This window comes from Pararge aegeria, chromosome 2 (genome assembly GCF_905163445.1).
Source record: "Pararge aegeria chromosome 2, ilParAegt1.1, whole genome shotgun sequence".
NCBI classification, from domain to species: Eukaryota; Metazoa; Arthropoda; class Insecta; order Lepidoptera; family Nymphalidae; genus Pararge; species Pararge aegeria.
This window is the reverse complement of record NC_053181.1, coordinates 6,158,094-6,210,361: the sequence shown is the minus strand read 5'-3', so window position 1 is coordinate 6,210,361 and position 52,268 is coordinate 6,158,094. Positions and strand designations below refer to the sequence as shown.

Genomic DNA, 52,268 nt, shown 5'->3' with positions numbered 1-52,268 from the left:
TGGTAAAGGCCGTCCATAACATACTTATGCTTCATGAAAAGCCTATAACTGCCCAATGGTAGAGGTAGAGGTCTCTCCCAACGGGAGGGTTTGCCCATAATTACCGCGCTAGGAAGATCGCAGTAGTTCGACGCTGCTGTTCGTTTTCCTTTATACTCCCTTAGTCACCTCGTACGACACCCGCGGGAAAAGGAGGGTTGTAACAACTGTATTCTGATCTGACATCACCACACGGAACACTAATGCTTACGTCTATACAATATCATAAAATTTTAGAATGCACACAGCAGCTACTTTTTTCAATGTCGGATTTTGTTTTAGTTCGTTCGGTTTCTAATTATTTCAAACCTATTTTTGAACCATCCAATAAATGTTTTATATAGCATATATTGATATATATGCTGTGCAAAACAAAAATATATAATTAAAATTCAAAATGCAATAAGAATAGCACGATTTGTTGTTATGCTAATCGAAAATTAAAACTCCGTAAGCGGTTTAAATTTGCATATAAACAAAGTGGTTTTAAAAGCTCACATTACATCCGTTTAGCAACAATTTTGTTTAATGGTAGAGATCTGCATTCGTTAACAAAACCCTGCGTAAATTCACACGATAAAAATATTTTAAGCATAAATATAAATAGGCGAAAGTTACTATGTTATAATTTATATCTAATTTAGCTTTAGGTCTGTATTCTCGTGTCCATATTGCTCAATAAGTCCTAAGATGGACTCGATTTAGCTTAAGGTTAGAGGAGAGCAATAAAGGGCTTATGTATTATTTAAGCTAAGTGAATAGGTATATTTGAATATAAAATCGGGTAGGTATAGATACTTACGTTTTGCGAAAATCGTGTCTGATGATTTCCGATCATTGATGTTTCGAACTCATTCTGGACTGCACTAAAATTTTTAATATTTTCTGAAAGAAGGAATGAAAACCAGTGACACATTTAAAAACAAAAACTGATACTTCAGTTATTAATTAGACACCTACTGGTTGGCTATAAGACATTTCTATGGACCAGGTACTGTGTACTGTACCTACGCGATCTGAATAAAAGCATTGAGTATAATTTTCCGAGCATCCAAATTGTTGCAAATTATCTTAAAATTGGGGTCATCATCACCATCCTTTGGTGTCCCCAGTGCTAATCTTGCAGGGGCAATTAATAAAACATCGCATTGAAAATCTCCAGATCGATGGTCGAAATTGTAATAATCCAGACACGTTAGTTAAGCAAAGCAGTTTCCAAAATCAATCCGAGATAATGATCAACCTGAGTTTGATTTTAATTTGGGATTGTGGAAATGTTATATATTACGGGCGTATAAGCCGCTAGCTTAGCTATATCGTCGAGCTAACCCACGGCTAATATAGATAAATATAGCCGTTTTTATATTTAATTATACATACATCAATCCAATCACAGATATCCTAAGTTTAAATTTAATTAAAACATATTAATGTAAAACACACATAATACTTATAAATATTATAATATACGCCCTCGTAAAATTACTTTGTTCTCCAAAGCGGTATAGGGTACTTAATATTACTAGGTAGAATAAAAGAATTACTAGTCCATGTAATGTTAATGTATATTGACTTCCGCTGGCCGTCCTAACACTATTATTTTCTAAAAAAAAACAGAAATAGTCATATTCGATCTTTATATTCTAACTTGGATGTTAGTTTTACTTTAGTATACTGCTAATTATAGTTGTTCCATCGAATAACTGATAAATTACAGTAACGAGAAGAGTACGGTTTATTCTCAAAAGTCTATGGGTAATATGAACTACTAACGGAAATACTATGCTAACATTGATATATGAGGATAAACATTAACGCTTGTCAGTTATAATGGTAACCAATTTATAAACAGTTTAACTAACGATGCAAATTTAGAAGTTACTTTTGGTGAAAAAACTTGAGCCAATGTAATACAGAGATGTTACTTAGACTGTTAAGGCTATCTTTTGTCTACTTAAAGAAACATATCTTATATAGAAATACCGTTTCGGCCGGCGTCGTAGTACAAGCTAAGGGCAGTAGATATAGTATAAGGAACATAGCGTATAAGTTTAATTTTAATTATTATAATATACTGTTATTCGTAATTTATTTTGTTGATATTTGTAAATCTACATGTTGATAACTATTTATTATGTGGAAGAGTAATAAAAATTGTTGAATATTTATCGAGCGGATCGAATCTCTTATCAAGGTAGTGTCTCAGCAAAAACCACGGTTCGGTCCAATATATTGAAATATACACACCGTAATTATAAGTAGAATATTATATATGTACCAAAAAAAACATGAACCATGTAAGCCATATACTTGGCCATCTTGCCTTAACATAGACACACTATTGTTTAAATAATATACCTATGTATACATAATATATTTAAAAGAGTAGTATGATGAATAAATAAACATGACCATCACGGTCAGGTTTATATTTTGAAAAAAAAAAGTAAAGCTATTTTATCATTAGTAGTTTCTACTACCTATAACAATTTTTACATATTGAGCCCCTTAAATATACATACATTTACGTTCATATATGGAACACCTCAAATGAGATAGTAAAGGGTTCGAGTATTTTACAGGCATCGTTTAGGAACACGAACGAATTCGCGTGTAAATTATGCTAGTACTAAAAATTAATATATATTTTAATATATTGTGACACATATCATAACATCAGTTGTATGGAAATTAAGATATCATTATACAGTCCATGATAGTGCATTTCATTCACAGTAATATATAAGCACAATTTATTTATGTATTACTTATATAAAAATGTGAATTCATAATAAATACCTAATAATTGTTATGGATAATTTAAAATTATACTATACTGTACTTAAATTTAGGGTTAACTAAAATGGAAAATAATTTTATAAGGTATAAATTGCTGTGTTTCATTTATTTTACCCTTCCTTATATTTTTTTCAGTAAAAGCTTGCGCTTGACCACAATTTTTTGAGATGGAAAGTGATGCTGTCGCCAAAGAGAGTACCTATTTGACCAGGAGATCTCAAATAAATGGTTTTTTTAGAAGGAAATATAAAAGGTTCGATGGAATGGGGCAAATAGAAAACCACGCACAAAAAGTCTCTCTTATCCTCTTATTTCAGTTTTGTTTAAAAGTTACCTAAATCAATTTACAACCATGCAAGGACTTGAAATTTTATTTACACGGGTATGTGAGTGCGTATGAACGTGTTTGTAAAATATAAATATGGACTAACGAAAAAAAATAAAGAAGAGTAAATAGTACATTATTATTCTGTCTTTGCCCGAGTATTTGTAATATAAGATTAGTTTTAATTTCATTTTAATTACTTATGGTTTACTTGCCATCCTTTTGACAACTGCTTCATTTTTAAGGATTTAATCCAACCATATCTGTGCACCATTGTTTATTCTTCAAATTTATTTTATTTTATTATATAAATAATTTATTATTATATAAACACCAAAGAGGATATAAACACTACGAATAATTATATTTATAAATCTAAAACTCGTACACACTCCTAACAAAGTACCGGCTTTTCCACTATTTCGATTTTATTCAACAAAATCTAATATCAGGCTCTATTAAAAAAAGGGACTAACCCCTTTCGTTAATTGACTTGATTTTTTGGGGACTTTGCCAAGTGATGTTTGAGTCATTAGAAATATTACTTTGCAAGAAGTGTTTTAGGGCTCGTCAGACTTCAGGAAATGGGATCATAAATTTATGGTCGCGGGAAACTGGGAAAAGTATCATCTACATTTACACAGTTCTTTCGGGTTGTTAAGTCGTGAGGACAAAGATGTATGCATTTATATACCCCAGTGAGTATAGAGACCACAAAGTATTAAAGACAAACATATAGCTTAGGAATGCTGTACATCTATTATAATAGTCTCCTGCTCTATTTAAAATACGTGTTAGTAAAGAAACAAGTAGGTCGGAACGGAAGAATTTTCGTCGTCAACTTGGCTTGTTTCCAGATTAAAATGACTACGTAAAATTGTCTTCCGAAATCAATGAGCTCATCGGAATTTTAATAGAAACTTATTAACTTCAGCGGCTCGTTATCGAGCGGTTATATGCGTAGAAAAATTTCTTGCGGGTCAATTTATGAAGGCAGGTTTAAAAATAACATCTCAATTAGACGTTAATGCTCCTCTGTTAGAAGCACATTTAAGTTTTAATAGGGTAATCCCAATCTTCCAATGTGTTTAACGCGTGTTGAATTCTACTTGTTTTATAAAATTTGTGCAAATATAAAATAAAGAAAGGTCATCAAAAGGACTGCTGATGATCCAGATCTGAACCAGACAAATTATTTAATATTTTTGGGAGGACTCAATTCATAGCATTAATAGATCCATTTATATCTAAATGCAGTGTCGCTGCATATACATATAAATAGATCTTCTAAATGAACACACTACATCAAGCGCGTTTCAGGAAAAAGAAGGAATTAGGAACTATACAAAAGACACCTTCAAACAATAGATTTCCATCGGTTAATATGAAGGATAAAATATATAACTAGTTATATGGTACTAATACCTATTTTAAAGAAGTAGGATTTGATTTTTTGTAGGGATGGACCGAGTAGGTACTGGTTTTTCTCGGTACTTAGAATACTCGGTAGTTTTTGAATTACTAGTACTCGGCCAAAAAATCGATCTGATATAATATCTAACTTGCGCTCGTACTTAGCTTGCATATGAGACACTTGTGACCTGTATGCGAGACGTAGGTACTAAATTTGCATAAGGACACTCGTTAACTACTAACGTTACCAAGACGTACTAAACTTGCATAACCGACACTTGTTTCCTGTACACGAGACGTACTAAACTTGTATAAATTACACTTCCGACCTGTATACCAGACCTAATAATCTGGTACCTACCTATATAAGGCACTTGTGACCTGTATACGAAACGTACCAGACTTGAATAAAAAAAACTTGTTACCTTTATACGACGTACTTCTCTTGCAAATAAGACACTTGCGACCTGTATAGGTGTCTTACTAAACTTGAATAAATGACACTTACGACCTGTATATGAGACGTACTAAACATGTACGAAAGACACTGGTGACCTGTAAACTAGATGTACTAAACTTGCACAAAATAGACCTGCGACCTGTATGGAATGATATACTTCTCTTGAATAAAATACACTTGCGACCTGCATAAGAGAAATGCTTAAATAACATTAAAGACAATTTGAGACATGTATATGAGACCACAACCAAACTTGCAAAAAGACACTAGCGACCCGTATATTAAAAGTACTAAACATGCATAAAAGACAATTCAACCTGCATAAAAGCCCTACTAAACTTGCATATGAGGCACTGGTAACCTGTATCCTAGATGTAGGTACTAAACTTGCATAAACGACACTTACGTCCTATATACGAGACGTACTATACGTGCATAAACGACACATGCGACCTATATACGAGGCGTAATAAACGTGCATAAAAGACACTTCCGACCTGTACGTAACGATGTACATCTCTTGCATAAAATAATTGTGACCTGTATATGAGACGCACTAAACATGCATAAAAGATACTTGCGACTTGTGTAGGAGACGTACTAAACTTGCATATAGGACACTTGCGACTTGTATACGAGACCTACTGAACTGGCTTATAAAGCACTTGTAACCTGTATATGCAACGTGCTTGCATAAAATACACTTGTGAGCTGTATACGACGATTGGCGACATTGAAACCAGTACATCTACTGACTTCTATTATACTATAGTTAGAATAGAGGTCAATGAGTAGGTACATCTGTTTTTTTTATGCTTGTAATGGATGAACATAAAACGACACCGTGCGTTAATAATATTATGTATTATGTACTACAATAACAGTTGTAAAATATTAACACGTTGGCTGCTGAAAACACAACGTAGTAGAAAGAATCCAATAATATCCAGTGGATCTTAAGTAAGTCTACGAAGTTTATATAAATGGGACAATAAGTCAGAAAAAAAAGCTGCTTTTAAATTGTTATTATTAGGCAATTTATAATTATGTGTTCAAATAAAATAAACATTATATCATGAAGACTATCTTTTGTTAAGTAGCCTTGCCATTTGTACCATCTATTACAGAGCATGACAATTCACATCGAATCCACAGCTAGTAAAATAGGAACCCTCTACGACTGTTTTGGCATCTATCAAAAATTCATCTGACATTGGCTAATCTGTGTAAAGCAAAGATAGTTGATAGTGTAGTTTAATTTTGACAAGTGTCAAAACACTGAAATCGGAATGGATGTTTTAAATTTTAATTTGGAATTTTAGCTTGTTTGCATTGCATATGATCTCTGATAATCTGTTTTTTTTTTTGGTATTGAATCCGTCAAATATATGTAAAAGAACTACGACGACGTTTTACGTTAAAAATTATTTAAAATACTATAAATAAAACAAAATTTAGGTTATTTTAGGTTTCAGTGTAAATTGAGCGTTGGTAAACAACCGGCACGCCATTTTACTTTAAAAGCTTTTAAAACTGTGATGTGTTAATACACCAAGTTATAAATAATCAAAATGGCTGGCCAAGGACACCAGTTCCCTGGAAACTTCCAGGGAAATGCAGGCCCCATGAGAACAGGATTTGGCGGTGGCCCCATGGGTGGCCAAATGCAGTCCATGCCTAACCAATTAGCTGGTAAGTGCCATATGTCATAATTTTTCATCATTACCATCACATTACTGGCCCACTACAAGGTATGGGTCTTCCTCTCAGAATAGGGAGGGTCTAGACCATAGCCATACTGATTAAGTGTGGATTGGTAGACTTTGCATCCTTAGAGAATGTTTTGGAGAATGCTCAAGCTTGGTTTCGAAACAATGTTTTCCTTCGCCGTCAAAGCAAATTCCTTGAATTTCAAGCACACCGAAAAGTTGCATGCTTTGGATTCACATTAGTCATCCTGGGAATCCCACAGCCTTTGACTCAGAAAGCAGGGTTGCTGCCAACTGGCCATCCTTTGCTGCTCAAGTGTTAGCAAGGTGACATAAGAAACTCTGTATGTATGGGGATGGGGATTTATGTAACCTTGTTTTTAAGCATTAATGTAATTCTACTAATATGGTTCAATTCTAACTTTTTTATTACATTGAATGAAAGGTATGTATATACCTCAAAAAGCCACAATAATAAATATGACTGTATAATGACTAGTAATAAAAGTTTAACAGATTTTTTTTTCTTTGAGCATTTTCTTAATTAAGTGACTCCTTAAAGTTTAGGATTATACAATACAAGACAGTTTTGAATAAAAATTACTTTATATCATTCCAGGAGTCATGGGTGGGCCCATGGGGAACCCAAGTATGGTGGGGATGGGCAATCAAATGGTGCCACCGTATGGAGCAGCTATGCAAGGACAGATGGGAAATATGGGAATGGGTGGGCAGGTATGACCAATCAAAACTGTTTATGCCAATTTCATATTTTTGTAGAACCAAGTTGTTAAACATGTTTAGCGGATCCTCATTAGGAGTATTTATACATTTGATATTGCCTATGACATATCTTTTTTCATTATTATAATGCAAGGGCTGCATCTAGTTAACAGAATAATACTTGTAACTTAAAGGTAACTTCCTGCATTTTCATTGGTGATAAAACCATTTCTGTAAGTTTTGTGGCTTGCTGCAATCTACAATAAACTTTGTTTTATCATTATAATCTCCACCACAGGATGTCCACTGAGGTCTATTCAGTGAGTTCCTGCGCCTGGTGGGTGGTCCACCCAAAACCGCACTTCCAACACCATGAGACCTCAACATCTATTGGTTCTCTTGGCTGCCTGCCCTGCTTATTGCCACTTTATATTTGCTTTATGTCTGGTTGGGCTGTTTGGTATAAATAACGCATATTTTTTGAATGTTTTGTTATTGACACATTAGTGACTGGTGTACATACTAACATACACACAAAGTGATCTTATTGTTATCCAGGGCATGGGAGTGGGTGTCGGCACAGGTCCAGGAGGTCTTGGTCCACAAGCAGTGCAGCAGCCAGGTGTGGTATTGCTTATTTTTACCAAACTTCAGAGCTTATCTTAACCTGTTTGCTTATACTTTCAAAGTACTTGATAGATTTAAATGCATATTATATACTAACTTACAAATAAATAATGCACTTAGAAATGTATATGGAAGTCTACCAATAATTTCAAAAACATGTACATTCAGTTCACTCTTATAAAAGAGAGTTTATTACTAACAGCTAGGGCTTTATCTATTATTATTGAAGGTTAATGGTACTAGACAGAATATTAAATTTTTACAGTGTTAAATTGTCAGTGATATTTCAAATCACAATGCATTGCTGGTGTATCTCATGAATAAATAAATTATCACATGTTAATTATCATCAACTTGGGATCGCTTAACATGCTGAGAGAAAAACACCATTTTCCGAACTCATAATTCACAGACAATTTCTTGGCATAATAACGCAATACTGCACAATTTTCAATAATAGACGACAGGAATGCATTTTCAGCAGCCAGATTATATAAACTATCAATAAAAAAATATACTATGACAATACACACATCGCCATCTAAACCCAAAGTAAGCGTAGCTTGTGGTATGTGTACTAAGATGACTAATTAATATTTTTATGAATAGTATAAATAAATACTTATAATATACCTACAAATAAAAACCCCGATACTGAAAAATATTTATGGTCATCACACAAAGATTTTCCAGTCATGGGAATCGAACACACGGCCTTGGATTCAGAATGCAGGGTTGCTGCCCATTGCGTCAATCGGCCGTCAAAATTTTTAGTAAAATAAGGGTGCAAAGACAAAGTCAAAATCAAAGTCAAATATTTCTTTATTCTAATTTCTTTAAATAGGCATAGGCAATAATGGCACTTTTGATGCGTACATCACATGTAAAATATGACATAAGTGAGTTTATGGTGATAACTAATTCTTCAACTTAAAACTAAAGCTACGAGGGTTCCAAACGCGCCTTGGTCTAAGAAGAAGCCCAAAAATGCCCGAAAATTATTGCTCTAACCAAATGACAAACTTAGACGGTTTTTTTTTGTTATCACCATCTCACATTCTCATTTGGTTAGAGCAATAGTTTACACCCAAGCATTTTTATCGTTGACGTAGTCCTTTATACTATAATAGAACTTTTCTATATGCTTACGTTTAATACAAATTTTGAATTTTTGCAGAGACATCAACTTACAACTGGTAGTTTATTGTAAAATTGAATACAATTTCCTTTAAATGAATTATTTATTTTATGTAGTCTTGTATATTGCACTGCAAGTTTGTTTTTGTTTGTAATGTTCAAATTATTGTAGTCACATACACTGAAACTTGGTATGTTATGGTTTCAGGTGTAATGCAAGCTGCGGGTGCAGTGCAAACCCCAACAGCAGCTCCCCCCTCCGCCCCGGTGTCCCATCCGCCACAGAACAAGGAGTTCAACACCGCCTCACTGTGCAAGTGTGTATCATATGACCTGTTTTTTTTATACATGTTAGCCATAGCAACAAAAAATTTATAGTTCTTAAATCAACATTAATGAGGCTTTTCTTTGAATCAGTTATTTTTCCGTATGCGTTTGTGTGTGAAAAACACTACAGTAGCAGGGCTGTAATTTATTTCTGGCGTATGTACAGACGGCGTATCTAGCGTTACCATGGACACTGCCCGACTTTGTGGTAAGCTTCTTGGTTTAGCTCTGTAAATTTTATATTCCGTACCGTGTTTTATTTTTAATTTTATTTTTATTATGTATAGACTGAAGGTTTTGGTATGGATGAAGCAGTCGCAAACACGTCTGTGAGCACACAGGGTCCCCCTGAAAACCAGCGCTGCAGCTCGCTGCAGCTTCGTGCTGAGGCGGAACCCTATTTGTCCACATGCTTTTTGTTAGATATATTTTTGTAGTACAATTGTAAGCGATTTTGTGGGCAAATGTAAATTTCATTTCCATTGATTGCAATCTCACACGCTGGTATAATTAATATACTACTACGACAATACACACGTCGCCATCTAAGCGTAAAGCGCCCCAAAGTAAGCGTAGCTTGTGCTATGGGTACTAAGATAGCTGATGAATATGTTTATGAAAATAATACACATAAATACTTATAATATACAGATAAACACCCACACTTAAAAACATCCATGTTCATCACACAAACATTTTCCATTTGTGGGAATCGAACCCCCACGGCCTCGAGCTCAGAAAGCAGGGTCGCTGCCCACTGCGCCAATCGACTCTCAACCGGTTGTCAACCGAAAATACAAATAGGCGTTAAAGTAGAAGGTACAATTTGGCGGCCTTATCGCTATATATATATATACTTGTTATGGATTCATAAACATTTTTTTTGGTTTTTCTCATATTAATATCTAATTAATTATCTTTTTTTTTGTACTTTTTGAATGAATTATGTGAAAGTAATAAATTTCATATTATGCATTTGATTAGCTGAATTAAAAGGGACACAAATAATTGTAATAGCAAAAAAAAAAAACTTTTTAGCAAATAATCATATTCCATCCTATTCTATTCTATTACAATCTCTTCCAGGCCGCTAAAGATTTAGAAGAAATATTTATATGGATAAGACAAATTAATGAAAGATGACGTAAAACATTATACAAGACATAATATATTATATATTTGCCACTTCCATTTACGCGGGCGAAGCCGCAGCGTACAAAGTTGTAGAACAAAAGTTATTTTAAATGTAAAGAAATAAGGCGGATAGCTTCCCGGTATATTTTATTTAACCCTGTATATCAAATTTTAATAATGACAATAAAAGACATCACAAAATATATTTATATAATTTTTATCAAATTAGTAATTATGATTAGTAAAAATATTATTAAAACAATTGGTGGTGAAATAAAGGCTTTTTTATTTCTATTTTATTTATCGAATGTTAATGCAAAAAAAAAAAATCTCATAAAAAAAAACATAATATTATGGTTCAGAGTTCATCGTGAAGTTTGATTTTATTGCATTTATTTCCAGATTCGGCCAAGAGACTGTTCAAGATATAGTGAGCAGAACGCAGGATGTGTTCCAAACGCTAAAAGCTATACAGCCGCCGAACGGCACCCAGCACGGTGAAAGTGCCAGCAATGACAAGAAAGCCAAAATGCAGGAACAGCTGCGGACAATACGGTTGCTGTTCAAACGGCTCAGACTTATCTACGAAAAGTGTAACGAGACTTGTCAAGTTAGTTTATCTCTACTTCTATCCTATATCATCATTCTCATCATCCCCATCATATCCACTGCCGGACATAGGTACTTTGTAGCCAATTCAAAATAAATAAATAAATAAATAAATATACTACGACAATACACACAACGCCATCTAGCCCCGAAGTAAGCGTAGCTTGTGTTATGGGTACTAAGATAGCTGATGAATATTTTTTTTTATGAATGAAATACACATAAATACTTATAATATACAGATAAAAACCCAGACACTGAAAAACATTCATGTTCATCACACGAACATTTTCCAGTTGTGGGAATCGAACCCACGACCTTGGACTCAGAAAGCAGGGTCGCTGCGCACTGCGCCACTAGGCCGTCAAAGCCACGGTATTGTGCCGCTTGGGTCAGCGGCTTCCTGCATCTCGTATAATTTTAGTATCCTATGCTATTAGCCTTAATAATATTACAAATACGAATGTGCGCTTATCTGTTTATCACGTCCTAACTAAGCATACAACTGTATTTGTTATATAGAGTTGGTTGATAGGTCGGACATAAGGTTCTTTTATCCCAGGAAATAAATGGGTTCCCACGGGATTTGTATAAAACGTAATGTTAAAAAAAGGAAATATTTGTTTGGTAGTGTGTTTGTAATCGATAAACTTTGAAACTACCTGATATTAATAGTTATTTCACTGTTAGAAAGCTATTTAATCGAGTAAGTAACATTGGCTATATTTAATTTCAATAATAATAAGATATCAGCCTGAAATATTAGTATTTGTAAAGCAAGCCAGAAGAAATCGCGCTAGCGTGCTGACTTATCCGCGTGCGCTGGATAGGTACTATATTGGCATATAAATATTCGTCTTCGGTTGACCTAAAAAACCGCGGATCCATATCTGTTGTGAACAATCCAAAATGAGGCACTTTATGACAGAATAATAAAAGGTAACTTTCAATTTCCATTAATAGAATATATGCCATTTTTAATTAAGGTATGTAGATAAGCCTTGGTAAGGTATCCGCGTGGCAAATACGTTTAACATTACGTTTTAAAAGGCAAATTTGAGCTTTAACTTCAGGCGAGTAAGATCCATTTTACTCCAATGTTCCAGTATTTTTATACTCGAAAATGACACTTCCACTGCGAACAGAAAATTTTGTACAAAGGCTACAGAAACGTTCCGTGGGTAACAGCTAGTACATTTTTAACCACTACTGGACAGAACCAACCAGTATTAGAGTAGCGTGGAGGGTTTATGCTTTAAAACCCTCTCTTCTAAGAGAGGATTCAACAAGGCCAGTTCCCAGTAGTTGGAACTTTAATAAATCTCCACCAAAAGCGCGTGTTCTTTACCAATTGTTTTACTGCTTCCAGGGGATGGAGTATACGCATATGGAGAGTCTAATCCCACTAAAGGATGAAGCGGATAACAAGGCATTGGACGAGCGTCGAAACACCGAGTCCTACAGACTGGCTCTCGAGGAGAACCGGGAGTTAACTGAACAGGTTACAATATCAATATCTATAATAAAGTCAAAAGTCAAAGTCAAATATTTCTTTATTCAAATAGGCACAAATATGACACTTTTGATGAGTTACTAAACAAAATTCAAATTGTGTACATAGTAATGAGTAGTAATGGCGATAACTACATTCGTAAAGCTACGACGGTTCCAAACACACCTCGGTCTAAGAAGAAGCCCACAACAAGCTTAGCTGGGTGTTCCTTTTGTTATCACCATCTCACATTGTCATTAAATAATAATCAATAATAATATGATTTAAACAGTCGACATTGACTTAGGTCCAAGAAGTAAATAAAACATAAATTAGTGTCATCAGCATATCGTCTGAAAGGTAAAGAAGTCATTTGTGGAATTGAGCTTTTATAATATGTTTCCTAAGGTAATTTTGGACTTACCAATGCATGAGTTTAAAGAATATGTTAAAACACATTTATTACAGCGAGGTTACTTACTATACAATTGATAAAGAAATTTCTTAATGACAAGGTTGCTTGGCCGGCTACGCTTTCATCTCTCACAAGATAGATAAATGAATTGTAAAATGTAAAATTAAATAGTTGATGTTAGAAAAGAGCAACTGCTGAGTTTCTTGCCGGGTTCTTCTCAATAAAATCTGCATTCCGAACCGGTGGTAGAGTGACTACAAAAAGACCGACTTGACTCTTCAAAGTGCTTACTTGAAATTATTTAACTAACCAACTGGCGCAGTGGGCAGCGACCCAGCGAGCTTTCTGAGTCCTAGGCCGTGGGTTCGATTCCCACAACTGGAAAATGTTTGTGTGATGAACATGAATGTTTTTCAGTGTCTGGGTGTTTGTATGTAAGTTTTATATAATTTATGTATAATATTCATAAAAATATACCTCAGTCCTCTTAGTACCCATAACACAAGCTACGCTTACTTTGGGGCTAGAAGGCGATGTGTGTGTATTGTCGTTAATTATTTTGTTTTTTTTTTTAATTTTATCTTATTTATTGGTTGGTGGTAGCCTAGTGGTAAAGGGTTCGGTTTCACTTTGGGGTGCTGAGTTCGAATCCCAGCAAGTACCTCTGTTCTCAGTTATGTGCGTTTGAAGCAATTCAAATATCACTTGCATCAACGGTGAAGGGAAACATCGTGAGTAAACCTGCATGCCTGAGAGTTCTACGTAATGTTCTCACAGGTGTGTGGAGTCCACCAATCCGCGCTGGGCCAGCGGCCTTAACCCCTATCCCATTGTTGGAGGAGACCAGTGTCCTGTATTGAGCCGGTAAAGGGTTGATATTCTGGCCACGGCCGAAGCCTCTTATCAAAATTTCTCATTAGATATCAGCTACTAATATTTTTATTTTCTATTCGCAGGTGGTATTGAAAAACAAACAGCTAAAAGAAGTGATTACGAATCTCAGGACTATTATATGGGAGATTAACGTGATGTTAACTATGAGAAGGTCGTAAAATATAATACGTGCCTATAGTGATCGCGTCAGTGTTCCAATTATAGAGACAATGTGTTGTAACTATTGTGATTAAAGCGGCTAGTAAAAGTTTAAGTGTTAGGAAAATTAACGCTGACGTTACGTTAAACTGTGTCAAACTGCGGGACCTAAAAGAGGCGAATATACTGCATGTCCTGCAAGAGGTGCAAGTCTTGCAAAAGGTGCAAGTCCTGCAAAAGGTGCAAGTCCTGCAACAGGTGCACATCCTGCAAGAGGTGCAAGTCCTGGAAGAGTTGCAAGTCCTGCAAGAGATATAAGACCTACAGGAGGCAAATTCACATACAAAACAGTTTTTCCCGACCAATTTCGGCCCGGTGACACCAGAGAGATTTTCCAACTATACGGGATATATTATAGTTCACAATTGTGTGCTTAGTCCGACGCCGAACAGAATGAGATACCGACAGCTTAACTTGCTTGACAAAGCAGGGGGGTGAATCACGCCAATTTATCAAACTTCCGGCTGATACTAAGAATTTCGTGTACAACTTGCAATAGGTGCAAACACTGCAAGAAGCCTTGGACTTGCAACAGGGCTTGAACTTGCAAGAGGTGCAGGCTCTGCAATTGGCGCTGGACCTGCTAGATGTACAAGCAAGAGAGCTGGGCCTAAGTGGCCCAGAAATTGCAAGAATCTGTGTTTAATGAAAATAGTTTGAAATTATAGAAGGCTACTTTTACTATATAGTATTTTTTTAACAGTAAATTCCAATACCTACCTAACATTTGTTGGTCCGATCCGGGAATCGAGCCCAGGACCTCGTGGTCCGTAGCTGAACATGCTAACCACTACACCAACAAGGTCAGTAACAAAGTACATTAATAATAAAATTAAAAATATACTACAAAAATACACGCATCGTGTACTAAGATGAATGATGAATATTTTTATGAATAATATACATAAATAGTTATAATACACCAATAAAACCCCAGACCCTGAAACACAATCATGTTCCTCACACAAATATTTTCCAGTTGTGGGAATCGAACCCACAGCATTGGTCAGAACGCAGGGTCACTGCCTACTGCGCCAATCGGGCGTCTAAACTAGTTGCAGAAGCCATTATCTTTCTTGTCTAAGCACATGGCCCAAATAAGCAACTTTTTTCCTTCAAAATGGTATGCCTATTCGACCTGTCCGAGTTACGAAAATAGCTTTGTCCATAAAGAGCATGTTAAACCATGTTATATTAATAACATGTGATAATAATAGTTTAAGCCCGTTGCACCAGAAATTGAGCAGTGCAGGTCTACATTCTAATAACGCTTTTTCCTATGATGGAGGAGTCTTGTTTTTTTTTTTATTTCACAACAAAGTGATGATGAACAGAACTTGCTTCGTTCCTGCACTGACGGCAAACGCCAGGTTCCATACAGTCGCACGAAATAGTAACTCTTTTACGGTACACTGTGTCAGACTCTGAAATTTCCTCGCGTTCCTTCTCAAGCGTTTGGAAAACATCATAATAATATATATATTGTATAATATGTGTGCAGTATTACAAATTATAGGTACGTAGTTCTATTTTTATTTAAAATTAAAATTACCTTTTCTTTGTTCTTCCCTTCACAAAAGGTTGTTGAAAGAGCCGCTTTAGCGATAAGACCGCCTTTGAAAGCCTCATTGTCTAGATTAAGTTTCTCTCATGTTTGTCTGACTGCAGGCTCTCCTGGCCGTAAGTGCAATCAAAGATGGTAGCGGGCTAACCTGGTAGTGATATGGCATTTATATTAAACCTATACCTTAATCACCTTATCGGATTGCTAAACCGCCACTACAACGTAAATAGCCACGGCCGACGCCACCAGACCATCCATCCATCCATCCACCATCCAATGAAATTAAAGAAAAAATTAATTCTCTAATTGCGCCCGCTTTGAATAAGACCACAGAGCTCAACAATACGCCAGGGAGGTCAAAGTTGTCCGCAATCGGAGGTTAATAGGTTAATGCTACCTATTAAAAGCTATTTGCAGGTTTATAGATCTCCATTATATACAACACGCGTATGTGAGCTCCCTATTAAATATTTAAATTTAAACCCACTACGATCAAAATAATAACGTTAGGTCGGCGTAACAAAAACATTTCTTACATTCATTAAGATTTTTACATTATCACTTGTTATTTTAAGCATTTGTTATCTTTCATACTACGCCGTATAAAGTTTTACCAGAGATAAAAAATAAAACGCAGACAAAATTATTTATATTATATTTAATCGCTAATAAGTTTACAGGTCATGTAATATAATGCGTAGCAAAATTAATATTATAAATACATTATTTAAAAATAAATAACAGTAAGTATATGCTAATTGGCAAGCTTAGAATGAGTTTGATGATCGTATATCAAACTCCTAAGTTATGTCCACACTGTGTTAATTTTTGTGCGTCTAAGTAAATAGAATAAGTGTATACATATTCGATTTCTTTCCTTATGTCAATAACATAATATATTGTTTTTCATACAGATTACGAAAATGGGATGCATTTTTTTTCGAATATTTTTTTTATTTTAAAAACTTATTCATATAAGATAAACTTAAAATTTGGAATAAAAAGTACAAAATCATAGGGCCGGAGCCCCGATTTTATAATATCATAGGTGTATGATTCCAAATTGAATTTGAATGAAAAGTAACATTGTAGAGTAATTTGAGTTCTTTTCCACTTAGCGATAATAAGTATTTCACGTAATATTCTAGAATAATTGTTACGGCAATTAATGCATGGAAGTGTCGAAATTCATTGTATATTAAAGATGTCTTTCAGCCTTACAAATGCATTATCATTAAAACAGGTTTCATGGCTTTAACGTCTTTAAAATTGCGACGGTAAGTGCAAGTTAAACCAGCCCAGTGTGGACATAGCAAAAATCATCTCCATTGTTAATTTAAAACTAAATTAAGTACATAGAGACTTATCTACGTTCCACCGGCTTCACTATGTCGAAGGAGGCTTTCTTCTTCTTTTCTAGAAGTTTCTTTCCGTAAGGGCGTTTTTCATTGGATTCCGATGGTTCGGGGATTACGTCGAACTGCGGTTGGTCCGCTAGCTCTGGGGTGTCAGGTACGGCGTCAACCTGTTTTCCCACACTGCGTCCAGCTGGGAAACCGTGGAATGCCTCAGCAAGTTCAGGGTTGATTTCTTCGAGGGGTGTATCTCCGTTGCGAATGTATACTGGCACGTAACCAGGCACTGCTGGTAGGTATTGCCATTTCGGACGTGCCTCTGAAAAGGTAATTTAAGGTTACTTTTTTATTTCAAGAAATTTGATACTGATTTATACACTCGTATTCACAAATAAAGCTTAAAAATACGTTGTTTTAATTGCACTAGACCGCACAGGGTGGGTTCCAAATATCAGATCGCAGAATATTCAACGATGATAAGACGTAAGGTTTTATCTACTCTACAGTTTTGCCATCTTTGAATTATGTATTTGTAATTGTTTAACAGTAATTTTACAATATATGTAACATTTTTTTTGGGAAGAATAGATAAAAAATTATCGTTACTGGCAACACCGAAAGCAAAAGATCTAGAGGCTGGTCATTAACGAGATGTGCTGACACAGAGTTCTTACTCGTGCTGATTCCCTACCAACGACAAAATGGCTTCCTACATAAGCCTATAAAAACAATTGAACTGTTCTTAGCTGAGATCTAACAAAGACCACGATCTTCAGTAATGAAGAAGCGACCATACAGAATGTGAGATAGAGAGTGATAGAGATATAAACAAAAATCCTACCATGATGAGAAGAGAGGAGGGGAGATTTTTTCGTAAATAAGTAATCGGATGTATATCTTCTTTTTCTATAAGTACTCAGCTGATGACCAAATACGATAAACTTTTCTCTTAACTCAACTCGGAGGCATCGTTGCCTCGCTCTAGTCGGTTAATATCTTCGCATTGGAAATACGCCCGCTACAACGCTCAACGCCGCCAACTTCTTCTTTACGCGTTGGTGGAAACACACTTACTGGCATTGTTAGGGAAGGCTGTCTGTCGACATTTACCTACCACGAGATCAAAGGTGCTAACTATTTTATCTCTTCTTTATAACTTTTCCGTACAATAAATAAACAAGTGACGTTTGACAGCAGTGATTGCAAGATTTACGCCTGTCGCATTGCTGTCACGAGATACGTAATCATCCTGCTGGTGATCCAGTGTTTTGAGGGTAGATTTAATTATGAGTACAGGGTAGATAAAATAAGTGATAGCTAGGTGACCGAGTTTAGCAGGCGGCCGGTATAAATTATGTGCGTTTTTGATTAAAGCAATTTAAAATATCACTTGATTTAACAGTGGAAGAAAACAACGTGAGGAAACCTTCATGCCTGAGAGTTCCCTATAATGTTCTCAACGGTGTGTGAAGTCTTACAATCTGCACGGGGCCATCGTGATCAGTGGCGTGCACAGGGTTTTCGCCAGTGTATGCATAAAGCAGGTACATAGCATAAAATGAAAAAAAATCCCCTCCAATACGAGTGATATAAAATAATTTTGGTATGCATTGCTTTTGTGTATGTATGAAGTGCACGCCACTGAACGTGGTGGACTACGGCCTTAATCCTCCACAATTAGAGGAGAGACCCTGTATGTGGACAATGATGATGATAGAAATAATTAAGAGTGTAAATGATAACACGAAATAAAATCGTCATGTACAATGTGTCAGGGTCGCTACAGGGACGTTAGACGAGATTTCTCAAAGCGCTTAGGTACAATGTGTTATCGCATGACCTATATAATGATGTTTTAATAACTATTACGTCTCAATGTAATCAATCGCATTAAAGTTTGTAAACATTATCTCAACAGTTTCGGTGTGCTCCAATCGAATTTGCATTAAAACGTACCTAACTTACGTAGGCAAGCTTGGGCAAGTTATATGTACAGCGTGAGTAGGACATTTCATTTGCAAATAAATAGTTTAGCTCCTACTGTTAAGTACTATTAATGTAAGTATGCAATTGTTTTCAAAATTGTGTCCAAAAATATGCCATAAATGGCATCAAAAAACACCAACCTAGCAATCTTGTTCTTTTTTTGATTATGTATTATTACCTATTTAGGACGAAAATAAGAACCTAAGTCGTTTGACTAATAAGTACCTACGATCGGTACCTACCTAGCGTAACGCCATGACAAATGACAGTCATGGCTGCCCTAAAGTCCCAGCCCTCAGTGCCTTCAGAATGCTTAGCTACTGTGAGCTATTTGTTGTTATCGTCAGTGCATTTTTTGTCACTATTGGCCGCCCTTGATATCAGGCCGACTTACGTTTGGATTTACTGACCTTTGGGCAAATCCGCCCCAGCAGTCATGTCTTTAGCATGGCAGCTGGGTATGCAAACTGGATTCAATAGTCACTTATTACCTTATGTAGGTAATTCTTTCTAGTTTTAGTTAAACACTTCAAAAGATCCTATTTAAATGTGGTCGTATAATTTGACGAGATAGGTAGATACTTAATAGATTTATCTAAAATAAAGACAATCTTTTCTCCCAATTCCTTCTAAAGTTACGCTAGCACATTCTCTCCTTCTCTCTATTCGCGATTATGCGGATGCAAGCTATCTTAATCTGACCGAAGACCAACTTAACAAAATCTTTTTATTCGGTTCATATTTGGCCTACACAAATGTGATCACGTTTCCGAATTTCGACAAAAACTCAAGTGGCTTCCTATACGTCGTCGCCGGGATCCGCATTTATTTTCGCTTGTGTTATTTCATTTAAAAACTCCTTCATACTTACTTAAAAGCAGTGGCGTGCACAGGGTTTCTGACCAGGGTATGCATAAAGCGGGCACATGGCATAAAATGGCAAAATTTCCCTCCAATATGGGTTATATAAAATAATTTGGGTATGCAGTGCTTCTGTGCATGTATGAAGTGCACGCTACTGCTTAAAAGAGGAGTTTACTTTTGTTGAAGCCCTTCAATGAATCCGGTCTCAGATCGTGTCGAGCTCTGACACTGAGTATGCCTTTTCACAAAACAAAATTTCATGAACATTCCTTTACCGCACAACAAGCCATCGAATTGTGGAATGCTCTTCCTAAGAAAATACGGCAGTCAAAGTCACTGGCAATATTTCAAACAGCCGTTAAGTGTTATTATATGTCCAACTGAAGGCGATGTTTAATAGTATTTCTTAACTCTTATCTAAGTACCTATTCATTATATGGTAAATAATATATTATAAGGTTATTTTAAAATATTTATTATATATGTAAGATGCATCTGTGTATATTAGTTTATGTATTAGTATTTAGTTATTCGTATGTATGTATTTTATAATTTGTCCCTCCTGCGGTTTGTTCGCCTTTTTTTCCTAATTCTAAGGTTGCCTGGCAGAGATCGCTACTAGGCGATAAGGCCGCCTTTTGTATTCTGCTTCTATTATTGTGTTTCTTTTTTCTTGTATAGTTCTTTTATTTCGTGTGGTGAACAAATAAAGTGTAATAATAATAATAATAACCTTCGGGTGCAAAACTAGCTCACACTTTGCTGGTTAAAAATTTATGCGTATGTATATACCATTTAACTAGTATTAATTTTACTTAACTATATAATTAGCATATAAATCGTCACATGTAAGTCACTGCGAAGACAGCCGATAGATATTCATTGGGAGGTCAAACAGCCACGCAGAAACATCGTGGATCGTATATTCGCTGATATAATCAGATATGCCAGAACGGTGTTTGCTTGAACCGCCTTTGATATTACACAGGGTCATTCAACTAGACTACAGCGTTTTAAGAACTAAAGTCATTTGAACAGCAAGCAATCTAGTTACTACAAAGCGTGGTAGGGTAGTGCAAGTGGACAAAACACACACCACATAAATTAAATAAACTGGCCTGCAAGTTCCATGTGATGTTGTATTATATCTGACACTTTCTCCGTCGAGTCACGTAACATAAATAAACAAACTAGCTTGCAAGTGACAAATATTTGAGTGAGTTTCTGATGTTAATTAGTCACGTCCCTGAATTTTAACAAACTGGCTTTCATGTGTCAAATGTATGGGTTAATTTTCAGTGATAAGACACGTCTCTGAAAAGTAACAAACTGGCTTGCAAGTGACAAATGAGTGAGTGCCTGATGATAAGGCTGGATTTACACGTATTAAGTCACAAATTTCACACAAAGTTCTCTGGTTTGATTGGGATTGCAATCGAGCGACAAATTGTACTGGAAAAAAAATCGACATAATATAACCATTACTTGCCTAGTATAGAATGAGAACAGCTTACGCTGTAGTCCACCACGTTCGTCAAGTGTGGACTACACAAGCCTTTGAGAACATTATAAAGCGAATTCTCCTGTTTACTCGCGGTTTTCCTCTTAATTTTAGTGATATTTCATAACATGAAACGCACATAGCCCCGAGTAGCTAGAGGTGCTTGTCGGGGTTAGAACTTCGGCCTTACCGAAACGTAGTCTCATACACTAGGATAACGACGCATAAGTTACATTTATGAGTTAGGTAATAAGTAGATAATAACCTAAAAACTCTACTGGACTAATTTACGTACTATCATAGATGCAGGCATGCGAAAGTATAAGTACGCTTAAATATTAGCTAATTTAATTTGTTAATCGATCAATTGAGCATTTCCGACAGCAATTATTGACTTGCTAATCCATAAAAATTTTAATACGCAACATGCAATTAATTAGCTTTTTTTCATTCGTGCGTCGAATTTCACTAATTAATCTTTGCTCAAAATACTTTCACGACATCGCTAGTGCAATGACCGATCATTACGTTCCGTTCGAGATGAATATTTCAAGAATCTAACATATCGGTTACCTATCACATTTTCGACGTTGTGTGATGTATGTACAACAAAATGTTTAAGAGTGTTTTCGAAATCAAAGCAGGCATTATTCATTCCTCAGTCGAAGTGGTATGGGCTAGTTTTCTCTGTCAATATTTTTGTTGGTTGGTGATAAAATGCTGTTAAAAGCATAGGAGCGGGTGTACTCGACTTTCATATAACGGTCCATGGCCGCGAGGCTGAGTTTTTGCTTGTCAAAACACTAACTGTACCCTGTGCCGGTACTCTTGTGAAGTGCAAGATGTCTGCATCAAACCAAATTGATAATGATCTCCAGATCAATACAGTAAGGTTTACATTAGACTGCTGCTTCACTTAAAGGTTATTTTGTTAGCACACTCAACATCTTTCACCAAGTCGTTAACTGCTGACCGAGATACTCAACAGGCAATACCATACGGTACCTATTTAGCTGGTCCTAACTATCTAGTATAGTCAAACCAGTTTGTGTTATGTAGTTTAGCGAACGACTTTGAAAGATTGAATTTGGTTTTATCCTGTCTCCGTGTCGGACACGGGTCAACGTTCAGAATAAGAAGGGCTTAGGCTGTACCACGTTAGCCTAGTGTGGCTTTGTAGACTTGACACAACTGTGAGAATATTATGGAGAAGTCTCAGGCATGTAGGTATTAGTTACGATGTTTTAATGCACCGTGAAAGCAAGTGATATTTAATTGGTCACAACGAACTTCGTCCCCCCGAATGTAAAGCCAAAGTCCTAATCACTAGACTACCACCACTAGTTTAGTATAGTATAGTAATTAGTATGTATACTGAAGCCGAATTACAGTTTATCGGTTTATTCTCTGCTCTTCGTTAATAATTATTGTTAAGTGTCTCAAGTTCATTAGCCATCAAAGTAGCGAAATGAAATCTCATGGAATGTATCTAAGCTACATAAGCTAAGATCAATTACATGTGAGGAGAAATATGCGTCCACTAGTTTGCGGGCTCTTCATCAGGAACTTTGATCTTGATTGTCACAACGTTCATTCACACTTTCAACAACTTCTTGTGCCGTGTGGTGACGGCAGATCAGCATACACTTGTCATCACATCTCCTCTTTCTATGAGCGTACGTTGCGCCTTGGGGAATAGAACAGAGAACGGTCAGCAGTGTTCCCTGTGTTACTATTACCATCTACTGCGATCACCAACCCGTCTGTCCAGCGTGGTGATAAAGGGCAAAATGGAGTTCCAGTTGGGAACATGGGAGATGCTTTTGTCCAGCAGGGCTAGCACGGGCGGGAGATAAAAATTTTATCCCCCGATTATATCCTCTGATAAGGGATATAATTAACGTGCCCACCTGCTAAATCACTGGAACATGGAATAGGAGAAGTTTACCCACGTTTATTAATACACATATATTATTTGGATATTATTTCCACTTGTGCGCCAGTGCTCTGAGAGTTGATAAAGCTGTGGGAGAAGATAAATTTATATCCTTTCCCCGGGGATATAATTGTCTCCTGCCTATGCTAGCCCTGCTGCTGTGGACTCTTATACACGATTGATGACTGATGGCAAATTCAACTACTTGTCTGCGTATTTTCAAATACTAATATCATCATCAACGACAACTAACAAGTGGCGTCCGGGAATACCTACCTAACCAGAAAATTACTCGCAGTTGTGTCATTACCTTCGACGCACTTACCGCTATTACTTACAAGCACTAAGAATTTACATAATGTCATCTATCCAGATTCAATTTAGTACCGACTTTGAAAACTATGATAAAGAGGCACATAACACACATGGCGTTATTTGTTTAAACAAAATTTCAAAGGATTTATGTTTTCAGGGTTCATGTCTGGATATATATTTGTGACGACCTTCCTGGCGAGGTCCCGGGCTCGAAAAAAAGAAATATAAATTAATAATTCAAAAGCTCCGACTTTTAATATAGTGTACATTATTCTACTAGTCAAGCCCTTACATATTGTAAAAAAAATATTTTGTGGCGACGGCCGGCCACTTTGGAGCGATTTTCATGAAACACATACCTACGTTATGCATGAAAGAAGAGCATTCCGGATTAATGCAAATTTCAAAAAAAAAAAAATTAATATCGTCGTTTTTGCGTCAGGGGTTACAATGTTGACTTAGTGAAATATTTATGCGAGGTCTCTATATCTAGTGTGATCATAGATATAAGATGTCTACCAATCCGCATTTAGCCTGACGCGTGGTGGACACTTTTCCTCCAAATGTCCAAATTAAAGAGTTAAATAATAAATAATAATTATTAAAACTAAGAAATTGATGAATAGCTGTCTTGTTTTTCATTTTATGTAAGTTCTTTAATATTTTAATTGTGTCTTCCTAAATGGTCTAGTTTATATGACCTTGACCTGCAATATAATGTGTTTTTTTTTCTAAGTGACAAAGGTCATTGAACGTTATAGTTTCTGTATTTTCTGTTTTAAAAAATAAAGTCATTGAAAAAATAAATTAATTCAATAATTCGCTAAGTATGTTCATTTATTATACGGCCGTTCTGAGGTAGTACCTTGTAATAAAAGTCATTGTCCTGCCCGTTGGTGTGTGGCAGACAGAACAGGTTGGTCTTGTTGGTTTTTGTATTATTATAAAATTCCGAATGCCTCTACAATCTGCTAAAATCATCGTCATGTTCCATTGCGTGCTTTGTTCATGTAATTTTTACTTCATTGTAAACTTTCGCGGCATTCTTTAGCATTTTACAGTCGTTTTATTGTGCTTTTATTACAAAAAGTTCATTAGGGCCTGTTCACGCTAGAACAGTTACAATTATAAAGCAAAGAGCGAAATGTACGTAAAAATCTGAGAATTATCGTACATTTTGACGGCCGAGTGGCGCAGTGGGCAGCGACCCTGCTTTCTGAGTCCAAGGCCGTGGGTTCGATTCCCACAACTGGAGAGTGTTTGTGTGATGAACATGAATGTTTTTCAGTGTTTGGGTGTTTATCTGTATATGATAAGTATTTATGTGTATTATATTCACAAAAAAATAATTATCAGCTATCTCAGTACCCATAACACAAGCTACTCTTACTTTGGGGCTAGATGGCGATGTGTGTATTGTCGTAGTATATTTATTTATTATTTATTTATTTATTTGATAAAGCCCCTAAATTCTTTGTTCTGGGTGGCTAGTTACCACCTTAACGACAAAGACGTGCCCCCAAATGAATTAGCGTTCCGGTACGATGCAATGCCGAGTAGGGTTTTAATATAACTGCCATATCTTTTACAAGTTAGCGAGCTACCATCTTAGACTGCATCACCACTTATAGATCTACATACTAGCTGTACTGTACTAAACTAATAATAAAACTTTTGAGAAGTATACATTCATATTAACCAGATATTTTATTAAATTGATCAGGATTTTTACAATAAATTATTTTTCAATTAATAGGTACATAGTTTCCAATTAAACGAAATGAAATGAAATTTTAATCGCTGAATATGAGCTAGGGTCTTATTATAATATAACATTCCTCCATATTCTACTATAAAGCATGCGAAATGTATAGTGCACAACAAGAACAATCATTACACATGTCTGCATAATCTTGTTGAGCAAGCATTGAAAAGTTATTTATTAAATTATACAGGTAATATCAATGTTATCATAATAATGTCAAAATAATATCATTTTTAATTCGAAGTCAGATACTCTGATATTGTATAGAAACATTTAAATTATATTTGATCTACAACCAATGATCATGAATTTATTTGGTGGTTATTTTGATATACATACGGGAGCATTTTCGATACACTATAGTCTTACTTGGGAATCTGGACGATGCAAAGATACCTCACTGAATCCTCATTATCTACTCATCATTCATATCATTATCTACTGCCAGGCAATCTCTATATCCTCTAATTAACGATCGCTCGCGACTTCATCCGCGTCAAAAGTTAACCTTAAAAATAGACTTTTGCTGTCGCGGTTTTTTTTTTAGAACTGTTAAATGGAAACAACTTTGTCATACATTTTATCGAAACTTTAACCGTATACGCAGCGCACGAAACCTTAGTTTTTGCCAGCCCATAAATTATTTTCGAGACGGAGTGGTAAAAAGCTTTTCAGTTCCATTTACCTACCTTTAAAGTGCCTAAGTGGCTAAGTGTTCTTAGCTGCCTCTTTCGATTAGCGGTTAGCATATCCAAGTACGGATAATACGGTCTTATGTCCGGTTGGTGGGAGGCTTCGGCAGTGGCTAGTTACCGCCCTACCGAAAAGACGTGCCGCTTAGCCATTTAGCGTTCCGGTGCGATGTCGCGTAATAACCGATTAGGGGCATTAAACAGAACTGCCATATTAACAGGTCAGCCCGGTATCATCTTAGACTGCATCATCTACCTGTTGGTAAGCAACAGGTGAGATTGCAGTCAAGGGCTAACTTGTAGTTGAAAACAAATGGTTTTCTGGTAATATGTTTTCTGTTCCAGCACGGAGATTTGTGCGGGGTCACCTCCCGTGTTCACCTTACTTGTAATACTTAATAGCTGAAGCCCGTCAACCCGCATTAGAGCAGCATGCTGGGTCTATACTCTAAGACCGTCTATACTATGAGAGGGCATATGCCAATACGTTATTGGCTGATGACAATCATGATGATACTTTTCTCACAATAAAGATGATATCATTCCATGTTTATGAATATTACATTCAAGATAGGTATGTGATGCGTAAGCTTAGAAAAGCTTCGATTTATAGGTACCTACCTGTTTTTTTGTTTTATAATATGTTTGGCCTTCGAGTGATTCATATTTCGCTAGTGTTTTTGAAAACCGGATAATTGTATTGATTTGCTATTTTAATTGATTGATGTAGCATAAAATTTTAATCGGCAGGTATACGGTTCTGCCAATTGCCTATAAAGCTCAATTTCCTATAATTCAAAAGAGCCAGACAATTCTTTGCAGGAATTTATCATGTTTAATTTTTTATACGAGAACTTTGTAAGGTTAAATAATTAAAAACTATTAAATTTAAGATAACAAACTAGTTATCTACCTAAATTCAATTGAGTTGTTATTCGGGTCTTCAGTCGAAATATGGTCTTATTGTAACACCTAGCTGGAATAGACATGATGACTAATTTATGAACCAAAAAAGTTCGGAGGTATCGACTATATCCAAAAAATATTTTTATTTGAGCAGATAAAAAGCAGATATTATTTGCTACTATAAATTGCAAATTATATTTTAAAAAATTATTTCCCGCGAAAACGCTCTCCAGTCGTCATGGCAGTACTCGTGTCGTCGCGTCCTATGCAACTTCGAGCTTTAGTAATTAAAGATTATTGGTAACAAAAAAACTTACAACTAATACTTGAAATCACAAAATACTCGATATATAGATAGTACTTGTAAATATTTATTAAGTTCAAGCGGCACAAAATGTTTAAATATATAGAAGTGACGTCGTAATTTTGAATTCGGAGTTTGAACTATCATGGCGGATCACTAGATTTTGCAGTTTTATTTATCGAAAATAAATACCAATCTCACTTAGAATTTAAATGTAAATAATTTTTCATAATACATTAATCTTTATAAGATACATTCAATATTTTAAACTCAGTAGGTAAATATCGTGGTTACAGTCAAATTTTTCACTATTGTTGACTACAAAAGAGTTTAATTGAACGTTTTGATATTTTGCGATAAATGATGCTGCGCGGATGCACGACCGCGGAAAAGATAATCACGACTTAGCCGCGGATTAAATCGTGACTTGAAACCTGAATAAGTATAGCTAATAAGTTTGATTAGCAAGTCATAGGGTTTTTGTGTTACATAATAATTGATCGTTTTGTTATATTAAACAAAAACCTTTTTCAACCTGCTTATAACAACTGCTTATTCGATCGAAGTTTTTGTATTAGGTAGGTACGTACCTACGTTTTGACTACATCTTAGGTACACGTATGTATAATATAGGTTACACACTTATTACACTACATATTTATTAAGTAAAGCAAAATATTTGAACTTTTTTATTTTGATATATATACGATATAATACCTAAACCAGAATTCGTATTAACCTAGCATTAAAGGTTTATAAACCCCAGTGTCCAAAATGCATCCTTTGCGTCCAGCGTAGGGACCAATCATTTATGTGTTGGAAATACTCGTAACATTTGCAAACTGATTCCTGACTCTAAAAGTGTCTGACACTCCCGCAATTCTTTTGAAGATCTATCCAAAGACACCTCACACCTTTAGGTAGACGAGAAAAAAAACATCCCCAATGTGGGCGTGAAAAGTAATACATATTCATAATTTAATTTATAATTTTATAATTTTATGAACCTACGCCCATTACTGGGCACTGGTCAACGTTCAGAATGAGAAAGGCTATAGTTTACCACGTTAGCCTATTGTGGCTTTGCCAACTGTGAGAATATTATGGAGAAGTCTCAGGCATGCAGGTTTCCTCACGATGTTTTTATGCACCTTGAAAGCAAGAGATATTTAATTGGTCACAATTAACTTGATCCCCCCGAATGAGAAGCCAAAGTTCCATTCGTATAGTGTGTATTCGTTTGTAGTGCTGAAAGTGTCTGAGCATGTCATGAGACATGGACGGATAGACGGACATTGCAAAACTATTAGGGTACCCAAAGGATTTGGTGACTACGGATCCCTAAAAAATAGTTTTATTAACATATTATTTTTGATTCCGTTGTATAAACCTCACTTTATATAAAAGAAATGTTTATTGTATGGCAATAACAATTTATAACAAATTACCAAATACTTTAATTGACATACCTCTGCCTAAATTTAAGATTAAAATTATTGAATGGCTTATGCTTCATCAATTTTATTCAGTAGGCGAATATCTAAAATCAAAGGCTTAAATTATTGTATTCCTAGGTTTATATTTTGGTTTACTTTACATTAATTAATTTTAAGTTGACATTGTAATTTAATTTCATAATTTTTGATACCTTAATATTCTGACATTTTGTATAAATTGGAAAAATAATTTTATAATTAAGGTGTTATTATAATTTGCATGCCATAGAATGGCAGATTGTAGCACGTAACTTATTATGTTTTAGTATAAGATCAAATTTGTTACCCTGCAATCACGCAAATAAAGATTTGAATTTGAATTTGAATTTGAATTTATATAATTTAGAATTAGAATTAATATTAAATTATTTATTCTAACACATAATTTTTTTTTATGAATGTAGTTACAACTAATTGCTGGTGTGTCTTATGAATAAATAAATAAATATAATGTACATTGGTTCGCTTTGCTGTCTCTTAAAGTCATCCAATATGTTCCCGGTGACAACCGGTAGAGATTGCGTGAAGCGAGCGGTCCTGTATTTTCTCTAAATACTTGGGTCAAAGGGTTTTGAAAAGAATAAGGCCGCCTTTCACACTAATGGTGTAGGTTACTTCACAGGAATTCGTGTGGAAAACAAGTGTATCTATATATAAAAAAATCCTATGTCATGCAGTTTCATAAAGGTGCTTTAACAAAAAGGTTTTAAGTACGAGCTTCTCACAAACATTTTTATCGTTAATTGGACATAGTTGTTATAAAGTAACACTTTAGTCACGATGCTATTCTATTCTGTATTCATAAGCTGCAGCTAAGGCAAGCAATAGGTAAAGACTTACCTGCCTATTTTCGTTAATTACAAACCGATTACGCAAATTAATAGGCGTTAATTTAATTGCCTGATGATTAAGAGGTCTTTCTAAAATAAAAAAATAGTACGCAGTACAATAGTGCCCTATTTATCGGTCTAATATTTAATATTCATTGGTAAAAAACACAAATAGGCGGTACCAATTCAATTTATTGCATTATTTTTATGCAGCAGAATAGAATATGCGACAGGGACTCAGGGATCACTCGATAAAAGAATAATGTTTTTATTCTTTATTATCACTGGTTTAGCAAATTTAAATTAATTTGAATACTGCTTAGACTGTCCGTAGATCGTATATAATCTTAATATATATAAATCTCCTGTCACGATGTTTGTCCGCGATGGACTCCTAAACTACTGAACCGATTTTAAATTAAATTGGCACACCGTGAGCAGTCTGGTCCAACTTAAGAGATAGGATAGCTTAGATCTTTAAGTAAAGTCACAATTTTATTTTATTGTAAATTATTTGTCTATAATTAATTGACAGTCACATGTTATATGTATATACAACTATACTCATTTAAGGCTTAGCGATACTGAATACTTTAAAAACAAAATCAAACGCAGACGAAGTCGCGGGCAACAGCTAGTTTAAAATATAATTTAATATATCTTATACTAATATATAAAGCTGAAGAGTTTGTTTGTTTACGTGAACGTGATTATTCCAGGAACTTCTAATCCGCTTTGAAAAATTATTTCAGTGTTGGATAGTTTACTTATCGAGGAAGGAAAGCTTAATAAGCTTATCATCACGCTAAGACCAATAGGAGCATTGTACCAGTGAAGAATGTTTCACCATCGAAGTTTTTTTCCTTTTGAAAGCTTCAGCTGAGTGTGATCGTAAGTAAGTTTCGATAAAATCATGTATGACAGAGTTGTTCATACATACCGACATATATACGAAAGCATATGTTGACTTATACGCGGACGAAGTTGCGAGGCACCGCTGGTATTATATAAAAAGCTAATCGATGTTCGACGGTAAAAAACACTGTGTTAGTAAAGATGGTATCGTAAAGAATTGCAGAATGTTTATCAATAAGCTAAAAATATGGTTTAGTTACTGGAACTTAATGAGTAACCGAATTGTTTATATTCTTACTTTTGTTAAATTATAAGGATAACTTTTACACTACATGCTGCAAGTAACGTGCATGCATGATGCTAGTAACTGAAGCCCTATAACTTTTTATGGCAATCCGGTTGGATGCATGCAAAGACTTTTATTATTAATTGTAAATACCTGCTATAAGGAGGTATTTAAAATGTAATTTCATTCTCCGTTGATTTTCCCACACCGCATAGGTACCTATCTAACGAACACTTTACTCACATTTTTGTAAATGTACAAAAATGTGAGTAAAGTGGGAGGAATTTTGAGATTGAATTATTAGATACCTAAAACTCGATGGACGACGTGTTTTGAAGTAATCTAAATTAAATTATAAGTTACTTTGTAACATTGTTAATAAATAAATTAAATCATATTAAATAAAAAAATAATAATTGGCAGAGATTTTCTTAAAACCATATACCATAAACATAACCCTGGAATATCTTTGACATGTCGATTCAGTTTAGAGAGAAAAGTAAAATAAGTAGCAGCTAGGTTAGGTAACAAAGCTGACGGTGGACCGACGCTTTCGTCATAGTCTACTGGTTATAATTTTTATAACTACCCATAACCACTTTTATGTTTAGCAAATACCATAATTAAAATAATAAATATGAAATAGTAATTATTCAGTCATCATTTAAAAAAAAAATTAGACGTAACTGTTTATTATAATGAAAAATACAATAGAATACTTACTAGTGATTGCTTTTTATACGAATTTGGTGAGCGTTTAGGGAGGCATTTGGAATTGCTTTGTAGTTGTATAGTACCCTAAATTCTGGTAAGAGTTTTAATACATGAATATTTATAATGCGAAAGTGTGTGTTTGTTGGACTTCCATCACACCGTAACTACACAACAAATCTACTAGATTTTTGGCTAATGGTTCGCTGAAAGAATGAAGAGTTAAAAAGGGTTCTTTTTAACCCAGAAAATAAAAACGCTTTCCACGGGTTTATAAAAAATGTTAAAACACAATAGTAGAATTTCATAAATGTAATTTTCTTTAGCAATCCTAGAATGAACTTCAACCTGGTCCAACCAATGCCAATAATTATGCTGTTGTTTTTCTTACTTTTTAGCCCATAATTCGTACACTTTGTAATATTTTGATCGGTTGAGCAGTCGCTTCAAAAATTGTCTATCAAAACGCATCCCAGCAAATGGACACTAACATTTTTCTTTTACTTTTTGGCCCATGAGGCCGTTAAATAAATTCGCTTTGTTACATTTTGATCGGTTGAGCAGACGCTTGCAAAATTGTCTGAACTGGTTCTCGTCTGGTCTTAACCGTTGTTTTATAATCAAGCGAGGTCTATTTTGGTACCTACGCAGGCCTTTGTATCTGTGTTATCTTAAATGTCCCAGTCAGGGTTACCTGGGGTGAATTTGCAAATCTACTGTCTATCTTTGTCTTTGACAGGTACATTTATGGCTTTATATAAATATTTTTATAGCCCGTAGCTTCCTCAAGTCTAACCCATTACGGCCCACTACAGGGTTGTTGCGTGAAACCTCGAGCCGAAACCTTACACACTAGGCTATCACAGCTTATATTTTGGTATGCACTATACAACGTGTAACCGATTTACGAAATACTGTTGAAGGGTGTAAAAAATAATTCAATACATTCCGTGTTACATGTGACAACCCTATCTTAGTTAAAGGACTGATACGCGCATAGTACCTACACTACGCGAGACCTAATAAAGTGTCAGGAGTCACTTGATTTTAATTTTGCATGTAATGTTATGGCAGTATCTGATTTCTTTCAGTAAAAACTGTGGCATTGGTTTACGCAAGAACTATTAGCGTTTTGGTTTCACAGATAAGTCTCAGAGACAGTAAATAATGTACCTCTAAAGCCTGTGCAGTAATATTTAGTTTTCATTTACACCTTTTTTTTATTATTTATTTCTTTATTAATGAACGAAAGAAAAATATATTTTTCTAGGGAAATGATAATTACAAAATAAAATTAATATTTACAATAAACGTAAGCCGTCACTTATGTAACCGATCACTTATGGGCATGGTACCCAAATTGCTGGCGCTATTGCCCCTTTGAATTGCACCTTGTAATGCGTATGTGTATATATATTTACACCTTGTTTATGTGTATATAAAATGTTTTTTTTTTAAATCTTTAAGGTTTTCTACTTTTGTATAGAAGCAGTAACTATGACAACTATTATAGGGAATTATTCAGCTGTTTAGTCGTGTTTTGACACACTTTCGCAAGCATATTTACCTAAGCTATAAGTGAGAATTTAGTTTCTTTAAATTGCTAGTATATCAAGTCCTGTCAAATCCTATTGATATCATAAATTATCTATAGATAATCCAGCAGTTGTTACAATTTCATTAAAATCACATTTTTTTACGACCAGCTTTTAGCGGCATGGATTTTTGTGTACTCATCGATTCCTGAAATCTGACCGAGTAATTATGATTTTATATTTTTTTCATATGCTTTGTTGATCCTAAATCTCAATTGTAGGAGGACCTGATGAAGATTTATGCATCAGCAGAACAAAACATCTGTCTATCGACGGAACGTATCTGAACGCACAATAATTTATTTTCCTTTGTTTATAAATAAATAGGTAAGCGAGTCACCTGATGTTAAGTGATCACCGCATCCCATGAACATCCGGAGTATCAGAACAACCAAGCGTTTGCAGCCGTTTTTTAAATTTCATGTGTACTAAGTATTACTAGTACTACAACTATACTATGTAATTTACTGATGATCTTAGAAGATCTTAAAATTAAAAACTTCGAAGATTTTAGAACTATGCTTATAAGAAACAGAATGTTATGCCAACTAACTCCTTAACCATTAGTTACTATAAACCTACATAACACATGGAAGTCGAGATGCTTTTTTTTAATCCTATGATCTACTTTAGTATTTAAATGTTCCAAATAAACACTCACCAATTAAAACAACGCACAAACACACAGCAATAATTGACTTAAACATGGCGAAAATTTAAATTTATTAATGAATAATAATGACAATAAAGTTATATTAAGTTATATGTGTCGATATTTCACTAACGGGTGCGGGCCACGGCAGCGAGCTTGCGAGTGAAGTGCGCACGCGCATGGAACGGGGTTAAAAAAGATCTCGCGAACCGGCTACCGGGATGCAACTTTTCTCGTGCGAATAAGATTAAACGAAAGACGGAAAAGTCGGTGAAATGTCTACATTTAAAATGAATAAGATATGGGCACTTTCAGTTCTACTATATTTTTATAAGTTACGATAACACAATAACAGTTCTTAAAATTTTACTTAAAATAATTATTTACTAAAAAGTCCTTTGCGCAAAAAACAAGTCAGTAGGCAAATATATAATATATATATTTTGTTAAGATAAGCAGGTTTATTAAGTTTATATAAAAGGGTGGTACTGTACTTTTATGTACACCTATGTTGATATATTATTTTCTCATACTATATTATTGACAAAATGTAATAAATTATTCAAAAATAAGATACTTCGACTATAAGGAAGATTTCATTATTATTTATGAGCGTCTGGTTACCGTCCTCGAAAACTGTCTGGCAATAAAGACTATTGATTTTTAACACAATTCCGTATCGTCTCTTTATATTAAAATCATCTTTAGTACCGGATACCTGTAAATTTTAAAAGTTCATGTCACTACGCTATCCCGCTCAAATGGCTGCCAAGAGACTAAATATCGTCTGAGGGTCTTGGGATTTTGGAGTTCTAGACTCTCATCCAGACATCGAAATATTGCAGTTACAAATAAAATAAAATTTCCATTCCATGATTTAAAAAAAAAAAGTGTATGAGTTTGGTATCACACTAAAGTTTTTTTTAAATTATATTCATAATTCTTTCGGTAACTTGACATTATACAATTGGATTCTACATACTTACAGAAGAAGATCATAACTCAGAGCTCAGAGAAAGCTCATGTCTATAAATAAGAAGCTTTCTATTTTCTACTCGTGATATATAAATATACTGACTAATATACTTACTTGAGACTTTTCATACACTAGACAAAACGTTGGTAAATAGAGGGAAAAACAGTGAGAAGACACTTATTACTTGTGAGCTTTTACAAAGTTTATGTTAGTATTCAGTAATAATATAATAATACTAGCTTTTGTCCGCGACATCGTACGCGTTTATTATTGTATTTAAAGCATCGCGTAGGAATAGTTTATTTCAGAGATGTGTGGCAGTAGCAGTAAAAAATATATCGATTACGCTGAATAAGCAATGTTATGTGGAGTCAGTAAATGGAGAAAGACTCACTTTGAAGGTTTGAAGGAGAATTTAGTGTAGTAAATATAAATATTATATATTTAATATTACTACACTAAATATACTACAAAAGTAACCATTAAGTTAACCGAGAGGATACTTACGTAGTTCTGGTAATAGTTTTTAAAAATAGCTTTTTAAAAACTATTTATGTGAATAAGAATTAATACTGCGATACAAATGTACCTAACCCAATTTTGTTTCTACCAGTGAAGTAATAACATTTTAGATCACCAAAGCTTCTATTGTGAGGTAACTATGACTGTTTGATATGATAATATGTCATCGCGGACATTTTGTGGGTAATTACAGGTAATTTAATCATGTAGTACATAATATTTATGTATCATAAAATTCATCAATAGTTTTTACAGTGCACGCCAAGAAATATTTTGCTGCTTTGGTTGACATTATTGCAATTTTCTTAAGGATTTCCTTAAAATAAATTATAATTTATATCCTTCTATATATGATAAATTGGCTATCCAAAACTGAAAGACTATAAAATCGGACCAGTAGGTAGTTCCTGAGATTAGTATGTGCAGGAAACGAAAAAACAAACTCTTATTATATTCTTATATTCTAGAGTACGATAAGATTACTGAATACCTATTAGTAGAGTAAGTAAGTAAGTTAGATAAGATTACTGAGTAACTATTAGGCTTGAAGTCTCAGGCCCTTACAATTGTACAATAGGTAAATAACGTAGGAATTTGTTCCAATTTAACAAATAACACCTTTCAAATGTAAGAGCGTGATCCTCGTAAAACACTGAATGATTTCGAGCTTATTCCACGTTCTTTTTGTAGACCCTATATAAAATTTTGGCTAATTCATAAGTTAAAAATGAATTTCAACCTTTTGTGTCAAAAGTGCCATCTATGGGCCGGGCCTATTTGGATAAAGAAATATTTGACTTTGATTTACTAAGACAAAAATCATGGATTTATATCAAAAAACCATGGATAAGGTTGTTTTGTAGCAGTCGTATCTGCTTATATCACAAAGATTCTTATTATTTTAAAATTTTGATAGAGGTTAAGAGCAACTGCCGAGTTTCTTGCTGGCTTCTTCTTGGTAAAATCTGCCTTCCGAACATTTTGTAGTCACTACAAGCAGACAGACTATGCTTATAATAAATGCATTTTGAATTTTAATTGAAATGCTTACCGACAAACAATATGGATAGGTATATATTAAGTATTTTCTCTGATAGCCTTTGGCACTAATATGAATCTAGACGGCCATATGACGTCTACAGTGTTGTTGAGGATTACTTACCCATATAGAATTATTGTATCTTCTTATAGCAATGCTAATTAGGTACGGATAGATCAAAGACTTTTAACTTAATAGTATAAATATTGCGGAACTTAAAAGTAACTTGCATTTAAATGGAAGCAATCTCTAAGCAAAATTTCAATAGGTACTTGACTCTGATTCCTAAAGAACTCGGAAGTTCGTTATAAGCTCCAGCCATGTGTTTTTAGGATATTTATTATAGGGATGAAAACCCGCCTGCTGACTTGCAGTGCGATGTCAGAATGGTGAAGAGGGGATGAGATCGAATAGTTCCTGAATCCTGAGCACGTTACTTTATATGTATATATCGGTCGAGGTTGCTGAGATGAATTACATGGCGATAGGCTTCATTGGATCGCACGGCTTCCCGCGTGAGTTTTCTCCACTTTGGCAGTCGGTAGTGTTACGGAAGCATTTCAACACAGTTATGTGGGTAACAGATTTTACCGTATCTGTCCATCGAGTAGGTGACCGCCCTTTTGTCATTTTTCCATCAACCTGTGCACCTTTGTCAATCGACCCCTCATTCCTTGAGATGTGGCCAAAAAACTTCAGTATTCGTGACTGTACCATCGACGAGTCTTTCATTTATATTGACTTATTTTAAAATTGAATTGTTGGTGAGTGGAGTCGAAATTACATCCTCCAGTATTAAATATGCTCTAATATATCACATCAAATTTATACTCATTTATAAAATTGTAATACAACATACAATTTTAGCCCTTATTGTTAACTCTATCTAGTGGTTGGGTAGGCCAATTATACCTAAGGACGGCAATTCAGGTACGACGACCTTTGGAGCGTTGACCGCGGTCCCTTCATAGACAAGCCAAATGATCCGTGTACACACGACTATAACATTACATCGATTTACTGTTTCCTATTCGTGAAGGCGCCCTTTTTTCGAGATAAATTACCGCTTTTGTGTATAAAGCGACAGTAAAATCGTAAAAGAAATGGCATTTTCGACGCGTAGACAATTTACAATTCATAAACGCGCGAAAGCCTATGTTTGACTGTGTGTATTTTTAACTACCGACGCAAAAACCAGGGGGTGAATGCATGGGTCTGTGTGTGTGTGTGTGTGTTTGTGGTATCATATTTTGCGAACGGATGATTTTGAGTTTGTTCTTTTTTAGTTTGAAAGGTGAATTAGTGTACCTACTTAGCTATGTTTATTGAAAATTGGTCCAAGATGGCCGCTGCCACAAAATATTTCATATTACATATTTATTTCACTCTCTCCTGGTTCTACCTAGTGTTCAATTTTATGTACCTATGCACGTATAAACCCGTTAATGGTGGGTCGATGTCGAAAACTTATATTATTGTTCGAAGGTGTATACCTATTTACGAGCTGATCGCATAGCCACCAAGTCAGAATCTGTCAAGCGATCCCATGGAGTTCTTGAGATATCCTTTGGGCATGTACAAACAGTGATTGATGAACTCTGTCAAAACCAATTAAATATATTTGGGGGATCCCGATTCAGGGGAGAGGGTGCAAACCGGGTACCCCAAGTGGCAGTTTCAGGGATAGCCTCGATTAAAAATAAAAAACTTTCTTCACAAAGCGCCTAAGTAGCATACGGAAGCCTGGTTGGCTCATTGTCGTCTTGTAGTAAAAAGGCACCACTCAGGCCAACCATTGTATATTTGTGAGTTTTTTTAATTAATTTATCTCAAACACTGGAGAAAAGGGCCACTATCAAGTTTCTGCCCCGGTTCGTAGAAATCGTAGATCTGGGGTTGCAGTTGTTTAAAGTTGAGTTTAATTTTCATCGGTTGTTTTTTATTTCATTATGTTTCAACTTCTCCCACTGACAAAGATCATTTGCTAACCGAGTATAAACTCTGAAGAGATGTTTCCTTGTCAATCTCTTCTTCTTTATCCTTATAAATTCATTTCGAACAAGAATTTCCATGCAAATGTTTAATATACTTTTTTGAATAAAAAATATGATAATTAATTATTAATACTAGAGCAAAATAATATTTATTAACCGTTACCAAGAGGCGTGCACTGGGTTTCTTACAAGGGTATGCATACACCAGGAAAATTGCATAAAACGGCAAAAATTCGCCGTTTAATTCCGGCAAGCAGTACTTTTGTGCATATATGAAGTCCACGCCACTGCAGTTACGCTCGTAGGTTCGTCCGTCACTAACTTTTTTTGCCAAAATACCATTACATACTTATTTTAAATAATTATGGTTAATCTTGATTGATTTTTTTGGACCATGTTAGGTACATAGGTAGTTAGTGTCCGATTATAGTGAGTAATAAATGTCTGATAGCCAGCACGTTATGTGCAGAAATGCATTATTTGACCCGAAATTAAACAATTTTTATTTTACCAGATTCGTGGTTACCCTCATTCTGTTTTTATACATTTATTATTTTCAGAAGTTGGCTTTAGTTCTTAAAGGTAGATTCTTTCGGTAATAATTGAGGTAGGGCATCAATGCGCGACACAATAAATACAAAATTCAAAATTTCAAGTAGGCCTACTTTATAAGCACTTTTGAACCGTCAAGTATATACTCGTAAGTTTGTAGTTACTCTACCATCGGTTCGGAAAGCAGATTCTACCGAGGAGAGCCGGCAAGAAACTCCGTAGTTGCTGTAACTCAGTAATATAATAGATAGTAAAGTATTACTCATTGTTTATGAAAATATCGATCATAACAATTAAAGTATTTACCCACTGTTGAATACCTAGTGACAATTTTGTAAGTTTATCAACTTTCATAATACCTAAATATATTATTGTTTTTAGTTCACTTTGCCGGTCCAGAGGGTCAGAGAGCAATAAGATACTTAGAATTATTTACTGATCGTTTCATGTTTTTCCTTTTATGTAAAACTAGCTATTGCCCGTGACTTCGTGTATGCGTTTCGTTTCTTAAAAATCGCTTGTTTCTTGGCCTGGAAAGGATACTGGTTGTATCCAGGATGCAATACTGTCAAGTTGGTTTTACCTATAAAGTGCCATGCATTAGTTCCAAAGATTATGTATTACATTCTCGTTTACGGTTCTCGGGTACATTTCTGGTATAAAAAGTAAGTATATTATGTCCATTTACGTTCGGCTCAATGACTGCACCGATCTGGATAAAATTTGGCACATGAATGAACAAATTCACTTTAACATAAACATATAGAAATGAATGAACAAATTCACTTTAACATAAACATATAGAAATATTTTAAATAAAAATTTAACACAAAGTACCTACACGATTTGGCGGCTTTACCGCTAGATAGCGATCTATTCCAAGCAACCAATGGCTTAAAACACAGCTCAAAAAGAGAGGTAGGTATATAACTTAGATCCATTAGGAAATGGGCATAGGTATGGTACTTTTATCCTGGACCAGGGTTAAAAACAGGTTTTACCAGGGTAACGTCCCCGGGGAATTTGAAAATAAGCATTTGTTATCTACATCTAAAACGATCTGCCTTCCGATTGCGGGAATCATTCGTTTTCCTGATAAATGAAAAAAATCAACTACTAAACAATACCATTTGTTCTGAAAATTCTTTGACTGTAAATTGCCGGTAATGGCCCGACAATATTAGACATATTCGCGTCAAATTACAAAAAACTATTTACAGAAGGCAATTTCTTTCGACCTACTTGTAAAAATAATAGTTGATTTCCGTAATCTTCGGTTAAGAGTAGCTTTATTTTTGGTATAATAAAATTAAAGCAAAAGGAACAGGTCTGATTGTATTGGTTGGGCTGTTAATGAGCACTCACTCCCGGCCGCTATCCCACTACTGCCCGATACGGAGACTTTTGGCTGCTGGGTTTCCCCTCTGGCCCGGTTCGCCTCTCCTTAGTTAACCTGCACTCCCCAGATTCCTCCAGGGAGTCCATATTAATACCGGGCTTAGTGTGGACGTCCAGTCAACATGAGCCACTCAATATCAGGACTCCCGACCTCAAACCATCCTCCGCACCCGACCTCCGAGTAGCCGGATTACAGGAGACGCCACGCTCCCAGTCGAATGTCTATGCGAAAATTTTCTACCGTATCAAAGCATGTAGCACAGGTTCGAATCTAGGTCACGTCGAAAAAAAAACCTAGGTTAGATAAACCTAGATATTTCAAAATTAATATTTTTTTATTTTCTTTTTTTTATTTTCATTATATTTTTTGGCATAGGTATCTACTACCTATGACCTATTAATGTGCTTTGGTTATGTTATTTGCTAATCTGACTAACTCCTTAGAGTATCTTCACATGAACTAGTGTGTCTGTATAAATTCTAGATTCATCGTACAGGAAAAGATGTAAAAATGAAAATTATGAGATGAATATAGCATGTGGTCCGAACGTTATGAGACGAACAGCCCTTTTTTAAGGTGATGCGACGGTGTTTGTATGTATATTGGTAAACACATATATATGCACGTTTATATGCATTCAGAAAGCAGGTAGATAAATAGTATTTGGGTAAACTGAAAGTTTTATAATTAGTAAAATTCAAAGCAGTAAAAATTATACTTTTTTAAATTATAATATAAAATAAAATATCAAACAATACTAAGGTATACGTAATAATAATACGTAAGAATAATGAATGCCTCGCACACAATAATCTATAGGTACCTATTATTTTAAGCGAGCAATTCCTCTAAACAAAATTGTTGCTATAAAACATTTAAAAGGTGAGAATCGCTCAGAACTTCAACTCAAGTCCGAATTTGGCCTTTAGGTAGATATTCTTACGTTCCAAGGCACGGAAGCACTTAATAATAAATAATAATAATAATAATAGTAACTGATATTCATTATTACAGAGACATTTTCACGTGTGCCCGCAAACACGCATTAGAGCAGCGTGGTAGGTCAATCCGCATCATCATCATCATGTCAACCAATCGCCGTCCACTGCTGGGCAGCGTTCGGAAACGCAGTTTTCCGAACGCTGCACAGAGATCTTGTCGTCCAAAATCCCTCAGTGCCTGAAGAACAGTGCGTGTTGCCAGTGATGACTTACGGAACTGAGACATGGTCAATCCTCAATTCCCTATTAATAAAAGTACAGGTGGACCTATCACAAATTCTTAACTTCAGAATTTTATTTTAATGTTAATGTGGAAAATGTAGAGCGAGAGAGGTCCAATTTAAGTACATTTTACAAAAAGAGTGGAAAAATCTACGATGTCAATGCTTGGGCCACTTGCTTGAGACGTTTGCTAGTTTTAGGCATCAAGTATGGTTATATTGCATTTTACGGTATTAGGCACGTGAGCTCGCCTTTAGCTAAGAAGTTTATAAAAGCCGAGAGTGTAATAAGTAATGAACCATAAGAACGCGTTTCATCACACTTGCGAGGAAAAAAACAGGATAAAGTTTTAAATAAGTTCTCAGAAAATTACCATTTTTGCTATTTTCCCACTGTATGAAAGTTTCGTTGGCTGCTCTCTAGATTTGGGTTGAAATAGGTTATTCACTCCCGGTTCTTCCCTCTCATAATAATTTATTCCCGACGGAGTAAAATCTACTATTGCTCTACTTCCCAATTGAAACTGGGCATTTTAAATTATTAATAATAGACTAAAAAGCGAAAATCTTAACAAAATTTTAATTACGGAAAATGGCGCGATGGTTTTTGTTACGCGCGCAAAGGTTAACTGATATACAGCCAGCATCGTTCGCTGTATAGAAAAATATAATAAAGGATTTATTTTCGAATTTTTATTATTATATATTTATGTTAATAACTCATTATGAATAGGGAATAATTTGATAATATTAAACGTTGGTTCATTTATCATAATTGAGAAGGTGAAAATATTTGTTTCGTTTAATTAAATGCCAACATAGCCGCATGAAATTTCTATGTTGGTTAAAAAAAAAAACTGTATAACCGGGCTAAATTCAAACTTGTTCGATCTTTATTCATATAACTTCAGCGAGGTAGGTACAGACTAAACTTAATAGGGTCATCATAAAAAGAGCACAAGAACGGTCGCGTGCCTAATATCTTGGATTATGAGCGTGGAATTTAAAAATGAGAATGAGAAAAAATATTTTTTTCTTACTGCGTAAGGCTTCAGCTTCCCTTTCCGGGGGAAAGGGTTCGGCACCCTTATGTGCGATTTTATTTAATTTAGGCGATGAAAACATGGTGAAAGTTCTTTATATTTTATTGTTTCTCCTTGAGAACAATTACCTCAATGTTTACCAATCCGCACTTGGTGGACTACGACCTAAACCTTTCACATTCTGCGAGGAGACCCTTGCACTATAGTGGATCGGTAATGGGTTGATGATGACAGCGGCGTGCACAAATTTACTGCCTACCCTAAATATTCAATACAACGTATATAGAAGGAGAATTTCTCCATTTTATGCCACCTTCCTTATGCCTACCCTGGTTAAAACCCCTACGCACGCCTTTGGACGATGATAATATGATAATGAAAAATGAGAAAATATTTTTTTGTATTATATTAAAGACCGTATGACACTAGACAATAGACATACTGACAGAACCCTACTATATACGTATATACGGAAAAATATCGAAGGTAACTTTTAATATGTTATTCAAAGTTTGTATTATCAATTTTTTTAGATATATTATAGACAGACCGATAATTACATATCACATATATTGTTAAGCATCTACGTGATAATGGTGCTACAAGGACGAAGCGGAATGTCAGTTTATTTTCCAATAATAATATAGTGGTTTTTACACCCATCTGTCTATAACACTTTGTATCCGGCTCCATTCATGAGAAATATTCAATTACTGCGTTCAATTTAATTAAAATGATAGCCATAAATAGACGAGCTAATGGTCCATGGTGTTTTTTATGGTGAGAATAGAAGGAGTATATAATAACTATAAAATCACCTTGACGCATTGGTGAGTGCTGTAATCTTTTAAGGGGGAGGTCCAGGATCCTGCTTTTATTTTTCCAAAATAGCGGCCACGCGTAAACATTTATGTATAAATAGCTTCGATACCAATAAGTAATTTATATAAAGTTATAAAAAAAAAAACTCCTAAATATGTCAGGATTCCATAGTATAAGTTATCATAGTTACACTGGTCCATGGAGAATAAACTGGAAACGTCAAATTGGCACTGAAATATAAAGTCCATTCGCTTAGATGCGGTCGCCTTTATTCGCCGCGTGCGTCGAACATCCACATTTTGCATTCAATAATTTGGCATTCAATATCGAAGTGCCATGCCATGCCGTAGTGATAGGTTCTGTATGTTGACTATGGCAGAAAATGTTTTTTCGTACTTTATGTAGTAAATACGTCGAACAGATTTTATGCTAAATATTGATATTTCGTGACAATGATACCTTTTTTTTCGTGAGGATATCCCCACGAAAAAAAGGTATCGTTGATATTTTAGTACAGAACGTAATAACGTTGGATCCTGTTTTATAAATAGATACAGGGCACAATGATCACTTCGCGTTATAAAAATAGTGTCTATTTTACTTTCGTTTATCTGGTCATATTTTTCATTTCAAATTTCCTTTAACATGTAATTATTATTTATATTCGTAATTATTATAATACCATAAGAATAAAATAGAAAAACTATTTATTCAACGAACAAGTATTCACATAAAAAGCACAAGTAAAAATAATAAAAGCCTAAATGTAAAATTCCAAGACAGTATGAAATTGAACAGACTACGATTTGGGATCTGTCTAGTTGGAGGCTTCGGCCGTTGTTAGTTACCACCTTATCGTCAAAGACGTGCCGCCAAGCGAGTCTTGTCGCGAAGTAACCGATTACGGGTTTTGGTTTAAATAACAACCGTATCCCTAACACCTGTTAGGAATAAAATTGGAATGCAACTGGTAGAAATAATAATACGTGTTAATTTTTTTCGTTTCCCGGTCGCCGTGCTTTGGCAGGTGGACAAGTAAATTGTATAGCTTATCAGTGGATATAACCGGGGAATAAATCCGTTGAAGGGATATAAATCGGTCCAGTCGCCCCCTACATCCACATGACGTACCTAGGTAATAAATATATTAGTATGCTAAGATAATTCATATAATCGGTCTGTGGTTAGCTTCTTGATATTTATGGCACGGTTGTTTCATAGAATGAATCAGAGATGATAAATTACTAGCGAGCTCATTATAATTTTATAAGCTCTTGTGTAGGTTTTCACAATGATGTCACAGTATGTTGCTGAATTATATTATGTATACCCAACTACTAACTGATGTCCTATATGTAGGTATATATTATTGTAAATATTTTCTTATATTTTTTTATATTATATGTGTACGTATATGAAGTAAGTATATTTTATTTAATTTATTATTATTATTATTTATTTTTGTAATTTATGTAAATTATTTAAGTATTATGTTCTGTACACCCTAACTCATCTTCTTAACTTCATGTACTCAATTTGATGTGGTAGGTGGCCTGGTAGAGATCGCTTTTAAGCGATAAGGCCGCCTATTGTACCTTTCTTTCTTTATTTGAATTTTTTTTTTTTTAATGATTTGGTTTTGGTGTATAATAAAGTGTATTTTGATTACATTTGATTTGATGTGATTCGTTTTGCTAAATTTTAACGAAACCTCTTAGCAATTTTGACGTGAAAAAGTAACTGACAAATACAGCTACTTTCGAATGTATCGTTTCAGATTGTCTGTAGCTGTTATATTATAGGTATAATTATGTTTTTTTTTGTCTAGAGTCGTAAAATATTCTCGTTGTCACGGCTGCGCGAGCACAGCCAATATTATTGACAATATTTTTTAACCAATTCTTCATAACCTCGCACACGTTCAATATTATTGACATTATGCAAAATCTATGGAGTGTTCGTTTAGGATTCGTTTGTCAATATTATTGAAGAATAATTTCTTATCTATGGAATAAAACATTTTGCTACTTCACGTATGTTTTTTATTCACAGAATTGAGCATCTAGGTATCTTACTATATTTCTACGAATGCACGGTAATAATATTGATATTCACAATTCGCAAAAATAATAATACCTACTTACCGATGTTATATATTTTTACTTAGTTAATTTAAGTGGTTAATTTTGAATAAAAGTAAAGTTGTTGTATCGCGAACAAACAATGAAATCGTAGTGGTAATAATTAAACGCAGATAGGTATATCATAACTATATTACATTAATATTATTAATAGGTACTTAGGCATAAAACAAAATTGTAATCAGACAATTTTTTTACTCATAATAGTTTGCATTGATTTTAAATATAGGTGTCGTTTTACTCATCGTTTGACCTTAGCCAAGCGGGGGTACGGGCCTCGAGAAGCATTTAAAGTGGTAATTATAGAAGTTTTTCTCATTCTTTTTTCAAATTAATGCAAACTAAGAGCTAAGCGCTCATTCCCACTTGTCGGGTGTCGGAACCTGTTTTTTAGGATGTCGCAGGTCCGACTTGCGATCTACTAAAAAAGCATCGACCCTAAAGCCCCTTTTCGTTACTTTGCACGAGACGAGCATCAGTAATGGATTTTCGATGTAGATTAGATATCGAACAGCTACATAGAAAATGTTTGGCCACCAAAGCACCCGACACCCGAAAGTCAAAATGCGAAATCGTTACAATTCTTGGTGCCTTCTACTAAAATTTCTCGAGAGTCGTTTCCTTGTATTATATTCATTAAATAATTCTATTTCTCTATGTCAGTAGATTGGTACAAATATATAATACACATGTCCGTCCCGACACCTGACAACTGGCAAGTGGGAACGGGCTGTTACACCAATGAGCAAACACGCAACTCTTTAGCATTCTGTCATCACGTCCTATACTCGATCACAGAAGCATACACAATTGGCAGTAAATTTGTATGCAAGTTGTTAGTAATTGCTTTAAATAACTAAAGCTATTTGGTTTAAAATCCTAATCAGAATCACAGAGCAATAAACATAAAAGCTCTCACGTGTCGGTACAATTAACATTATGAGAATTAGGTGATTTGGTTTTCAAATGTAATCCATTGGTTATGTCTTCCAAAAGATTATTTACGTTTTCCATACCTGTAACAAACAACAACAAATGTCAACAAAAATATTTTATACATTTTTATTTGAGCTTAGCTATGAAGATATTATTGTGAAAGGAATTAAAGAAGGAAGGATTATCCGAAATAAAAAAAAAATACTTTCGGCTCTTTTACGCCATATCGTTAAATAAGTTTTCGGATAATTGCAGAAGCAATGTTAAAATAAGGAAAACACAAAAATTTTAATTGGTAATTTGGCAGGGGGGGTTTTTGGTTTACGTAGGGAAGTTCACTATATATACAGAATATATCTTGATTGATTGATCAAATTGATGAAATTCTCGTTACAACCTTTTTTTTTAACCGTTGGTAAAGTCACCCATCCAATCAAACACACTTTATGTTGGTAAAAACAATTATTATGGGCCTGATTAAATATCATTTATCTTGTTGTTATGCTCTGAAGCCTTAGTGTGCGATTTGCTAGGTTGCAATCGAATAGTCGTTTTCGAATATCAGACTCTTTACCGCCAATTTAAAATGGGCCTAATGTAACTCGTTTTAAAATCGAAAATCCCTTAGGCACGTGTGATTCTTATTTTGATATCGTTCTGCCACAAGCCTGACGTTATTTAGGCAAATGAGTTAAATACAACAATAATGAGATCCATTTTACCGTGATGTTCAAGTATTTCTAAACTCGTAAGGGACTCCTCGATTGCAAGCGTGAAAATCATATAAATAGATAGATACTAAATAAATATACTACGACAATAAACACATCGCCATCTAACCTTAAAGTAAGCATAGCTTGTGTTATGGGTACTAAGGGGACTGATTAATATTTTTTGAATAATATACATAAATACTTATATAAACACCCAGACAAAAACATTCATGTTCATCACACAAACATGTTCCAGTTGTGGGAATCGAACCCGCGGCCATGGACTCAGCAGGGTCGCTGCCCACTGCGCCGGCCGCCAAATCTTGTACTAAGGCTAATGATTTCCCACTTGATTTCTTATCACCTTAATGTAGAAACATGTCTCTTAATTTTGAAGTAAGAACTTGAGATTTAAGCTTATAACTCGAAGGATAACTTACCCAGATTGAGCATTCGCCGTTGCTGTCGCAGTAACGGTAGCGGTGGCTGAGGATTTATCCCCGCCGTAATTACCCCCGCACCCACCTCCGCAGCCTCCATGACTCGGCTGTACAAAATTATTGCCGCCATATACCCCGTTTCCACCTTCAGAGCCGCCACTGTAACCACCGCCGCCACCACCGCCGCCGCCACCGCCACCGTAACCACCGAAGCCGCCACCGCCGCCGCCGCCACCGCCACCGCCGCCGCCGCCACCCCCGCCGAATCCGAAGCCATAACCCCCGCCATATCCTCCGTCAAAGCCGCCGTTACTATGGCCGCTGCCAAAGTTGCCTCCGTAGTTGCCTCCTCTATGGCCACCTTCATATCCGCCATGACTGTGATGGCCTGTAAAAGAAGGTTTGATATAACCATCCAGACCAGAACAATTTTTGAAATAATAAATTCTCAAATCTCCCCCCCGCCAGGAATCGGACCCGGGACCTCCAACTTAAAACCACAGCGCTAACCGCTGCGCAAGAGAGATCGAAAAAAAGAAGGAAGGTTATATTTATCATAGTATTTATGCCTTACAGCGCAAGTTTTTATCAAGGCGAACTTATAAGTTTAATTATTAGTAACACCTCAACGGAAAGACGTTTACTGCTGGACATAGGTTTTTTAGAGGGTAGTTATTTTCAAACCCAAGGCTCCCGGCTACTTGTGGCTTCCCCGATTTAATCACGTAGAGATCAGTTCATTCCCGATTTAAGGAAATATTCCCCCGACCTCATTTACCTCCGGCAGGGTGATTACGCATCTCGCGACAGGTTTGCGACAGGCGTAAATCTTGTAAGGTTTGCGACAGGCGTAAATCTTGCAATCACTGCTTTCAAACGTCACTTTTCCATACAATAAATAAACAAAAGTGACATTTGACAGCAGTGATTGCAAGATTCACGCCTGTAGCAAACCTGTAGCGAGATACGTAATCACCCTGCCGGGTCGTGTAAATTGATGTCAAACGGCAAGAGCCCCATCCTGTCGGACACGACCCGATGCCCCTTCATTTTAAGATAAACCTGCCCCCTACCTGTTCAAGATAAATAATACACACCGTGTTCTTTCACAACTTTCACGACAATGGTCTTGGTGGGCTCTTGGTATCCTCCGTGGCCGCCACCATATCCGCCATGTCCTCCATATCCGCCCTCGTAGCCACCTGTATAGCCACTTCCTCCGCCATAGCCACCGTTTCCGCCATATCCACCGTTTCCGCCATATCCACCACCTCCGCCATATCCGAAACCGCCGCCAAACGAAATGCCGCCACCTCCGCCTCCAAGCCCTAGTCCTAACAGCTTATGCAGATGACGCTTTTGTCTATTCAATTGACCGGATCTCTGTTGGTCTTCTAATTTCTGCAAAAATAAAAGAACTAAATAAAAACCTAAAATTTTCGTCCCGACAGGATTTGAACATGCGCCATGAGTATGCATTTTTAAATTTATAAAATTGATAATTCCTCCAAGTGTTGGTAAAACACTAATAAAAATTATAAAAACCTTATTTGAAAATATAGTTTCAGGGCACCTAGCCGACAAATAAAGCACATTTAAAAAATTACCAAGTTAATTACTAACAACAACAAACAAACTCACTCTAACGAAAATAATAAACTAAGAAACTACGAAAATTTGATCTTCCTCTTACGGAAAGTTTAACTAACACTCGGCAAATCGATTCATGGGTCATTATAGACAAATTCTCAAATATGTAACAACACCATTGATCATGACCCATTGTGTTATTATTAGGTTATTATGCGATGCTAAAAGAGCTTAAATAAACATCCTACTGGTCAGTGGCGTGCACTTCATACATGCAGAAAAGCACTACCTATCCTACAATTTTTGTATAACTCATAAATGCGAAGGATTTTCCCATTTTATGGCATCTTCCTTCTTTATGCATTCTCTGGTCAAAAATCCTGTCACGCCACTGCTACTGTTATAATAAATGAATCCCATACGAAACCAATCGCAAGGCTCTACCTTTTTGCCAACGGAAGAAAAGTTACTTATTCACTTCTGTATTTCTATTATACGTTATAATATATTCCAGTTTTTTTTAAAACCGTGATTAGATGATTATTGAAATATAAAAAGGAAAAATAGTTCTAAATACTTTTTTAAGAATTTTAATAACGAATTATTTTTCAAATTTTTTAGTGTTCTTTTGTAGTATAATAAATTGATTTACTTTATGTAATTTATCTTTTTTTTATTATAATAACTTAATTTAGCCACTGTATATACTTAAGATTACGTTTCTAATTGCTTTAAAATTTTAAAAATCATTGAAATTTAATGTAAATAAATTACAAAGTAATCAAATGATGAAACTTTTCGCGTTATCCTAACTAATCTCAAGTAGATAATAAACAGCTTGGTAGGTAGGTAGCTTGAAATTACCACGTTATTCCGATGCGGACTCTAAAGGATGAAATCCAGTTTAAAGAATAAAACGATCATACTCAATCTAAAAATAGCATCATCAAGTTACCTGAACATAAATAGGCTGTGGATTCACCCCCAACGATTTAGCCTGGGGCTCCTTCGGCGGCGGATTCCTCTGAGCAAGGAGCACTAATATCGGGAACTGGCGCGACCGCTCATGAGTCCTTGAGTCCCTGGGCGGCGCTAGAACCGGCGCAACCAGCACAACTCTTTCCCCGCCTTCAATGTCATTATCGTTTACTGAAGCTTGGGTTAAGGCCACAAGCGCTAACACGCTCACTACACTATAAAGTCCCATCTTGTTCACTGGCGCAGGATTCGCGCTTCCAACCTATTTATACGTCAGTTTTTACATCGTACGCGATGCGACGTCATGGTGTGTCTTTGTACTGGACACGTCGTGGATTCCCACGATGACGTTATTGGAAAATAGTGACGCTTTCGTGTTCCGGAATTGAAAATTATTACCTTCGATTTTTCAGTTGGATCGACTTATATTCTTTTCAAGTAACTAGCGCCCCGCATTGGCTTCCCACGTGTGTTACGTCGATACTAAGGTGGAGCAGTTTGTAGTGATCAATAATTACGTAGTCGGTACATTAACTTAATCTCGTGATTTTCCAGCGTTTGCGATAAAAGCCCACAAATGACAATAATAAGTTAGTGGAGACATCAGATTACAATTTTTTTAATTCATTTGCTATTATCTGCTAGATACTCGTATACTTTTCAATAATCTTTCAAATGCTAAAAATTAAAATAGAATATGTTGCATAGATAAAAAATTCTAACCCTATTTACATAAAACGGCAAAACTCCTCCTGCTCTACGAGATATATATCAATTTTAGGGTATGCAGTGCTTTTGTGCATTATGAAGTGCACGCCACTGCCTATAACCTATTTACTTTTGTACTTTGTAAAGAAATAATATTTAAGTTCTAACCTTAAAAGGTACTAGAGTTTGTTACTCCACTAGACTCCCCTCACTGTAGCTTGAAACATATCAAGTTAGATTACGTCACGAAAACTCGTCTGGAAAATTTTCTGTTTTGTTGGTCGACTTTATATGTTGGTAATTTTAGTATTTGAATCTTTTTTCTGGTTATTTTATATTATTATTAAGAATTCGACACGTTAGAGTTTTTAATTATCCTTCTCCGACCTCTTAAAAGGAGTTATTAAATAAACTAAAATCTCATCAAAAATAGCGACTCGTGAACTGTTAGATACTTAATTAAGTTATTGCTTAAAATAAAACGTATCATAGAATACTCAGTTATCCAGTGATTTAAATTGTAAATATTCTTCACTAAACGGTTATAAAGTAATTTACATATTTCGTGGACTATGAACTGAATCTGTCGTCTTAGTTGGCAAAATATTGTAAATGCAGGTCACTGTAGTAAAGTTATGTAAATGGAAAATACGCGAGCATCGCCACATTTAAAAACTGGTATGAGAATTAAATTGCATGGTATACAAAGCGACATTTTGCTTGCATAGTAATTTGTGGATTCTACACACGTACAGTATCAGGTTAGTCCAAAACCGGATATTCTGCTTGGTAATAGGTAGCTACGTATAGATGTTAGGTACCTACCACTTAAGGCATATTCAGACATATCAGGTTCAGGGCCCATCAGTCATTGCTCAAGGACTGAGACATAATTGCTTGCAAACCATTTTAACGATCACTATTTGGTTGTATTAGACCAAGAAGACATCACTCAAGGACTAAGAAATACTTAATTTATTGCAAACCATTTGTACCGTCACTATTTTGTTGTATTGGGTCTATCAGAGATCTTTCAAGGACTGAGAAATAATTTCGTGCAATCTTAAAGGTCACCAAATTAAAAATAAATAAATGTTTTTAAATATTACATCAATACACACCATCCAGCCCCAAAGTTAAACATTGCTTGTGTTATGATTGTTAAATACTTATTATATTTGGAAATAAAACCCATATACTGAAAAACATTGTTCATCACACAAACATTTTTCCAATTTTGGGAATGAAACCCAAGACTTGGCTTGATTGAAGCCTCGAC

The 52,268-nt window shown here is 35.2% G+C and overlaps 3 protein-coding genes across 3 annotated transcripts; 1 reads left to right on the top strand and 2 right to left on the bottom strand.

The window, feature by feature from the left end:
• The first annotated feature begins 6,300 nt into the window (after nt 1-6,300).
• LOC120634483 (mediator of RNA polymerase II transcription subunit 30) lies at nt 6,301-14,987 on the top strand. The gene is made up of 7 exons (XM_039905119.1): nt 6,301-6,728; nt 7,365-7,480; nt 8,027-8,090; nt 9,441-9,549; nt 11,096-11,303; nt 12,672-12,803; nt 14,166-14,987. The coding sequence occupies exons 1-7, from the start codon at nt 6,608-6,610 to the stop codon at nt 14,259-14,261; spliced, it is 846 nt and encodes a 281-aa protein (XP_039761053.1). The 5' UTR covers nt 6,301-6,607; the 3' UTR covers nt 14,262-14,987.
• Nucleotides 14,988-16,505: 1,518 nt separating this feature from the next.
• On the bottom strand, nt 16,506-34,076 carry LOC120629361. Its single transcript, XM_039898292.1, has 2 exons — nt 33,924-34,076; nt 16,506-17,539 (listed from the first exon to the last, which is right to left on the bottom strand). The coding sequence occupies exons 1-2, from the start codon at nt 33,967-33,969 to the stop codon at nt 17,229-17,231; spliced, it is 357 nt and encodes a 118-aa protein (XP_039754226.1). The 5' UTR covers nt 33,970-34,076; the 3' UTR covers nt 16,506-17,228.
• Nucleotides 34,077-45,508: 11,432 nt separating this feature from the next.
• LOC120629351 (glycine-rich protein DOT1-like) lies at nt 45,509-50,566 on the bottom strand. Its single transcript, XM_039898280.1, has 4 exons — nt 50,259-50,566; nt 48,811-49,114; nt 47,714-48,101; nt 45,509-46,640 (listed from the first exon to the last, which is right to left on the bottom strand). The coding sequence occupies exons 1-4, from the start codon at nt 50,508-50,510 to the stop codon at nt 46,622-46,624; spliced, it is 963 nt and encodes a 320-aa protein (XP_039754214.1). The 5' UTR covers nt 50,511-50,566; the 3' UTR covers nt 45,509-46,621.
• Between the last annotated feature and the right edge of the window lie 1,702 nt (nt 50,567-52,268).

Excerpts from the sequence above, each read along its gene's own strand:
- LOC120634483 (XM_039905119.1), top strand. The coding sequence starts at position 6,608 with ATGGCTGGCCAAGGACACCAGTTCCCTGGAAACTTCCAGGGAAATGCA. Across the intron at positions 8,091-9,440 it reads ACAAGCAGTGCAGCAGCCAG|GTGTAATGCAAGCTGCGGGT; the intron begins GTGTGGTATTGC and ends TTATGGTTTCAG. Across the intron at positions 12,804-14,165 it reads ACCGGGAGTTAACTGAACAG|GTGGTATTGAAAAACAAACA; the intron begins GTTACAATATCA and ends TTCTATTCGCAG.
- LOC120629361 (XM_039898292.1), bottom strand. The coding sequence starts at position 33,969 with ATGTTTAAGTCAATTATTGCTGTGTGTTTGTGCGTTGTTTTAATTG. Across the intron at positions 17,540-33,923 it reads TTTGTGCGTTGTTTTAATTG|AGGCACGTCCGAAATGGCAA; the intron begins GTGAGTGTTTAT and ends TTACCTTTTCAG.
- LOC120629351 (XM_039898280.1), bottom strand. The coding sequence starts at position 50,510 with ATGGGACTTTATAGTGTAGTGAGCGTGTTAGCGCTTGTGGCCTTAACC. Across the intron at positions 49,115-50,258 it reads CACAGCCTATTTATGTTCAG|AAATTAGAAGACCAACAGAG; the intron begins GTAACTTGATGA and ends TTATTTTTGCAG. Across the intron at positions 48,102-48,810 it reads GAAAGTTGTGAAAGAACACG|GCCATCACAGTCATGGCGGA; the intron begins GTGTGTATTATT and ends CTTCTTTTACAG.